General features: G+C 40.8%; 1 protein-coding gene across 3 annotated transcripts; it reads right to left on the minus strand.

Annotated features, from left to right (window-relative positions):
- Nucleotides 1–15578: 15578 nt before the first annotated feature.
- Nucleotides 15579–50016, minus strand: LOC121858579 (lachesin-like). 3 transcript variants are annotated; one of them, XM_042355068.1, is made up of 7 exons: nucleotides 49051–50016; nucleotides 44319–44539; nucleotides 34883–34984; nucleotides 26517–26625; nucleotides 22729–22889; nucleotides 22196–22319; nucleotides 15579–18015 (listed from the first exon to the last, which is right to left on the minus strand). In XM_042355068.1, the coding sequence occupies exons 1-7, from the start codon at nucleotides 49100–49102 to the stop codon at nucleotides 17849–17851; spliced, it is 936 nt and encodes a 311-aa protein (XP_042211002.1). In that variant the 5' UTR covers nucleotides 49103–50016; the 3' UTR covers nucleotides 15579–17848. The 3 variants fall into 3 exon arrangements, with proteins under 3 accessions (XP_042211002.1, XP_042211001.1, XP_042211003.1); XM_042355067.1 differs by having other exon boundaries at nucleotides 26517–26628; XM_042355069.1 differs by lacking the exon at nucleotides 15579–18015 and having other exon boundaries at nucleotides 22318–22425; nucleotides 26517–26628.
- Nucleotides 50017–59778: the final 9762 nt, after the last annotated feature.

Here is a 59778-nt window from a genome sequence, read left to right on the forward strand (position 1 = left end):
TAACACTTCACTTGGCATCAGTGACAAATATCCAATCTCATCGAGTCACATCAGGTCACTGCACCTTTAAATCAATATTCTCATATATATTAACACAACACTACGTTACGAGTCCCCAGCACTTCACAACACCGAATGACTTCCACTTATATCAGTAAAAAGGCAACACCGAAGGGGGTATCAAGTTTTATGGAAATTCGTCAAAATGAAGGAATAATGCACACGCAACCACCTTGACCACGAACCGACACGACCAGCGAAATGTTGTCGCTGCCGTTGTCTATTACATGTTGCCATATCGCCAAATTTATTTATTTTAATTTCTACCGTATAAATCGTTGTTGATGTTAATAATGACGATATCAATTATATTCTAATTTGGTCTTTATTACTCTAAATAAAACCTTTGGTGAGCTTTTATTTGAAGTAATTAAAGAAACAAACGAGCGAACTGTCAAACAAGCACTGAACGACTCTTACGGTACAACACCAATAATTATCTTTATCACTATATTACCGTTACTATGCGAGATTTAAATTACTTTGTAGTAAGTTGAAGTGAATCACTTCTCGATTATTATTTGGTGTCACAAAGTAAAAAAAAATTGGAAAACGTAATTTAATTTGAGTTAATAGATCGAGTGCATGTACCTAACCTAACCTAACCTCGACTCGTATTTGGTGTCACGAAGACACAAAAAATTGGTAAATTTAATTTAATCTGAGTTAATAGATCAAGTGCATGTACCTAACCTAATCTAATCTAATCTAACCTAACCTAACACAACACAACTCAGATTAAATTAAGTTTTCCAATTTTTTGTGACTATGACACCAAATAATAATAGAAGTGATTCACAGCCCGATTTATTCATGTAGGACCATTATTTGACTTAATTGCGGCTACATTTTGCTTCATTTGGGTACATTTGTGTAATTACTCGCTCCCTCGGTACATGCACGCGATCTATTAACTCAGATGAAAGTAAGTCCTTGGAGCTCACCTTGTGTTTTAGTTTTGAAACCTGATGGTGTTTCTTACAGATTATTGAAAAAATAATAACATAACCAAATCAGGTTCATTTCCTATTCCCAGAGTTGATGATTGTATTGACCAGGAAGGGGCTGATATGTTTGTGACTAAATTAGATTTTTTGAAAGTTATTGGCAGATAGATATGACTGAAAGGACAAAGGCTATCCGCACATTTATAACAATGGAAGGACTGTGTCAGTGTAAAGTGTTACCATTTGGCATGAAGACCAAATGTTTTCAAAGATTAATAAATGAAGGACTGCATGGCATTGAAGGTCATATTGTAGGGAAGGAGACAAAGGATCATATGTCACTTATCAGAGGAGTGTTTGATAGATTGGATTCAGTAAACCCTAATGCAAATTTGATGAAAAGTAATTTTGTATGAGCTCAAGTTAAATATATTGGTTACGTGATAGACCAAGGAAAAGTGAGACTGATTGACGATAAAGTTAAGAACATTGTAAAATTCCCTGCTCCCTCGAGTAAGAAGGAGTGAGGGCCGCCGCTTCCATTAGTCGAAGTTAGCAAACGCTAAGGGCGCCAAAGATGCTAAAGGCGCCAACAGATACAGTGTCACCACCACAGCTCCATTCTTCACAGCCAACAGATACAGTGTCACCACCACAGCTCCATTCTTCACAGCCAACAGATACAGTGTCACCACCACAGCTCCATTCTTCACAGCCAACAGATACAGTGTCACCACCACAGCTCCATTCTTCACAGCCAACAGATACAGTGTCACCACCACAGCTCGAATGTGCTGCATCCAGGGCTGCACTTGTTGACCCTACTGACTGGCCATCCTCAATGTCCAACCAGGAAAAAGCAGAACTTGTTCGCAGAGGACCTTACCAGGTTGATCCTAATTATGTGTTTCCAAAAAAGGATGGGAGAGGATGTCAACATGATTACTTTCGCCGAATCTTAGTAAATGGAGAGAAGATCCAAAAAAGTTGGCTAATTTATTCGGTGAAACAGGATAAACTTTTTCGCTTCTGTTGTAAAATGTTTTCTACGAAACATGTTAGAATGGCTGAAGAAGGCATCAATGATTGGGAAAATGCCAGTCTTTTGCTCAGCACACATGAAAGTAGCCATAGAACACAATAAAAACATGGAAGGAACTGGAGGTCAACATTGCAAGAGGAAGGACGATAGATTGACGGGAAATGGAAATGTTAATGGCTGAGTGGAACAGTGGCGCCAAGTCCTCACTAGACTAGTGGCGATTATTCAGTCTCTAGCTGAAAGAAATTTGGCTCTAAGAGGGTCAACTGAAAAACTTAACTGTCCATCCAATGGTAATTTTCTCCAAGAAGTAAAACTTTTGGCTAAATTTGATACAGTTATGAAGAATCATTTAAGTAGAGTTGAAAGTAATGCAGGCAATCAGTCACACTCACTACCTTGGCCAAATGATCCAAACTGAACTGATTAACATTATCAGTGCAAAGATTACTGAGAGAATCGTGGACGATATCAAAGCATCGAAATACCTCTCTATTATTTTAGACTGCACCCCTGATTTGAGTCACAAAGAGCAACTTTCTGTCATCATCAGGTAAGTGGCACTTGAAGACAAGCCAACACTAAAGGAGCATTTCTTGGGGTTCCTTGAGGTTGAAAAGTCTACAGGGCTAAATTTGTCCTGCCTTCTACTCAGAAGACTGAAACAACTGAACATTTCTTTTGAGGATTGTCGAGGTCAATCTTACGACAATGGAGCAAATATGAGAGGAAACATCAAAGGAGTTCAAGCCAGGCTTCTTCAACAGAATTCTCTGGCCTTATTTGTCCCGTGTGGTGCCCATAATTTGAATTTGATATTAGCTGACGCTGCCAAGAGCTCCCTAGATGCAACTTGTTACTTTGGATATTTAACGAAAGTATTCACATTGTTTTCAGTCTCCCCTCAGAGGTGGCAAGTTCTTTTAAAACATGCTGAGATTCAATGTCACGAAGTGTAAGAGGATGCACCTGGGGCGTACCAACGGTAAGGAGGCATATCATATGTCCCAACGGGATGAAGAAAATGCACTAGTTGAGACTGTGTGTGAGAAGGACCTAGGTGTGTATGTTGAAAATGAGCTGAAGTTCTCGGGCCATTGTGAGAAGAAGGTAAATCAGGCAAATAAATTATTGGGTCTTATAAGAAGGTCGTGACGATCTTCAGGAGTGAAGTGCTTCCCCATCTGGAGTACTGTCACCCCATCTGGTCCCCGAGATATGCTAGGGACTGTCAGTTGGTTGAAAATGTTCAAAGGAGGGCCACCAAACTGGTGCCTGCACTTCGGCACCTCAGCTACCCTGAGAGATTGGAGCGCCTGAACTTGCCTAGCTTATACTACAGACGGGCAAGGGGGACCTAGTTGAGGTGTATAAGCATCTCAGGGGGCACTACTCAGTTGAGTGTCCTTACTTGGAGCTGGCGGACGCTCGCCCCACAAGGGGTCACAGCTCAAGATTGAAAAAGCAAGTCCAGAGAAACCGTGAGGGCAAACTTTTTCGGAGTGAGGGTTGTAAACTCTTGGAACAATCTACCAGAGAGTGTTGTGACGGCACCGAGTGTGAGCTCTTTCAAGAGAAGACTTGACCAACACTGGAGCGGGTTCAGGTACATTCAGGAGCCGGTGCATGCCCAGTATTTGCCAACAGTGCGTGACAGGGACGTGACCGATCGCCCGGGCGGCTAGCGAGCCGATCTTTTGGTGAAGAATATAAATGAAAAGAGACGTGACCGATCGCCCAAGCGGCTAACAAGCCGATCTGTGGCGAAGAGGATAAAAGTAAAAAGTAAAAAATGTCAATATTACTCTGAAATCGTGGTCAGACGTGAGATGGGAAAGCCGAGTAAAAAGTGTGGAGGCAATTAGATATCAACCTGCGCAAATCAGAGAAGCGCTTTTGGAGCTCAGAGAATCTGCAACTGACCCTGCCATCAAAGTTGAGGCTCATTCGTTGGCAGAGGACGTAGGGTCATACAGTTTTGTCATTTGCTCAGTTGTGCGGTATGATATGCTCAGCAAAATTCAGCACGTGAGCAAACTAATGCAGTCGACTACGATGCAGCTTGGCGTGGCTGTAGATCTGCTTATCGGCAAGAAGACCAGAGATAATATTGTCAGCTACAGAAATACAGGTTTTGCTGATGCATTAACTATTGCTAAAGAAATCTGTGAAGCGATGAACATAGACACCGTGCTGAAACAGAAGAGACTAAGAACTAAAAAATGCCACTTTACCTAAGAGTGTACAGACGAACCTGTCAGCGATGCACTCAAGAGGAATGGAGACTACATTTTTCAATGTGGTAGTGGACACTGCGATTTCCTCTCTTAATGAGAGGTTCAAGACCTTGGGGGAGGTGAATGAAAAGTTCAAGGTATTGTCAGGGTTCACGGACATGTCTGACAAAGACATCGTCGACCACTGCCAAACCCTCAGCAACACGCTTACTCATGAGGGACACTCAGACATTGATGGAAGGGAACTGGCCATGGAGCTGCAGAGTGTCCCAGATTTGCCTTCCAAGAGAATGACAACAATGGATTTTTTCACCTTCCTGCATGAAAAGAAACTTACTGTATACTGCCAGATCTGGGGTCACTAAATCTAAGGGGATAACTTAACTCTAATCTTAATGTCTAAGGGTCGCTGCCACCAGACCCCCTCTGGACAGCATGTAGCTCGTTAGGTAGCGGGCAGAGCGGACTAGGCATTGGGTTAGGTTTTCCATTGACCAGATCGATGAGGGTAAAGAAGGGTGAAACCATAACATGTCTTCATTGATTTATTTCTTATAAAACACACTGGTAACAAAAACACATACAACCACACTGTGGACCATAATTCCAAGGCCTGTCCCAGGGTATAGCACTGGCGCCTCTAACAACTGTTGTTGTGGTCGGTTACACTCCGACCCGAGATGGGTTTGGGGTCCTCGGCCCACGAGGTAGAGTAGAGCCGATTAATCACGCCGACTCAGCGCCATCACTCCTATATTGACCACTGCTGGGTATCCACCGGCTCCGAGCGACCGGTGGGTTTCAATTAAGCCCACCCTTGATCTGGAGATAAACGGGAATCAGCGTCAGGGAACGCTGATTCCTCACCAGCTCGAGTTTATATACCCCTGAGTTGCCATTGATCGCCACTCACACAATGACCATAATTACAAACAAACTAACTGTTACTCATTCAAAGACGACCCTCAGTTGACAAAGGTCTGGCGAATTACTTGGGTTGATTTACACAGACTAATTCAAGATTGAGCTTCCCAGGAGAAAGTGGAATAAACAACGTATTGATAACTGTCTTCACAAAGGCGGGGCTTACTGAGGGATCGCGAGGATAAACACGCTCCAGAGATTCTACAAGCGCGGTGGATTTGAATATTATGTAGCGTAATATGAATTAAAACGGGTTTTTAGGAATGACAATGAGCTGCGCAGTACATAGCCTTCCCCTTCCAAAGATTCATATTATGCGGAATAATAGGCAAAAGCACTAACGCGGTAGTGCACATACATTTGACATATCTTAAAGTTCGTGATTACAGTACCTTAATACATAAAACAAAACTTAAGGAGACAAACGTTTCATACTCGAGTCTCCGCTACCTATACCTGCAACAACTTATCAATTCTTATTTCCGTACAATATAGTATGGGGAACATTCCCCTAACAGTTCATCAGCATAATACCTCAACATATTTTGGCACTAACACATAAACAGTGACTCTGACATTACAGATACAACAAAGTACTCTGCATGAAATTACATATACTCAGGAATTTAAATTCTTGTCTATGAATGGAAAATTAGTTACATCAGACACTTCCTCAGATTACTACTTCATTTCAATAATAATTCACCTTTTCAACACAAAACCATGGTTCTAGACATACACATTGGGGTTCATAACACAAGACGTATTTCCTATCTCACAGTTCAGAAGAACTGGTATTTGAAAGTCGGGGTGACTCCCTCACCCGGAGTGAGTCAACAACTCCCCGCAAAAAAAACTTCCTACACACATAAACTGAGATTTTTTTTCCTTCAACAACATAGGCAGCAACTGGATCTCCGGACTTCAGTTCATAAGAACTGGGATTTATAATGTTGGGGTGACTTCAGTACGACTGACGAAGTCAACAACCCACAAAAAAAATTCTGACACACATAACTGAGATTTTTCCTTTCGACAACATAGGCAGCAACTGGATTTCCGGACTTCAGTTCATAAGAACTGGGATTCATAATGTTAGGGTGACTTCAGTACGACTGACGAAGTCAACAACCCAAAAAAAAAACATTTTCAGACAATATAGATACCACTACTAATAGCTGATCTTCAAAAAGCATCCTCAAAAACCATCTGAGTAACTGTCTCCCCCCCCCTACCAAAAGATTATAATTAAACAAATCAACTTAAAAAAAAACATAGACATTTCCATTACTGAGTCACACACACAAAAAAGAATCAGTGGTAATATGGTAATACTTTACGAGACTGACCCTTCGGTACTCAACGAGTATTGAATGACTTTTCAATTGCCATGATTTTAACACTTATCACTTCACAATGTACTCTGTTGTACTCACACTTGGGAGTCCTTACATGTATTTTCTACAATAAATTTTCAAAGATTGCATTCTTTCACAGATGTCCATATCACCACAGAGTCCTCAACCCCTCAAAGCAATTGCTGAAATTATACATGTATTAGCTCTCATCTAAACATAAAACACACTTACTGACCATGCCAGTCAGTCTACACTGCTAGAACTAATTCCCTTTGCACTAAAAATCATACTAATAGAAACAATACAAAAAATACAAAACACTCAGGTACCTAACATAACACAGGTTATACAAATAACTTCACTTGCCCAATTCTGACCTCAACTTATAACTAAAACACTTCCAATTAAAATTAAAACAACTACACCCATATTATGTCAATTACAAATAACACTGTTACATAACCTTAATATAATTATGGCCTTCCGGTACACTCAGAAATCGACACTGTCCACAACACTCGTAACACGGCACATGATCACTGTCCCTCATTGTCTGTAAATAACAAAGTATTAACTCAGGTGATCACAACAATTGCTATGGTACCAGTGCAGAAAGGCACCCAAAAAAAATTTACCTTGGCATACAACCAACACTTTTCTGAGATTTCACAAAAGACTGCAAAAAAAATTAGGTAGCTAACCTCTGTTTTCAGACATTTTCAGACACTTTTCAATACATTTTACTGTACACTTTACTTTAAACAGATTTCTAATTTTCTGGATGCACTTGTTCTAACCTAACTTCGAGTAAGGTATTTGCCGTGAACTGTTTTCAATTTCTCCTTAAAACCACAAAAAAAAAATATCCACAGCATCACATTTATTCCTCCTGATCTGATACCATGTAAATTACATCACTTCCGTGCCACCTGTGTAAGGGGGCGGGTTTTTTTTCCAACACCTACACCACCCTTACCTTACTTCTGTTATTGTTCTTTTTCTGCAACTTAAATCACAGCTTCAATTCCCTCGGATTTGATCAATGATTAAAAACCATCCCACCGCTATAGCCACCAATTTATACTGCCAGATCTGGGGTCACTAAATCTAAGGGGATAATTTAACTCTATTCCCTAACTTGTTGGTAGCTCTGCGGATCTGTGCAACTCTCCCTGTAACGGTGTCGGCAGCAGAGCGGATAAAAACTTATTTGCGATCCACAATGGCGCAGGAACGTCTTAATGGGCTGGCCATCATCAGCGTGAACCATGCAGTGTCTAGGGAGTTATCGTATGACGATGTAATCGACGAATTCGCTTCCAGGAAGTCAAGAAGAGTCAAATTATAACTGTTATAAGCAGGCACGTAGCGGAATCCAGAATGCCATGTCATATGTTAATTGAATTGCTTATTGTTTAAATACAATGGTAGTTTGATTTTTAGTGTTTTTACAGTCACTTTTCATGCCATTATTTTATGTTGCTTATATTGTGCTTTTCTTTGGATATTCCACAGCTTAAGAGGATTTGCTAATTAATGTATGTATTAGCAAATTAAAATAGATCAGTGTAAGGTAAACAGTTTCTTCAATATGGTACCTTGATTACTTTGTGGGCAAACCCAATCGTGAAGTGAGAGGCGGGTGGGGGCGCCAGCTGCAGTCCTGCTAAGGGCGCCAAATAAGCTGGCGCGGGCCCTGGAAGGAGTTGTTAAGATTTCTAAGAATTAGTGAGTATTATAGAAGAGTTTGTAAAAACAAAAATTCCAGTGGCATTGTCATGGTCACGTTTGTGCAGTTTATCCGTTCAATACTTAATTATTAATATTATGCTACAGCGTCCACAAAACACGTGAAACGTTTTAGTCCCCCAGTAGAGACGTCCGTTCTCTATCCACTTCAGGATGTCTTAGTTCTTCATTTTCTCTTTTGTACTCGCTCAGGGACTCATGTACTTTTTAATTAACTCGGGATGTTCAGGGAATTTAAAATTGTGAGTGAATACATTCATTATACAGTCAATTGGGTACACCCACCGTGAGAGTGGGTGTCTTGATGTATTGAGTGTATTGTTGCGTGTCAAAGGAGTAAGGCTCGTAACAAACAAAAAGTGAAGGTATTTAAAAAGAATTACAATATATGGTTCTTAAATTTGTATCGAGAACAACTCCAACTACGGTATAATGTATGGAATGAATGCAACCCCTTTTAATAAATGAATACTTGATGATTGGAGTAAAGAAACTTAAATAAAAAAGTATAACTATATTTACAAATGCTTACCACTAATAACAAAGACCTAAAGCTAATCACATTAACATACTAGGTTACTTTTAGGTTGCCAATATAATTCACTATTAAATCAATACACTATTCAAGAACCCAAATACATAAAACACTAAATACAGCCAGCCAGCCTCAACAATGAATACCATTAAGTACATCACCAGATCGATCGAAGACAGAGGTCAACTGACAACGGAGACCAGCGTAAAGGTCAGGAGGTTACCCAAGCTTATATCCGAACTCTAAGTCGGCTCTTGAACTTGCTTTGGGGATTACTGGCCTCTTCGCCTTTAGGCTATTTCGGCCGGAGCTGAGGTTTCTTCTTCCATTCTTGGTCGTCTTTCTTGCCACAACTAATCTGATGGTGTTGTTTCTTCTTTTCTTGTTATTCTTATGGTCTTCTTGTTCTTGGCACTCTGGTGGTCTTATTTCTTCTTGGTGTTGTTTGATTTTGGATGAATTATGGTATGAGTGAGTGACATGATGGTGAGTTACCGACAGTCCAGATTAAATGGCCAGTCAGGTGACAAGTTTCTCTGATTTTTTTTGGTTTAGCCCTTATCTTTTTGTTTGTACATGTGTTGGTAGGTGTCAGTTTTACTTGGTATATGTGCGTGTTGTATGTAATGAAAAGGTTTGTGATATGTCTCAGGTGTTGTACGTTTTCTTCTTTGTTTTATTCATTTTCATTTTCATTAGGGCATGGTTACATACATATTATAAAAAGTATTAATGCGTGTATCTTTCACAGCATGCCGATAAGACGGGTCTCCTTGAGGAAGATTATTACAGCGTCACATATGGTGACATTGTAAGGGCTGGACTTTCTTAGTTTATACTATCCTTCAGATCTATTCTATTTCATATATTTATTCTCTTTTATACTTCTTCAATATATTTATATACTTATAATCTTATTTTCTTGTTCATATCTATCTTTTATATTAATATTTTCTGGTGTATATATTTCATAATTTCATATGCTGTGTCTTTATTTCTAGTCGAAGTATATATCTTATATTTCTCTGCTTCTATTTTCCAAGTCAATACTCTTTTCTTTACTTCATTTCTTTTCATATATAGTATTGTATTTTCTGAATTTCTGTGTCCTTACCTTTCTGAAGTATACCCTGTTTTAGTTATATTCTAAACCATGGATTAGTCTGGGGAACCATGTCAGTCTTATTACAACACTTATTATACTTTCAACGGTAGCCTGCCACCACCCAGCTTTTATTAGAATATAACCTATCTTAGTGAACTATTAGGTAGCCTGCTAGCGAGCTTCTAGGCACGTGAGTTACAAAGTTATTTTCTGAGAACCAATGTGTAAAAGGAATAGAGTGGTGATACTCGTAGTTTACTAATTAAATATTTATTAACATAAGGAGTGACTAAGATGTTAATTAAGTTCACTCAGACAAGACTGGACCACTTAAGTCTTACTTTACAAAAAACAAATTAAATCTTCAATTCTTATTACATCATTAAACAGCTGTTGTATTATTTTTTTTGACAAATAAGCTGGTTACTTTACACGTTCAGATAGGACTGGACCCTCAGGTCTTACTGTACAAGAAACAAATTAAATCTTCAATTCTAGGTTACATCATTAAACAAGCATTATATTATTTCATTGCCACTACAGATGGTTATATGACACACTTGACAATATCCCAAATTAACTTATAACAATATCTTCCTCCGGCATGAATAACATGGCACTCTCCCGTCAGTTGATGTACTCAACTCGTGTACATATTTACTGATACTATCATCTGTTATGGGATCATTACTCAACCTGGGATAACTAAATTTCTGCTATTTAATCCCAAATCATAGATACAATAATACTTTGGCCCATATAACTGTAAGGAGTGCCCCAGGGTGTAACAGCAAACGATGAACGCTGTTAAGGTCGGTTGTAATCCGACACACGGCGAGGGAATTCGGGCCCAGGTTGCGGACTCGCACAGTTTAATCGTGCCAAATTAACGACATCGTCCAATACAGTCAGCTGGTATGCAGCTATGGGTCCCCAGGTGACTGTCGGGTATTCAGCTAACACACACACACTGTGCCTGAGATGATGATGGAGAAGCATCAGAGAAGTCAATAATAACTCAATCACAAACAATCTTTTGTCTAGCAACGACAGACAACATTTATGTTATATTAATGCTTTCGCTGGGTAAATGACAATTTCACTGTTACAACATGAACACTGATATTCACAAAATTTACCGAGTTAAACTGACTCAATATGGTGGGTGGAAAATCGTACACATACCTGAGATAATGATGGAGAAGCGTCAGAGAAGTGACGCTCTCCTCGCACACGAGCTTATATAAGGTTAACGGCAACTCAGGCCTGTGCAGAACACATGCCAGAAAAGCTAATCACGCAATGACAGAAATTACATTCAATTCAGTCGATGTACATTTAACTATGAAAATCAATGCCATGTGTCAGGTGAATTTCTTAAGTCAATTCATATAATCTAATCAGAGATTGAGCTTGCCAGGAAAAGTGGAATTACACACGCTGTTAACCCTAGTTCTCCCAACATAAGCGAATTTCTAGACAAGGACCCTCTATGGGTATAGGATGAGATTTTGGAGAAAAGAAGTTTGACATGTTCTTTCAGGAGATTAATGGCTTTCTTGAACAGACAACTGACACTAACTAAACTACAAACATCAGATTCTCTGATGTTTGGGCATCAAAATGATCTAAGTTCAGTAGTACTCAGAAATTCACGGCTATCCCCAAGGACAATGCTATCGGATGCCATTAGTACTGGCAGACTCTGTAGTGGATACCTCCCCTACAAGCACCGAACCTTCTCGAATTCCCCAGCCTACGCCTCCAGCGCCGCCCACGGAGCGGGGGTCAACTATCTACCCACGCTTACCCCCGCCTTATAAGGCCTGACACCGCTGTGACCAGCTCTTTTTTTTCTACCCAGTGCCACCAGCAAGCAACACCTCCTCCTCCGCGCCAGCCTTGCGGCTGCCGCTCCCGCCAGCGACCTTGGCATCCCTCAAGCCGCGTGCCCTCACTCTGGGCACCTTCACCACCCAGTTCTCTCTACTCAACTCTTATTACCATGCTACCTACCCAGCAACAAGCTGCATTGTACATCCAATACAATATGTATACAGTGAGCACATTGTGAGTTTCCTTTCTCCATCCCATCCTGAGTGTGAACCAATATCGCATACCTCTACAAATGGTGACCCCCGGAGATTCGCACTCACACAGGATGGAGGAGAAACTGATCACTCTCCCAGTCTTCAAGCAACATGGAAGACTGGCTTATCCACACAGAAGCAGCTCTCATCGGCTCTACATCTACTGTCTCTACACCGCAGGTTAGACACCCTAGAGCAGCTCTGCTACTCTAAGCAGACACCAGCTCCTCTTCCTGCCCCAAGCACCACGTCCTACCGACCCCAACACACCCGTCCTGCCTCAGACACCGCCCCCGGCCCAGCAGTACCCCCTGCAGCTCCTCCTGACGCGGACCCACACACCCCTCTTTTCTCCCTCAGGTACCCCCTGCTACTGTCCTGCACCCAGCTGCTGTCGTGGACCCTGCTGCTGTCATGCACCCTGCTGCTGTCATGGACACACTTCCTGACGCAGCCCCTGCTCCTGACCCAGGCCCACACACCCCAGCAGGCGTATCTGACGACTCTGTACCTGTCGAGAGGGAAGCACAACATTCACCGCCTCCACAACCCTCCTTCTCCCTCTTTTCTCCCACAGATCCCGTGTATCTAGACAGAGTTGCCCGCCCCCCCCCTAGCGGCCGGCTCATCCACGCCCTCGCCGTTATGTCCCACATGTGGCATGCACCGCCCGTTCTGCCTCACATGTGGCACGCAACTCTGCCAACCTCCAGCCTCCCGCCGCGCCCGGAGGGGAAGGGGAGTATTGTAGTGGATTCCTCCCCTACAAGCACCGAACCTTCTCGAATTCCCCAGCCTACGCCTCCAGCGCCGCCCACGGAGTGGGGGTCAACTATCTACCCACGCCTACCCCCGCCTTATAAGGCCTGACACCGCTGTGACTTCACATACACAGAAACAAAACAATGTAATTCTAGTCTGGAAACATATAAAATTATACAATATTAATATCAAGAATACACACTCATTTACAGTACGTCTGGCTGGGGCATACAGCTCATTTAGCAATTGGTTGTTTAGGGTAGTTCTATCCTACGTTGCACGTAACAGTATGTTGAAGGCATCATGTATTTTTTATATAGAGTATTTCGTGTGAAGAGATTATGTGTTGAGTACTCTGTAAAGCTTATGTCTCGTGTGTTCTTACACTGCGGCTGTTCGTAACTAAAGTCATTTTGTTTTGATATTTCAACAACAGAGAATCCGATGGAAACATAGAAAATGTTGTCAGTCTTGTATTATAGAAGTTAGATAATTGTCTGAAATGTAGACACAATACTTATTTATCGGTCGAGTTTAACGGAAAGTCCCAGTAATCTGCTCCAGTCACCCCTACACACTGCCGTTCTAAGAATTTGTCGTTAAGTTTATTTTTGTCTTTGAGAGCTGTCACTACTTCGTTTGAGATGGGAAACTTTAGCTAGATTAAAATGAGTTCGTAGCCTCATTCTCAAACACCCCTGTGTAAAGTAACTTAGTCTGTCGATTTACTTTCTGTAAGTGACGTCTTGGCAACTCACGGTTGGGAGACGCTGGCTGTGAGGAGGGTCAGAGGGGCCCCTGACCTCACTCCAGCCACGAATTCCATCCTGTACAGAGGGGGACCGATGGTAGAAGCGGTCCCGTTCTTGCTTCGCAAGCGAGATGTCACCGGGTTCGATTCCCGCGCCGGTGGAAGTTGTTTGGACTTACTTCCTAGCCCCCATTAGTCCCTGTTCACCTAGCAGTAAAATAGGTACCTGTTGTAAGTCGAAAGTTGCGAATTCGTATTCAGGAAGTTGTTGGAGTTTCCAATAACTTGATGACATAAAACCACTGACTCTTCAGGCTTCTACGCCCTTGCCTCTTCAGGCTTCTACGCCCTTGACTCATGAGACATAAAGGCAAGCATGAACTTAGCATGCTTCCCTGTTGGGCGCTGTAAACGCTTCTGCACTTCGCCTTACACAAGGATGTAGGGGAGTGCCGCCCCCCCAAAAAAAACAAAAAATCCTGTACAGAGAGAGAGGTACCTGAAGGCCAAGCTGGTCGTGTCGACCTCGGGACGACGTGCACACTAGCATTTGGATATGGATGAACGTCAATAAGGTCGAATATCGTCGCCAACACAGTTATGGGGTGAGCCGAGATCTCACCCACAGGCCAGCAGCCAAGCTCAGCCAGCTGCTGGGAGATTGTTGGCCTGGACGCGTTCACGCCCGAGATGTAAACATGACCCGCTCATGCAGTGTTGTTGTATGAATCCACTTATAAGTACAGATTATTTTGGATGTGTTATTTGTCCGAGAATTCATGTGTATAACCTCCTCAGTGCTATGTATGTTTAGAGCTAGCAAGAGTATGAGTTAAGCCATGGCTGGATTAACCATTAAGCAAAATAAGCACGTGCTTAGGGCATCAAGGGAAGGGGGGGCACCACAGAAATTTTCCATAGCCGGATTTACCATGGACCATGGACCATATGGTGCAAAACTGCAAATGGTGCAGCTATATATGTGCCCTGTGCGGCTCATTCACTAAATCTGGTAGGCCGACGTGCTGTTGACTGCTGTCAAGAGGCTGTTAATTTCTTCTCTACAGTGCAGTTGCTCTATACTTTTTTTTCAGCCTCAACCAGCCGGTGGAAAATTCTTAAAGGTTGTATTGGAAATGAAAGTGTCTTAAAATCCCTCTCTGATACCAGATGGGAGGCGCATGCTATGGCAACAGCAGCAATTTTGAAATCTTTCCTTGAAATTTTAGAAGCGTTATAATGTATAGCCGAAGACCAGTCACAAAAGGGAGACACTAGAAGAGAAGCAAATAATATTGCAAATAAGATGCAAGAGCTAGAATTCGTTTTTATGTTGAATTTTTGGAACGAGATTTTGCAAAATTTTCATAGAGTAAGCCAAGTTCTACAAAATGAGGATGTGAACTTAAAAACATGTGCAGATCTGTATGGATCATTAGCTGACCAACTGTGCACTTCACGAGATAAATTTGAAAGATATGAAGCAGCTACAAAGGATATGCTACCAGATGTTGATTACAAGGCAGCTCAAACTCGCAAACGTATGAGAAAGAAGGTACTGTTACGAGTTGGGGATTTAGAATATAGTTAAAAGTCTACCCAGATCCCAACAGGCAACAACAATAAAAAAACAAAGACAATCGGACTATAAAAGGGTAGACAAAGGATGCGAGTTTTTGTTGTGTATAATATAGTACCATAAATTCCTTAACAAAATATTCAGCTTTCTATAATTTACCCTTAACCATACTTAACCTAAACATTAACAGTATATACATATTTATACAACATACAATAATTTGAAGCAAGGTGGACCCGATAAGGCAATATAAGATTATAAATACTTAAGTGCGGAGTTGAGATGGCTGACGAGTAAGGCTGAGTATTGTAGAAGACGGTAGGTAGTCACTGTGCCGTAGGTTTCCAGGATAGGTGATCCTGTGGTCACTTCCCAGAGTGAACTGAACTCTCCTCGAACTGGAGCTGACGAAGAAGACTTTGAGGAGGTGACGCAACAACCAGGATATGGAGAAGGGAAACTCCGGAGTGGTAACTAAGAGTAGTCATACTTGGGTTTCGTCCCTAGTATGGCGTTGCTCGTGGTGCTGGGTAGGTAGATCAGGACAATAGATGGCGCGGTTTGTAGTGCTGGGTCGGTAGCTCATGACAATTGGTGGCGTGGTTCGTAACAGTACCCAATGACGGAGATGCACCAGAAGTACATCTGAATGCCAGAGATAAATTTCGTATCACCACCTTTTACACAATTATTGACAAACTTGAAACTGAGATGAGAAGAAGAGGAGAGATATATAAAGAAATAGCAGAGAGGTTTTCTTTTCTAAGTGATGTGCCACATAATGCCACTTCATCATCTACTGAAATTGAAAGGTATTCTCAGTGCTGTCAAAAGCTGAGTGATGCTTACCCAGAGGATTTCAACACTAATTTCTCAACTGAGCCTTAGCAGTTTCACTTGTATGTGCGCCATAAGTTTAGTGCAACAAAAAATGTAAAACCAAGATTCAGTCATGCTGAACTTTATACAATGATTGTAGAAGACAATATTGAGTGTGCCTTTCCAAATGTTGATATTGGCTTTCGTATATTTTTAACATTAATGGTCACAAATTGCACAGCTGAGCGTTCATTTTCTAAGTTGAAGTATATTAAAAATCCCATCAGAACAACTATGCAACAAGGCAGGCTGGATGCCTTATCTCTACTAAGTATAGAAGCAGATGTGTTACATAAGACTAGTTTTGAGGATCTGATCAAAGACTTTGCAATTAAAAAAGTAGGAGAAAACTTTTCAACTATAAATAAAGTGGACGTATACAAAAATAAACTTTATTTTCCATCTTACTGTAAATTCTGTTTAATTTCGAAAAATAACATTTTATTTTATGGTTTATTATTGTTTATATTTTGAATTACATATATAGGGGGCAACAAAATCTTTTAAGTGCTTAGGGCCTCTAAGGGTCTTAATCCGGCCCTGAGTTAAGCCACTGGTTCTTGGTAGCTCTACAGGAATTAGTTGTGGGGCTGCGGCAGTCCTATTACTTTTTACAAGCTACATTTTCAGGTAACCCGTAATGTTGATGCTCCAGTGTACTATGGGTGTGATCACAGTGTTAGGTGGTTTTGTGAAAAGTACACCATTTTGTTTGTATACTGGAAGTTGTATTGTACCTTACTGTGAAGTACCTTGGGTGGAGCCATGAATGTGACCCGTGCAGTGTGTGTACTGCAAGCTGTCTTGTTGGTACTCCAGTGTACGAGGAATAAGAGTAGCGTGGAGTCTTGTTTAAAAGACACCCCAAGTGATGGTGACTCTGAGAGATGTATTATACCTTGTTGAGAAGTACATGAGTATTACTCATGGTAGTTGTGCGTACTGGAAGTAGTCAGAAGTCTAGCATTTTTGTATAAACCATTTTTATTGTATGTTAGGGGTATTATTTTCCTGCAGTGACCACCTTTATTTTCTTCCCATATCTTGGTAACATTATTACAGTTCCACGTGTCTTGCCCTCAAGCTATGCTACCACAGGTCTGATATTAAGTCAGAGAGTACAATAGTTGTTTAAGTAGTGGGACGAAGAGTAAAGCAATTCATTGATATAATTTCTTCATTATTTAAGCAAATATATGAATATTTGGAAACTTGTCATGATCTTAAATAACGATGAATAGCTTATTATTATAAAAATGACACTTTTGGATTGTTTAATATTTATCCTGACAGTGATACAGCCGAAAATAAATCCACCAACAACAATTCCCATTACGTACAGCCTTCCTTCCTTAAGTATTACCAGGTAAAATTGCCAGTACGAGAGCTAGGGTGGGGTCGATGTAACTCTAGCCAGCGAGTCCTCGCCGTGAAATCTTGTTTCGCTCAAAGCTGCTATGTCTATATTTTATTTCTTGAACTCATTTGCCTCCAGCGCAGTTTTTCTCTGTTGCTTGTCAGACTCGGTATGTGCATCAAAGAGTGTGTGCACACTCCACGTTCCGACCATGAGTGGCACCTGGTGAACTGGTGTTTATGATTTTCTGTTACCGTTATTACTGTACAGTTATCATGTGTACACACACACACACACACACACACACACACACACACGCACGCACATAAGTTCACGTACAGATACACCGCCATACTCTTAAAAATAAAAAAATCTTAGTGATTACAGAGAAAAATATTCAATGCTACCTAGTCTACCAGTTTAATTAGAGCTACGTCAAAATTCATCACCAGGAGGCACTGGATGAAGGTGTTCTAGTGTAGAGAGGCCGTGGATGGCCCCGTGGAAAAGTAAGCTGTGAGGAACACCACCATGACACAGAATAGCATGGGTGCTGGATCCTGGTGACACACGCCGGTCGAACCACTGCTGTTGTCTTCAGATTGGCTCCTCCCGTGATGCATGGCGGCTGGTCGCTTGTCTGTTGGCAAGAAATAGCAATACTTTTCAATACATACATATATATGTATACTGTATACGATTTTCTTTGTCCCAATTATACACGTGCTAGTGTGAATACTATGTGGCTATCTCTCTTCCTACTCTTATGTTCGTTCACAAAAACTTTTGGGCTTCCGCCCTGGGTTTTCTATTTGCTCTCAGCATGAAGGACAAAGTTGAGTTTTTCTCTTCATAACTTTATTTTATTGATGTCCTCAGTAGAGGGTTCAGCTTTTCCAGGTGAACTTTAGCGAGGCTGCTAGACTTAGTGTTCCTTCCGGAATGATGACCTTCCGGTCTTACTAGCAACCTAGAGTTATGTTGAGATGGACCTTGTTTCCTTACTATGGGTTATATGAGAACCATTCAGGGTGGAATTCTCAACCCAATAAATATTGCTAGAGTAATTGTGAATGATGTTGCCAATAGAGCGCTATTTTCGCGGCTCAGCACTGTCAACCCTGTCGGGTGATAGTACTTACTCTGGCATTATCGCTCAAGCTAATTAATTGGGGGATAATGTCTGTGCCCCTGATTGGCAACAGATAGAGAACTTGATGATCCCTCTAAATTAAAATGCTCTAAATGAAATAAGTTTATGTAAGAAAAGAAAAAATCATTGAGCTAAGGGATACTTGAGATAAAAGTCGGGAAAGGGATACGACATAGTAAGTTAATTGTTATAGTTGTCAAACGAGTGACTTATATAACAATAAGAGATCTTAATGAATTAACTTACTAATAGTATAACAATTATGAGTCATATTGATGAGGTTTGGGAGAAAATGTTTCCTCCCTTATATTTTTATTATGATATAATGTGACTCATTGTGTTTCTAGAGCCAATATCATTACATCTATCAATGCAGATCTGTGCAGCATCTCCGAATGGGGAGGTAGACAGTATTTACAAATTGCGCTCTCCAAATTAGATGATCTCCCACCAATCACATTTCAAGACGATATCATCGTGCCAAATTCTAAAATAGATATGGTAGGCCTCGCCATTTCCTCTAATATATCATGGAAGTCACACATCCTCAACATTGCTAAAGCTGCCTCCCGAAAGCTGGGAATGCTGTAGAGATGCCGTAGCTACTTCAATCCTAAGCAGTTGCTTCAAGTATATGAGGGATTCATTCGTCCTAACTTGGAGTACTGCTCTCATATCTGGGGTGGCTCCTCTTTTGTCCAACTATTCGATAGGGTGGAATCAAAGGCATTTCGTCTTATTAACTCTCCTCCTTTAGTCGACAATCTCTCTTCCCTTTCTCTTCGCCGCAATGTTGCTTCACTCTCTCTCTTTTACAGGTACTTTAACGGGCAATGTTCGGTGGATTTGGCATCCTGTGTACCGCCGGCAAGGCCGTGGGCTCGTAACACACGTCTTGCCCGCGGTGCCCACCGTTTCTCTGTGGATGTGGGTCACACTAGAATAACCCGTTATAGTACCTCCTTCTTTCCTCACACAGCCAAACTGTGGAATGCTCTGCCTTCTTCTGTGTTTCCATGCTCTTACAATCTGTCTCACTTTAAAAAGCTGGTTTACCGGCATCTTCGAGGTGTAGATTAATAAAGTATAACCTTTTTTTTCCATATTTACAATTTCTTTCCGTTCTTTTTTTTTTCGCCCCCCAGGCTCCGTTGTGGGTCGTTTGACCTGTGCCCGGGTGGGCAAATTCCCGTAAAAAAAAAAGAAAAAAGTAATGATTATGACTTGCTTGGTGATGGGATTACTAAGTATAATACACATCTTTGGGATAACATAACTGACTGCTATAACATGAATCTTTATCCCTCTGTAAGATCAATAGGTATTTGACAAAAATATTGGATAACAATACCGAATATTTAGGCCAAAGATACGATCACCACAAATTGTTGTACATAGTTCATTACTGAGGAGTGATACTGTATTAACTATAATTACCTGTACCTGTTATGAGGCATTCCTACGCAACTCCCAGTGATCAGGGTTTGAAATCTCGGTTTGAGAAATCCGAGACAACCATAGGTTTCTTCTTTGGATTTTTAGTTTTTTGTGTTCCTCCCCGATTTGGTATCTTGGGTATTCAGTAAAGGGAAAGGCTGGAGTGCTTACTGGATTTATTTTCACAACCCAGAATGCAACAAAAGTGTGGCATCGCTATAGCAACTGCTACAACAGCCACCAAGACACTAAAAGTAGAATGAAATGAGCCGACGTCCATAAGATTCCTCTCGTTTATAGTCTCAAGTGATCTCACAGGATCGCGCGCCTTACACACAATGCCCCTGAATAGTGACGTCAGAGTTTGATGAAGCCTATCAAAAAATCCTCAATTGACTCCATGTAGCGAGATAATATGTTTCTTAAAATCGTTGTTATATGTTGGTGATTTAGTGGAAAGCATGATCATGAATCATATATCTGAATGCCCTAAATCAAATACCAAAAAAAATATATATATATATATATATATATATATATATATATATATATATATATATATATATATATATATATATATATATATAATATATATATATATATTTATATATATTATTACAGAATATAAACGTGTTGAATTAATATATATATACTTTTTATATAAATTAATTCTTTAGTTTTCACATGTTCTTCCTTAAAGTTGTAGTGGATTTCTCCCCTACAAACGCTGTTTGTCGCTGCCGAGCCGACCCCACCAATTCCCCAGTGTATGCCTCGTGGTCTGGGTCAACCAGCGCCGCCATACATCACGGAGCGGGGGTCAACTACTAAGCCACGTCTACCCCCGCTATTTAAGATCTGACCTCGTGGTGACCTGCCTCTTTCTACCCACACCAACCAGCCAGCAACACCTCCTCCTCCGCCGCTGCCTGGCGGCCCTCGCTCCTCCTCCGCCTGCCTGGTGGTCCTCTCTCCCGCCGGCGAGCATGGCGACCCACAAGCTGTCCTTCTCTGAGCGTCCTCACCAACCAGCTCTCTCTACATCACGCTTGTAACCATGCTGCCTTCCCAGCACCAAGCTGCATTGTACATCCAATACAACATGTATATAGAGAGCACATTGTGAGTTTTCTTTCTCCATTCCATCCTGAGTGTGAACCAAACATTTGAAACCCCACAAAGTCATATACTGTACAGCGATATTTTATCCCACACGATAACTTGTTCCTTCAGGTTGTGAACTCATCAAATGAAACGACTCAAGTTCTAGGAAGTAGGGAACCATCACATCCGAAGCAGCTAGACCAGTACCCACAAAGGACAGCAAACACACCCACTGAGACAAATGCAGTATATCATAGAAAACGTTGTCTCAGACATGTTCAAGGGGGCCTTAAATGACCTGGAATTGGATCATCTGCAGATGGTGAATGCCACTCACACCAGGCATTTGCCTAATATAGGAACTTGTCTAGTATGAGTGCAATAAAGGGATTATTTAGCCTTTTAAGACAACGATCAACAAACAATGAAGGGAACCCAAGTTTTTGTGCAATGTACTGAATGTGTTGCAGTTCCTCAAAAAATTCAGAATCACAAATTTGCAAAAATCTCTAAAACATAGCAGCAAAAATTGACATTTTGGTTGATTCGTGGTGACTCGATAAAAAATTTACGAAACTGTCTACCTGTGTAGGCTTTCTGTACACCTTAAATTTGTAGTTATGACCATTTCTAATGATAAGCATATCAAGAAATGGAAGGGATCCATTTATTTCTCTTTCAATTCTGAAGGTAATACTAGGACAAGATCATTAAGTTTGTCCAAACAATCTAGTGAATCCCTGTTTCTTGGCCATAGACAAAGAACATTATCTACATATCTATACCATGGAGGAATAAAGTTCCCTATATTGGTAGTAATCTAGCCTCAAAAAACTCCATATAAATACAGGCTAGAGGAGCACAAAGACAATTACCCATGCTCATGCCAAATATTTGCTTGAAAAACTTCCATATGTTCTAAAACATTGTCAGTAATGCATTACTCTATCAATTTGAGAAAAATGTCATGTTTAATTGTTAAATCTAACAGATACAATCTATCTTTAAGGAATGAAATTAGGTCATTACGGTAAAGGTGGTGTGTGGATTAGTGGATCCCATGTTATTGTGTGTGTGAACAAGATGTAAAATAACTTATTAAAATTAAACAAGGTAGTTGACTGACCTGTGACAACATGGACCGTGACGTTGGCAGGTGTGGCCAAGTGAGGGTCACAGGTGTAGGTGCCGGCGTGTGAAGGCCTCACGTGAGACACCACCAGGCTGCTGGTGTAGTTGTGGTGCTCCACCTGCACGGACAGCCTTTCTCTTATTGTCCGCCCTCACACACAAACTGAACTATACAAGTAAGGCCTACTACTCCAGTCTGATACAGTCACTGTTCATTAATGATTACTGTAAGAAAAAATATCTTTAAATATGCCCTTTACCTGACACTAAGATTGTTCCACATATATATATATATATATATATATATATATATATATATATATATATATATATATATATATATATATATATATATATATATATATATATATATATATATATATATATATATATATATATAGCTAATATGAAACTGCTTTACATTTACATAATAACATTCCATCCTACAGATTGTTGTTCATCACGTGTATTAGATACTAATATAACCATCCCACTGTCCAATACGTTTACTGACGTAAATATTCTCACCTGTAGTGCCTCCAGTCTGCCGTAGTTAACCATGGTGTTGTTGTGGTACCAGAAGATATAAACGGGCGGTAAGGGAGCATTTTGCACATAGCAATCAAGTGCCAGATGAGAACCCTCCTCAATGTGTACCTCACTGGGGCCGGCAACAACAGCCTCCGCTTCTGTCATTGCAGGGAAAGAAATACTGAGATTACGCACACAAATACCAATATACTGACGCCATATGTAGCTAAACTGATACAAGCTAGGATCAGGGTTGAAACAAGAGGCCATCCAGGTCACACACGGTTTCCTTCCCTCTCACACACAAAGGAGAGGGCTAAACATTCAGATCAAGGAAGAATTAGACCCCCTTGGATGTCACATTGTCTTAAAATATATGATCGACTTGGAATTTAGCTGAGACACCTGAAGATTATGGTTAACTGTAATTTAAAGGGCGTGTACTCCTCCTGCGGCCTAATGACCCCACGATGACTCATAATGATCTCACTTCCAGTCAGACATAAACCCAGTATTTGCAGATCTTGCAAAATCCTGCTAGTGGGTGTGAAGTCCATGTCACTAGACTTCCCCCAGTTGAGTCATATCTCTGTCACTCTCACATTAGAAGGAAACCAGACGACCATGGCAGCCAGTAAGCAGTCAGAAAGCAGGAAAGCCCGTCCAGGATGGCGACAACAATGCACCCCCTGCTGGCTTATTCCTGTGAAACTTGACGCAGAGAAACCCTATGGAGAGAATGACGTAGTGTCGCTGCCAGCAAACCCTCTATTCATCTTGGATATGCTGGATGCAGGGATGTCCCCAGCTGGGATCCTGTCATCATTGTTCCAGCCAGGCCGCCAGCCCGACGACACCATCTGGTACCATAGTTATCTAGGGACGATGGAGCCGACTCGGTGCCTCTCTTTGACCCAGGGGCCTTGCCTTAATTGATTGGATAGGAAGGGGCTGACCTTAGTTGTGCTGGTCTGAATCAACGTGCTGGTTACAGTCAGCGTTTACAACGTCCAAACTACTTGTGAATGACAGTTGCTAGAAGCAAGGAGGAGGAGAGAAGTGAGAAGTGATGTCCCAGAGGAGTGATACATATTGTCCTGAAAACCCTTGACCCGTTGGTAGTTCTATTAAGGATCAGCCCCATAGGCACCTACCAGTGTAGATGTGTCATGCCGAACCTAATGGAGTGAGGGAAGCGTGCCACGGTGCAACACAACAGTTCACGGAGGTGTTAGTACGGATGGAATGGTGGTCACTGTGGATATGATCGATGCTGTGTGTCCTGATCGAAGTTGGAGGAGAAGATTCTTGTGGAGTTGTTGAGAAGAGGGAAGAGGATCCTATGTCCTGTGGGATGGACATTCCCGGTGTTGAAAATTGACGAGCTGGACCCCCCACTATTGGAAAAGCTCCCTTTCCCATTATGAGTTCTGAAACTAACCGCCCAATAAGATATTGCAATTGTGGAGTGAGGCTATGCCGTCCAAATTAGTACCAGGGAAGAAGTACAAACGAAATTATCATTATTAGTAACTCTAGGCAGTTAGTACGTAGTGGATAACGTAGTCAAGAAATTCCACGTCTCCAGAAACGATTTGATCACTGAAAGTTAGTGAACAGTATGCAAGTGTCTGTGGGTGACCTGCCATCTGCAAATGTTAACTCTGTATCTCTGTCTGTTGGCAGATATACCATCATCAGTTGTAAGACGACCAGCTGAAAAACAGGAAATAAGATATACAAAGTGTGTGTGTGTGTGTGTGTGTGTGTGTGTGTGTGTGTGTGTGTGTGATAAGATCTAACAGAGTATCCAACGAAAAAATGTGAAATTATCTGAGAGAATAAAAACCACAATTTCTTAAGTAATTAAGAAAATAAGTGAAGAAAATCCGTTTTGAGAAGATCTGTGAATTGACTTTGAGAAGTAATACATTGAAATGTTAGTAATTTTCAAAATTGATGTTGAAGATTCAGTAAAAGTCGAACAATTGATTTTTGATGAAAACCAAAGGGAGAGAAATAAAAAAATCTATATTCTATATAAATTCATTTGTGCAGGACTAGTAATTAAGTCTTTTGTTTTTCATATGAGGTATTTATTATGAATACTTTTAATTAACTTGATACTGAATTGATTTTATTTTGAGTGATACATAATTGATTTGAATTTTTATTAAAGTATTATGATAAACCATTATATCTTAGAGTGCTTTCATTACTGATTTTTTATATTGAATTTATCCATCATTTTACGTCTCATGATTTTGTGTGATTCATATTTGATATTTTTTTGTGTTTGCTTTTAGAAAATTTTAGGTTCTTACCTTACATACTAAGAGCTGTTTAATAACTATGTGGACATTTACTAAATCTATTTTTTTTTCATTTGTGATATCTAGTGAATTACAGTTTGATGTGTAAATATTGAGAAACATTATTTGTGTTGTCAATTTGATGTGCTAATTAAGTTTACATATTCCTAGCTAGGATTAGGAATGAAAATTTGTGAAACATTTTGTGATTATCTCGCAAATTTTCATATAAGCGACCAGGGGATTATGATTATGATTTATTATTATTATTATTATTATTATAGGTTAGTGTTACACACACATGTCAATAGTGTGCAATATTTTTATTTTCCAAATCAAATCAGTGTGATACTCATACGCCAGGATGTAGGTACACATTTAGTAGTAGAAGGTTCTCATATAGCACCAGACTATTGTGAAATTAGCAGTAATGCAATCATAACCTTGCCTACTCTCCATCATCTTGCATTTGTCACGAACATTACTTCTGAACTGGTACCCAGACCATTTTTCCTGAATATAAATTTCAGCAGTATTCATATTACCTCTCATAAGAATAAATTTCTATCATATATTAATAAAACACAGTTTCCTGACTTACAGGATTCTTTTCCTCTGTATTTATCTTCCTGTATAATCCTACATGGTTTCATTATACCTGCCATCATATTTATCAGTTCCTTGGTTGTTATGATAATTTGTTATAGAAGGATTTCTACGAAAACTTAACAGAAGCAATTGCAAAAGCATGTGCAAGAGCCCAAAGTTTAGCTAAAGCACACTTTATTGCAACATGGTTAGGTATACTTAAGATTTAAACCGGGAGGACTCGGTTGGAGGTGGCCAAGCGGAGTAACAGCACCTTTTGCATTATATAAATATTCACCAAATGAATAACACAATATTATTCACTAAGTCATTCATCATTGACTCAGTTGTTGATGTTATACACGGCTGAGCTTGTAACTCTCTCAAAATTCGAGAGAGGTCAACTAACTAATCAAAACACCCGATTGACACGCCCTCTTACTCAGAGGAGAGGGCCAGATTCTTACCACTAGTTAAGGGGTGAACACCTAACTTAAGTGTTCACATACACTGTTATAAGTGTACTCAAAACATTTCCCTGAAGAGAATTCACAATACATTCTCTCCAAAACTAAGTACTGTGTATATAATTGTTTCAACAATAAAGAACAGCCCAGAAGAAGTGTTTACATCATCCCTGCCACTTATTTAAAACAATTGTGTGAGATACACAAATCGCTATCACATAAATGGCTGCTCTAAGCCTTGTACTTTGTACAAATTGGAGAAATATTTCTTGTTCTTGACGAGTAAACATATAATAGGCAACAAATGTACACGTATATATGATAGGTAGTGAAGGAGAGTGGGTGGCCAGGTGATGCAAGTAAGTGGAAGGTAGCTGAAGGTGGAGCGATTAGGCACAAGCTGAGCCAGAGGACTTACGTGTGACGACGAGGCTGAAGAAGAAGGAGACAGGTGGGTTGGTGGTAAGCTGACACTCATATTGGCCAGCGTCCGTCAGCTGCACTTCCTTCACCCACAGCTCCCACGCCTGCTGACGGTGCAACACAGCACAGTCACTTTAGTCGATTACGGTGTAGAGACAAGAAATTTATTGAAAATTTGATGATCATTATTATTATACATGTAACCAATATACACAATACCCTGTTTCAAAATAATATAAAGAAACTTCACTATCAGCCTAATATATGCTGTACGCAAAGTACGTACATGAACATAGAACCTTAAGGTACGCAAATACTGTACACACTCAATAACAACACAAGAAATGAATAACGTGCAAGGAAATCAAAGAACTTTAATATAAATAATTATTTTAGAATTGCAGTAAATACAGTACAAGAATTCTATATTTTGAGAGTGTTCTCTGTGCATTTTAATAACGTATCTCCACTGATGCCAAAGGGTGTGATTATCAATAACCCCCTGGTAGTGGTATATGGCCCGATACACGCACTCAGCTTTTCACTAATTTATAACTGTGTAGGCCAAAAGTGCATAGTTAAACTTGACTGTGCAAGTGTATTCACACTGCACAGTTTGTTGGTCAGTTATATGTAAAGTACTTATTGTTTGCCGTGATAAAAACTTGCATCCCAGCGAATTGGAGGATGGAACATAGACTACGTTGGTGAAAGTTTTCAAGTGCCTTGAGGTGCCTCCTGTATATGACTCGTGTCTCGCTGCCAAAAAAGTAGGGGGGGGGGAGAAGATCACTGCTCCATATCCGTGCAATTTTGTAAATAATTTTAGCTCCCTACCGCTGGATACACGGGTACGGGGCCTGCCAAAGGCTTGACATGCACATCTGATCCGATGTTGAATCTCTTCATCCTTGTTCGTGGGAGCCGAGATTATGAAAGTGGGTAAAATTAGAGAGGGTAATACTGTTAAGCCGGATGGATGGGGGTGGTGTGGCTGAACCAGGGGCAGGTTCAAAAAGAATCTGAGTCTTACGTACATTCACCTCAAGATCGAAATGTGCATACGCATTTGTGTGGTGTTCAGGATATCCTGAACACCACACGTCTGCATACGTAAGTTCAGTAATGGAAGCTGTCGGCATCTTTGTTCCTGCCTGGAGTCGTCTTATGTTGAAAAAATCCTTCATCCGGTACTGGATGTCCACCCTGATGGCTAAAATGACACTGGCACAAATAAGGAAGGCTTGAACGGCAGTGTCCTGCCCAAAGGCACCAAGATTGAATTTTTCCCCAACCAAGCGGGGTTAAACAAGGTTTTGTACTAGCACCATCTCTCTTTTCCACATTCTTGGTTGCCAATTCTTACTCGTGCCAGTGCTAACACACACACACGACTTTGCATATTACTATCTGCAATGGTTATAGTTCAAATATTCATGCATTATATATCTTTTATTCCAGTTCCCTACGTCTGAGCAAGAATGGAAAGGTATTGCCAAACAATTTCAAGAGAAATAGAAATTTCCACACTGTTTTGGAGCTCTAGATGGGAAACATGTGCAGATCATTCCACCTGCTGGAAGCAGATCCTCGTATTATAATTACAAGGACTATCATAGCAAAGTTTTCATGGCAATGGCAAATGCAAATAAGAATTTTTTTTTTTGTGATTTTGGCAGAAATGGGCCGGCGTGTTTCTGATGCTGGAGTATTAGATTATATAGAAATATGTGATAAACTTGTCAATTAGAGATTAAATATTCCACCTGCTGAAAAAATTGGTAATACAGATATTGAACTTGCGTTTGTATTTATTAGTGACGAAGCTTTTGATCTAAGTAAGAATCTTGTCAAACCATTTAGCCAAAGGGACTTGACCAATGAGCACAGAGTATTTAATTATAGGCTATCTAGAGCTCGCAGATTTGTTGAAAGCGTGTTTAGTATACTGGCAGCACGATTCAGAATTGTTCATACAAAATAAACTTGCAACCATCTAACATAACCAGTGTTGTCATGGCATGCTCCATCTTGCATAATTTCTGATGAGAAACTTCTAATCCAGACACAACACGGGATTGTTTGGGTCAAGAAGACCATTGTGTTCTGTTGGGTACTCGGGGTGTAAGAACAGATGAAAGTAATTTACTCGATCTGAATCGAGGTCATAGCCGGAATGCTGGAGATGCTGCAAAACAGATTCGAGAAGCATTTTGTAATTACTTCATCAACGAAGGGAGAATGGTATGGAGTCAGAAAGCAGACATAGCCTAGGATATCTTGAGTTAGTATACTGCATAGGACATTAGTATGTTTTCTTTAAATTATCGAAATTACTAGATGTATTATGCATTGGTTGAAGTTCTGTGTCTGCATATTCTTTTGCTTGCTAGTTTGTATGTTGAATGGGAAGACACAAGTTACGTATTTGCTAGCTACCTATACATTTACATAAAATGTAATATACTGTTATACTAATCAGTGATTAAAAAATTAGTAGATAATCAACAAAATGTTTAGCTTACTTCAGGTTCCCGACCTTTTCAAGCTGGACGTTGATGCACCCGGTGTCACGTGGTCCAATAAAAAGTTCAGGAGGTTGAAATACCATAGCCGAGGAGTATTGATGTTGTCAGTACCTGCCCCGGACTTCTTTGATTCTAACTGTTTTTCATTTTTTGCCTGGTATACAGTACACTTCTCAGGTTGTTTATTTTCTTCACGACTGCATTTCGCTCTGCCACCAGATCCACTTCTCTCATCTTTCCAACAAGTTTTTTGTAAGCTGATGCTTTTAATTTCTCATACATATTCATGGCTTCGGTAAAGCCCAATAATTTCTGTTACAAACTCCCTCGCATGTCCGACATCATGCCGACACGGAAATTGCCTGAGAAAATTTTTGGATTTGCCTCCACACTTCAAATCAGAACAGTTAACTTTTCTGTCACTGACAGATATCGCTCCAGCCAAGATTTTAGCCTGTACAGTTAAAACCGTGCAGATAATTATTCAGCAACACGTTCTGGATTAACTGTACATATTTTATCTGCCCAGATAATCTAGAGTGAAAAACTGAGCGTGTGTAGTGGGCCTAAGGTCTCTAACAACAGGAATATAATGTAACAATCTTTAGAAAGGTTATGTTACCTCAAGCTCTGAGTACCAATGTACCGGAGACATGCAAAACGATTAAAGGACACATATTTCAGGGTATCAATTTTATTCTAAACATTTCAATAATTAGATCTTATGACCTCCTTCGTGGATTTTTATATATCAATTAAAGAAAACTTGGCTAATGATGCAAAAAATGTACTTGTGAAAGCTCAAATGAAACATTGTTAGAGCACATTATGCCGCTTGAAAATTTTGCATATATTTAAAATAAACAAATCTTGTCTAATAAGAAAAAGTTGCAATCCTAAACTTCATTCAAATATGCTCGGAGATGGAAACACCAGTCGAGGAATATCACCGCCAAAATGAGTACGGTGTGAGAGACAGTACAGAGTGAGGAACGAGAATGAGTGTAGAGTGAGGAGTGACCATGTGTAGAGAATAAGGAAAGAGAATGTGTTGAGAATGAAGAGTGTGTACGGGTTGAGGAGTGAGTGTGTGTAGAGAGTAAGGAATGAGAGTTTTGAAAGGGAGGATTAAAAGTGTATAGAGAATGAGGAGCGAGAAGAGTGTAGAGATTGAGGAGTATGAATGTGTGTATAGAGTTAGGAGTGAGAATGTGTAGAGAGTGATGAGTGAGAGTGTGTAGGGCGTGGGGAGTAAGAGTTTGTAGAGAGTGAGGAATGAGAGTGTGTAGGGCGTGGGGAGTGAGAGTTTGAAGAGAGTGAGGAATGAGTGTGTGTAGGGCGTGGGGAGTAAGAGTGTGTAGGGAGTGAGGAGTGAGAGTGTGTAGTGCGTGGGGAGTGAGAGTTTGTAGAGAGTGAGGAAGGAGTGTGTGTAGGGTGTGGGGAGTGAGAGTTTGTAGAGAATGAGTAGAGTGTGTAGGGCGTGGGGAGTAGAGTTTGTAGAGAGTGAGGAATGAGAGTGTGTAGGGCGTGGGGAGTGAGAGTTTGAAGAGAGTGAGGAATGAGTGTGTGTAGGGCGTGGGGAGTAAGAGTGTGTAGGGAGTGAGGAGTGAGAGTGTGTAGTGCGTGGGGAGTGAGAGTTTGTAGAGAGTGAGGAAGGAGTGTGTGTAGGGTGTGGGGAGTGAGAGTTTGTAGAGTGTGTAGGGCGTGGGGAGTAAGTTTGTAGAGAGTGAGGAATGAGAGTGTGTAGGGCGTGGGGAGTGAGAGTTTGTAGAGAGTGTGTGGGGCGTGGGGAGGTAAGTTTGTAGAAGTGAGGAATGAAAAAGAGGTATGTAGGGCGTGGGGAGTAGAGTTTGTAGAGTGAGGAATGAGAGTGTGTAGAGGCGTGGGGAGTGAGTGTTTGTAGAGAGTGAGGAATGAGAGTGCTGTAGGAGGGGTGAGAGTTTGTAGAGAGTGAGGAATGAGGTGTGTAGGGGCGTGGGGGGTGAGAGTTTGTAGAGAGTGAGGAGTGAGGCTCATGTAGAAGTGAGGAATGAGGTGTAGAAAGTGAGGAGTAGCAGGGAGTGTGTAGGGCGTGGGGGAGTGAGAGTTTGTAGGGTGTGTAGGGCGTGGGGAGTAAGAGTGTGTAGGGAGTGAGGAGTGAGAGTGTGTAGTGCGTGGGGAGTGAGAGTTTGTAGAGAGTGAGGAATGAGAGTGTAGGGCGTGGGGAGTAAGAGTTTGAAGAGAGTGAGGAATGAGTGTGTGTAGGGCGTGGGGAGTGAGAGTTTGTAGAGAGTGAGGAGTGAGAATGTGTAGAAAGTGAGGAATGAGAGTGTGTAGGGAGTGAGGAGTGAGAGTGTGTAGGGCGTGGGGAGTGAGAGTTTGTAGAGAGTGAGGAATGAGAATGTGTAGAAAGTGAGGAATGAGTGTGTGTAGGGAGTGAGGAGTGAGTGTGTATGGCGTGGGGAGTGGGAGCATTTTCCCTCCTCAACCCCAGTACCACCCACAGAAGATACCTACCTGACACACCCCTCCCCTCTCCCTCCCACTTACAAGCGAATGCTTCAAATTCTAACTTCTGAGTTCAGGTTTCACACCTCAAAGAAAGAAGGCATTGGCAACACAAAGTGGTAAATGCAGGAATGGAGCCATCTTTACAGTCCGGCCAAAAGTCATATTTCAGGTAGTTTTGGCTTACCCGGTTAAGTGCCAAAGTTAGAGACACACGCACGAACACACATGGCGTCTCTATGCACATTTCCTCTATGAACTGTATATTTTACCGACGATATATGGTGAAATGATAATGTATTTTATACTGTATTACTTTAATATAACATTATCAATGATATAGTAACTGTCAGTCAGAAGCTAAGACGCAGTGCCTCGCCATACTTTCGAGTTATAATGTAATATATGTATCCGTGTAAAACAATTATTTTATCGAGCATAAAGAAATGGTTGCGGTGAACACTTACCGTTTCATGTCATATTATATAAGTATGGTGATAGGAATATAAAAAGTTATGGATTAGGAGAAATAAATTACTTATATGTTACAAACACACTAAAGAAAAATAACCCATATTATGTCTGCTAGACACCTGAATTATGATAACAGTTCATTTTAGAACATGTCAGTGTAGACGTCCACTTTGAACTATACCACTTAACGGTGATAATATTTATCTTATGTGAGTGCCGGGAGGACAGATGGTATATAAAAGCACTATAGTAGAGAGGTTCATAATGGAGACTGGTGGTGATGGGTATATTATTGACGCCAGTCTCACTGCAAATGATAATTTATTGTAATATGGAAACGACGATTTTATGGACAGTTCAAGCCATTCACTCCAACATTTAACTTATCCGAGGTTATGACGTGGTGATACAGCAACCGTTCAGTCATTCCACCAGCTATAACCATAAGAGACCAACACCACGATCTCCCAGAGAGGGCAATTTGTCGGCATGCGTAACATGGGGTTAAGTATCAACGAGATGGCAAGGCAAATGGGAGTTTCAAGATCGGCAATGCGGTGTTGGTTACAGCACCATCCTCGCCATCGCCACCTACTGCCACCGGCAGTCCCCCGCCCACCTCGCACAGTCCGCCACTACAACAAAATTCAGCCCATAAGAGCCAGCACCGATAGATATAAGAATAGAACCATCCCATCTATTGTTAAAATAATAAACAGCTCCTAATTTATGTACTGTACAGCCCTGGAAATGTATTGAACGTATATTATTATGTCTAAATCACATGTAAGTTTGTATATTTTCAGCCACCGGCTGCAACTCTACTAATAAACCGTTTATTATTATTATTATTATTATTATTAAAAAGAGCGAGAGGTCGATCCCTCGACAACAACTGCCATGAATCAGTTCTCAAGGAAGCTAGAAATAAGAGAACAAAGTGGAGGAGAGAAACCATAAGAGGGAAGTTTAGAAAGGAAAGACTTGTGCCATACCCTGTAAAATGCTTTGGAGATGTAGAAGGTCACAACGAAAATTTCCTCGTAATCCCTAAGAGAGGATGACCAAAGATGGGTGCAGTAGGAGAGCAGATCACCAATAGATCTCGCCTGGCGAAAGCCATACTGGTGATCCGATGAAAGAAAAAGGCGTTCAAGGTGTCGGAGAAAATGAGAGTTTAATATAGTTTCGAAAATCCTAGAGAGGGATGAAGTTATGGCAATGGGGCGATAATTAGAGGGAATAGAATGGTCACCCTTCTTCGGGATGGGCTGAACAGAGACATGCTTCCAAGAAGAAGGGAATGTTTGGGTTTGAGGCAAAGGCGAAAGAGGCGAGCAGCAATTTAATGACTTAACATGTAACATCGAATCTTAATGATAATGTTTAACCAGAGAAACTCTTCTGTTCACCGGTATATGCGGAGGGGGGAAGAAAATGAAGTAAGAAGGGGAAGAATGATATATGGGATAAGGGAACTACTATAACTGTAAATGTGGCAAACGAGATTTGTATTTCACTTAGACTCCTATCCAGGAAATCTCTGAGTACGGAAAAGTGCTAACACTAAAAAAAAAAAAAAAATTATAAACAGGGTTCGCAAAGGATTTTTTGGGTGTCCGTAATGGGAAATCCGTTTAATTGTATATCATTACCAATAAACCTTTGCAGATAAAAAGGATATATTATCTTTCTCATAACTCTTATTGTACAAAAAGGTATATAAACCTCAATACACTAGAAACCCTTAGCTTGCAGAAGGCTATATATCATGTTGAAGAAAAGCCCTATTGAAATAACTCGGCAGTGATCTTCCTCACATAGTGTTTGTATGCCATTTACCTCTTTCACCCTCCAGTGACACACACCTAGGCCAAGACAGTCCTCACAGGTCTTTCACTTATATGGTGGATGGTGTAAAAGGCAGTACCATAAACACTATATTGTAGGTGGTATCACCATTCACGACTCACACCATAACGATCCAACTTCGCAATAGTTAGTTTCGGGGGGATCGGTGGTAGAAGCGGTACCGTTCTTGCCTCACAAGCGAGATGTCAAGGGTTCGATTCCCGGGCCGGTGGAAGTTGTTTGGACATACTTCCTAGCCCCCATTAGTCCCTGTTCACCTAGCAGTAAAGTAGGTACCTGTTGTAAGTCGAAAGTTGCGAATTGGTATTCAGGGAAAGTTGTTGGAGCTTCCAATAACTTGATGACATAAGCCACTAACTCTTCAGGCTTCTATGCCCTTGACTCTTCAGGCTTCTACGCCCTTAACTCATGAGACATAAAGGCAAGCATGAACTTAGCATGCTTCCCTGTTGGGCGCTGTAAACGCTTCTGCGCTTCACCTTACACAAGGATGTAGGGGAGTGCCCAATAAAAAAAAAAAAAAATTAGTCAGTTTCCACAAAGACGGGTCATGACTTTCTTTTCTAGCACGCCCGCACCCTTAGCCAACACGGTCACTATCTGACGAAGCTCATTGTCACTTAAAATATTTTTTTAAGTAAAAAAAAAAAAAAGCTCCAACAACAAGGAACTGCATACCCTCATCCGGGGAGGGCTCGCACCGCTGAGCGTGGTGCTAATGTCTGTGAAAAAGAAGTCATTGGCTCACTTGGTATATTAGAAACCGAGGGCGTTTTGAGTATTCTCTTATCCCATATATCATCCTTCCCCTTAGTTCATTTTCTCCCTTCCTCTTCATGTACAGTAGAGTTTCTTTGGTTAAACATTATCATTAAGATTGGATGTTACATGTTAAGGCATTAAATTGCCAACTCCGCACTTTTGTCACCTCCTTATCACACATAGTAATTATTATATTCTGCTAACTGTAAGGAGTGAGGGGCGAGAGAGTAAACTTTACCTCCATATGGTCAGCGTGGACGACAGAGAAACGGGTCTCGGAAGCGTACACCTGTTGTCCCACCGTTAGCAGCTGGTCGTCATCTCTCTTCAGCCACGCCACCTGCACATCGTTGGTAAGAAAAGTACCCAAATAATTAAGCTGATAAAATAAACATCAATATTATTTGTATGTGTAATATCAGACCCTGAAATTTATTATTTTGAAACACAAGTCCTCAACCTATTTTTATTTTTACCACAAAAATCTCTATCCAGGTACCGCATCTGGGAATCGCCAACAATTAAGGTTTTCGTACCTTCCTTGTCAGCCCTGTTCCTGACTATGGTAACGTCAAATTCGTCTATCAAGCGACTAAAAGAGTTTTTACACTTATATTTTGTCGTTTCCTTGGTATTTTTCTCACTACCAGTTTGGTCGTTCCTCTCCTCACAACCTCCAATACTGTGAACGCTACTGTGACTGCGTGAGGGCGGGCAGACGCCGGGGCAGCAGGGAGAGGCTGGAGAGACTGGCAATGTGGGTGTTGCCAACTTCAGCGAAATATAATTTTTTTTATTTACGTTTTTCCATTATTATACTACAATATGATTAGTGTTAAATATTGATGTTAGTAAATGCCGGTACAGTGCATCAGTGATTAGTGTGACCACTGGGCCGTGAGTGGAGAGCATGGAGTGGTTAAGAGCTGTTTGGTGGCCACAGGTACAATGATTCCTAAAGGAGTATTCGCGGTTTTGGCTTTTCGCTGGGGTTTCAGGAACGTAATTCCTGCGAAAAACACGGGATTACTGTATATATATTTTTCAATACTTAGATGATACCGTATTTAAGTCATATTTTTAGAAGAAATTACTTGCTTCAAGGCAAACTCAGCTGCATTCCTCTGGGATAATTCTCAGTGCCTGGGACGTAAGGATTAGATAGATTGCCCCGAGGGGGCTAGTTTATTGGGCACCCCCTTACATCCTGTGCAAGGTGAAGTGCAGAAGCGTTTACAGTGCCCATCGGGGAAGCATGCATAGTTCATGCTTGCCTTTATGACTTATGCATTAAGGACGTAAAAGCCTGAAGGGTCATGGATTTTGTCAGCAAGTTACATAAAGTAACAGAATGATGAGTGTGTGGGGGGATTCCCGGTACAATTTATCTGTTTATGGCAAAGTGTGGCAGGTCCCTAATAATGTTAAGTGCCTGGCCGGTCTCTCGGAGGAAGGATATCTGGTCAGGGAGGGAAGAGGTGTTGGAAACTGGTAGGGACCTGTAGGGGGAGGTCATAGGACAAGTGAGGATGTGGTGAGAGAGGGTGTGAGAGTTGGTTGGCCACAAAGTTTACAAACAGTGCGGCCAGGCTCAGGGTTGCCAATGAACTAGGCATGGCGAAGTACAGTGGGGGTGGAGGTGATATGGTGTGGTGGGACAGGTACAGTAGGGGTGGAGGGAGGCACATAGACATTGACAATATTGAGGGACATACCTTTTAGTGTGATTGTGATGGCGTTTGCGTCGGCATGGCGGTAGGGTACAGGTAGCCGGGGGTGGTGCCCTCAGGTCTAATAGGTAGCCCTGGTGGAGACAGCACAGACACAGGAGTGGGTGCGGCTTGCGGTGGGTGGACAGGTTGGGACACCACGGTTTCGTGAAGATGAGGCAGGACTTCGCTCCGCTACACCAGTAGTGAAGACCGCAGGAGGTGGAGTAGGCAGTGAGCAGGGGGGGCTCACAGGGGGACAACCAGCTTGTGTCAAACCAGAAGAGAGGAGTGACTGGGTGGCAACAGAGGGCAAGAGTAAGTCGGAGATGGTGGTACAGAGTGTAGCGAGGAGTTTTTCAATACGGTTGGTAAATTTTTGGAAGAGGGATATGTGGGGGACAACGGTGGGAACACAAGGCCTGACAGCGTCAGAGTAGAGATGGGGAGGACGCCCAGTAATAGTCGAGTTATGTGGATGATATGGACACAAAGTAGTACCTTAAGCTGTGTATTATTATATTACTCTTATATTACTCTTATTAATTATGTATAGTAAAGTATTACAGAACATGTATTAATTCTATGTAATATCTCCATTTATTATGCACCATGTTATGTATATAAATTATCATATTTATACTTTATGTATTCAGCTTGTGAATGCTGGCATCTGTACATGCAGCGCGCAGTAATACATAGAGAGAGTGAAGACTGCCAGTCCTTGTGGTGCGGAAGTGAGCTTCTTGGTCCCTTTGTATATATATCTCCCGTACGAGAATAAGAACCTACTTCTAAGATAACAAGTGTTTATATATACCTTCAGTAGTATAGAACATTTTGGAGGTATCAAGACGAACACAGATTATGAGACGGCCGGGACTGCTGTGTTGCAGTCAGGTGAGGCTTTAATAAGTATATTTATGTAGTGTAATTTGATCATATTATACAAATTGTCTCCTGATGTATCAACAGTTGTAACATGCTAGTTAACAGGCTATGTACTGTATATTGATTGTACTATTCATACTATGTGTCCTGAGATAACAGCATTTGTTATATGTGAATTGTTCTTTAACAGGTTTTGATCGAATTATATGGTACGAGTCAACGTTGAAAGTTTATTTCTCTAGCAACAAACCAATAACGCTCCTATGAGCGTTAACAGTCAAAACGGATACAGGAGGGCTGTCGAAGGGAATTCTCAACTCCGATGAGGACCAATGCCGGGAGTTCAGCATGGGAGAGCGTAGGTCGTCAATCAATCAGCCACCCACCCACAGTGAGGAAGAGGAAGGTCTGTAATCACAAGAAAGTCCTCAAGGCAATTCCACAGAAAGAGAGCCCCGTGGGAGTAAAGGAAGTCATTTGAAAGACGACGGGCTCCGCACTGAACGAGGGCTGGGAATCTTTTGGGACCTGGAAAAGGACAAACTAGAGGTCCGGGTCCAGATCCCTAAGACACTAGAGACGAAACGAAGCCTTTGAGTATAGTCAGCCCCATATATGACCCACTGGGACTCATCGCTCCGAGCGTCACAAGAGCCAAAATTATATATATTCCAAGATGAGTGTAGACAAGGCATTGGGTTGAATAACGAATCTCCTTCGTGTGTGGCAAGCCAAGCTAGCCCCTCTGAAGCAGCAGACCATACCTCGACTCGAGCTCTGCGTGTCAGTACTGGCTGCCAAGGCAGACAAACAACTGCGACGAGAACTTGAATTACAAATAGACAGATCAGTGTTCCGACCAGACAGTACAGCAGTCCTTCAATACATATGAAACACCGAAAGACGCTTCCATTCCTTCATGGCCAATCGAGTGACAACGATACAAGAGGACTCCAAGGTAGAACAATGGCGCCACGTGACGTCGGCACTGAACCCGGCCGACGACGCTAGTCGTGAATTACATAGAGCAGAGCTCAACGAGGAGGGCAGGTGGATTCGAGGACCTGCTTTCCTCTTGTTGGAAGAAGACAGTTGGCCAAAGAGTCCATTGAGGATTCCAGACCTCAGAGACAGAGGCCCAGATGTGAAGAAGGAAACCACGGTGCTGACGACGAACATTGACCAGGGGGAGGGCACTCTCGATAAGCTGTGGGCCAGGTACTCATCGAGGCATCGACTTCTGAAGAGCGTAGCGTGGATTAGAAGGTTTATAGAATGGCGGCTTGGGAAGCGAAAGAATAAACATCACCGAGAAAATCGGCTCCAGGTCAGCGAATTGGAAGAGGCGAAATTAGCCGTCTTAAGATTGATGCAAAGGAAAGGATTCCCTCGAGAACTAGGAATGTTACAACAGGGACAACCCGTGAGAGATAGCGACATAAGGCGGCTGAAACCTCATCTAGACACAGACGGTCTGATCAGAGTAGGTGGCCGACTGAAACACGCCGCTCTCCACCCAGACCAGGAGAATCCCATGCTATTGCTAAGGGACAACAGGATCACGGGGCTCATCGTGAGAGAGGTACACTCAACTAGAGCTGGACACTCAGGACGAGAACACACTCTTGCCATAATACGTGAGACGTACAGAATACCTAAGTGCCACAAATTACTCGACCGCACAATACGGATGTGTGTGACTTGCCGAAGAAGCAACTGGAGGCCTACCGACCAACGCCAAGCCGACCTGCCAGAAGATCGAGTGCGCCCAGGAGGCCAGCCTTTCACCTACACTGGAATTGATTGCTTAGGCCCTTTTTTGGTTAAACAAGGACGAGCCCGGGCGAAGAGTTGGGGATACTTATTCACCTGCATGACCACCAGAGCCATACACCTAGAAGTCCTCACTTCACTAGACACAGACTCGTTCCTCAATGCCCTGACAAGATTCACCTGCCGCACGGGACCTCCCAAGCATGCTCGGTCTGACAGGGGAACCAACATGATTGGAGCTAGCCGAGAGTTACGAGAGGATGTGAACGGCTGGAAAAACAGTGGCAGGCATTCCAAGAAACCCGAGAAAATCACTCATGACCCGTCAGGCAGGCGGGTGCTCCGCTGTTTTTTTTCATTACTCTCTCTAGGTTTCAGGAGTCATGAGTGTGTTTCTCCACCAACACCCGTAACATGCTTCACACGTAGGTTCAGAATGCACCCGTACTTTAAGGTACTAACAGCCTTTCACAAACTTTGAAGAGGAACTCCTACATCCCACGTGTGCAATCAACCATGAGGTACGTTGATCTCACACCTGGACTTGGCTATTCTCATCACAATTCACCACCATCACCCGTAACATGCTTCAAACATAGGTTCATAATACACCCATACTTTAAGGTGTTACAGCCTTTCACCAACTTTGAAGAGGAACTCCTACATCCCACGTGTGCAATCAACCATGAGGAGCGTTGATTACACACCTGGACTTGGTTATTTTAATCACATACACCCAATACTGGGGAGATAAATGTCTCTATGTACCCACTAGACTCCCGGTCTCAGTGTGTGACCTTTCATTCACTCAGTCTGCACTCAGTTTACTCCCAGTACTTCGTGGACAGTAAGAGAGTGACCATCAGCCAGCGGAGGTGAACCCTGCCCAGCTGAGATAGGGGTTCTACTTTCCAGTTAGTAAGATTTTTCACTGACTGACTGAAGAGATGTGGTGTTGTATGAACCAAAGTGGGGAGATTTGATGAACCAGACGACCACCGACCAAAGTGCGGATGCTGGTCCCAGTGGTTAGTCGTCAGGGACACCTGTTCGCCTCGTGAGTTGCCAGCTATATCTTCTAAACCACCACTAACCACCCACCGGCCACGTGGGTTTTCGTAACCTTGCAACACGGTTGAAACGCGCACCAGAAGGGACGAGGCTACGTGGTCGTTTTCATTGGCAGAACGCATAGTAGACGTCCGTCTCGGTCAAATGCCCGGCGCTGACTGAGACTGGTCAGCGTCACAGCCATCAGGGCGCTCGCCTGCCCCCATGACGTCACCTTTCGCGTATTACTAATAGTTTCTTTGGGACCCACGTAAGATATTTCGACTAGGAACTATCCACAATAACTTTAAATTTTATAATTGCCCCTTAACTTTATGAATCGTGTCTACATTAATTCGATAAAGTACATTTAAATTTATATAGGCCTAGTTCAAAATGCTTCCACCCTCCTGACTGAGGGCGTTGCTTGGAGGCCTTTGCTTTAACTCGCCACGAGGCGTGGGTGTTTCAGCCTGGCCTACTTATGTTTTCCTGTTTGGCAGATCGGTCATTTTTGTTCTGACTTTTCTAAATATCACATTAAAATTTCTTATTATATATATATATATATATATATATATATATATATATATATATATATATATATATATATATATATTATATATAATAAAAAGGAGATATATGTGATAAAGAGATATTGAACCATAAAAATATAAAAATAGATGATAGTATCTTATGTGATACCACTGTCAACACTGTCAACACCCAGTTCAACAAAAAACTGAAGTCCCTATTGAGAGGCAAAGCTACTCTCATTAAACATCTTACTTCAACGTCCCCTCCACTGCCATACATGTACGGTGTAATCAAGACCCACAAGCCCAATAACCCAGCAAGACCCATCATTAGCTCAGTTGGGTCAATCTCTTATAAACTATCTAAATGGTTAGTTTCTTTACTAAATCCCCTAGTTGGCAACATTTCTAACTCCAATATCAAGAATAATATGGATCTGGTTGATAAACTCAATAACTTACACATTAATCATGATTTTAAACTGGTCAGCTTTGATGTAACGTCACTCTTTACAAAGGTCCCAGTTGATGATTTACTAGAGTTCCTCATAGATTCCCTGGATAACATTTCACTGCCCGTCTCGAAAGACGACTTCATCGAACTCATCAAACTATGTATTAAGGATTGCAAATTCGAATTCAATGGGGAATATTATGCTCAAAAATTTGGTATGGCAATGGGTAATCCACTCTCACCTGTATTAAGCAACCTATATATGGAATTCTTTGAAAAGAAACTATTAAGTAATATTTTACCACCCTCAGCAGTCTGGTTTAGATATGTTGATGATGTATTATGTCTCTGGCCATGTAATGAGGACCTAAAAGCTTTCCTACCACAACTTAACAACTTAGCCCCCTCGATCAAATTCACTGTGGAATTAGAGCAAGACTGTAAATTGCCATTCCTAGACTGTCTGATACACAGAATAGGTAACACTTTTAAGTTCAGTATTTATAGAAAACCAACTAATGTGTGTTCATACCTTCATTATTATTCTGCCCACCATAATAAAGTCAAACAGTCAGTATTTTCAACAATGTTTTTACGTGCCTTGAGAATTTGCAGTCCGGAATTCATCGATGAGGAATACAAATATATATATAATATTGGCTCAAACCTTAAATACCCTAGATCTTTCATAGACAAATGCTTAAACATTACTAAGAAAACTTTTTATAGAACTGACCCCAAGCCCACCCATGACCATAAGAATATCTTAATATTACCATTTCACAAAAATTTCTCACACATTCCTGCACAGCTAAAAACCTGGAACGTCAATGTGGCATTTAAAAACTCATGCACTGTTAAACAAATGTTAATCAAGAACTCCCCAACAACACAATTGGTTGCATTTATAAAGTTCCTTGCAAGGAATGTAATATGTTTTACTTAGGCCAGACAGGTAAAGATCTTGCAACTAGAATTAAACAACACAAATACAGTGTTAGGACAGGCCAGGAATCCAATGCTCTGTTTGTTCATTTGAGGGATAACAAGCATTGCATTGACTGGGATAATGCCTCCTCAATATTACCATGTAAGTCAATTGACAGTAGGAACATCATAGAATCTAGTCTTATTAAACATACCGAAGCATTCAACATGAATTTGAGTAACGGCATGTACAAGCTGGACAATTTTGTAATTAAGAAGATTTGTGATCAGGTGAGAAGGCCGGGTCACTTGACCATCTGACCTGACCACCAACCGTTGTGTGCTATTTAAAGATTAGTAGGGTCATTACCTAATACCTGACCATTGTGGACCTGGTCTCACCCTCCTCTGTATATATACACCTTGATTTGTATTACTCTCTCTAGTCTGTACTCACCCCTGAAGATGTGAATTACACGAAAGCGCTTGGGAACTTCGTGTTTTCTTCTTTCCTTGTGGTTATCAGCATATACCTAGATCACGCGCACCTACAGTGATTTACTTGCATATATATATATATATATATATATATATATATATATATATATATATATATATATATATATATATATAGCAAGCCTATAGCGGTAATAGTCCCAGTAGGTCGAGGGTTCGATTCCTTGCTGGTGAGGTCGTTGATTATATGTTCAAAGTCCGCGTGTTATATGGACTAAAAATGAAGTATATATATATATATATATATATATATATATATATATATATATATATATATATATATATATATATATATATATATATATATATAACACTAGGCTTGCCAAATTACCAATTGTTCAATATTTAACAAAGCCTTTGAGAAGTTGACAGAAGCTGGAATGCCTGTGGTGCAAACGTAATATTTTTAGATATAAGAACATAAGAAAATAAGGAGTCTGCAATAGGCCGGTTGGCCTGTGCATAGCAGCTCCTGTCGAGAGTTACTACCACTCTCTATCATCCATGAATCAATCTAGCCTCCTTTTGAAACTTTCCAGCGTTCCAGCACTTACTACAAAGTTGCTAAGCTTGTTCCACTCGTCCACCACCCTATTTGCGAACCAGTTCCTTCCTATCTCCCTCCTAAACCTAAACTTATCAAACTTAAATCCGTTGCTCCGAGTCCTATCCTGCTCGGATATTTTAAGAACTTTATCTATATCCCCTTTATTGATTCCTTTCACCCACTTAAATACTTCTATCATATCTCCCCACACTGTTCGTCTTTCTAAGGAATGCAAGTTTAGTTTCTTTAACCTATCCTGATATGGAAGGTTTCTAAGTCCCCGGAATCATTTTCGTTATTCTTCGTTGCACCGACTCCAGTGAATTTATATCCATTCTATAATAAGGGCACCAGAACTGAACCGCATAATCGAGGTGCGGCCTGACTAGTGCAAGATATAGTTGCAATAAGACCTCTGCACTCTTATTACTTACACTTCTAGATATAAAACCCAATACTCTGTTTGCCTTATTTCGAACATTAACGCACTGTTTTCTAGGCCGTAGGTCCGGGTTTACAAGTACCCCTGGGTCTCTTTCACAAGTCGACTTCTCTAGGTTGATGTTGTTAAGGCTGTATACATTGACAGTATTTGTTCTTCCAAAATTAAGTACGCTGCACTTGCTGGTGTTGAATTTCATTTGCCATTTTTCAGACCACCCGTGCAGTTTATTTAGATCCTCCTGTAATGCATTTGCTCCTGCCCTGAATTAATCTGCCGCCCTATTTTGGTGTCATCCGCAAACTTGCTTATGTCGTTGCTGATCCCAGTATCTAGATCGTTTATGTAGATTATGAACATTAAGCCTAACCGAACGTAACCTAACCTGTCATAACGTACGCTAACCTATCCCATACTAGTCTATCTTAATCTACCCTAACTTTACCTACCCTAACAAAACCTATCCCAACGTAGCCTAATGTTACTTAACCTAACTAATTATTGTTTGTTTTCTCGTTTATAAAGGTTGTTTTTCTCTTAGAATTATGTGTATAATCATTTTTATTTATAATGTGAAGAACTGTCAATTATTTTCAACATTATCTAGCATTCCAACATTTGCCAAAAGGCAGGCATCTATTGTCAACATTGTGTAAAGTTTGTCTTAATATCGGCATTAGGTAAATCAAAATTTTAATGTAGTCATTAAGCAGTTTCTCGATTGCTAACATCAGACAATTTTCCATTTTCTTGTGACATATAATTATATTTTATGTATGTTTTTAAATAATCAGAGACAAGAGAAAAGTCGTTATAAAAAAGAACTGACCATTTCGTCGGAGAGGTGATAAGTGTAGCAGCTAAAGGAAGCCTCCCCGCCAACTTGTGCCTCCACTTCCGTGTTGTTCTGCCCCAGGAATTCTGGAGCGAGAGTGTTAAGTGAGAGAACCTTCACCCACATATCTTCTGCCGCTTCATACATGTCCCTTCGTGGAGGAGGTGAAGGGTCACTGTGTTGCACCTCTTGCTGCCCCGCCGCCAACGACACACCTGGGTCAACCAAACAATATACGTGTTAATGTTTGGCCACGTAAGCATGCAGTTTATATTGTGTTGCCATTAAGATAATGCACTTATATGTATGCTAGTATTAGGTAAATTAATGTATTCATATCTGATACGTCACTGAACCTTCAGTTCCCTCTTGTATATTTGATTTGTTTTTTGTATTTGACAGTTTTGACCGAAATAAACTGTATCGAGTTGACGTGGCAGGTTATTCTTCTTACTGGGCGATTAAATTGGTGTTTGTAATGAATGTTTGTGGCTATGATGGATGTTGGTGACTGTGTTAGATGTTGGTGGTTGTGTTAAATGTTGGTAGTTGTGATGGTTGCTGGAGGTTGTGATGGATATTGGTGGTTGTGTTAGATGTTGGTAGTTGTGGTGGATGCCAGTGGTTGTGTTAGATATTGGTGGCTGTAATGAATGTTGGTGGTTTTGATGGATGTTGCTGCTTGTGAGTGGTGTTGGTAGTTGTGGTGGATGTTGGTGTGTAACAGCACCTTTGCTTTATATAAATTTTTACCCGAATGAATAACACCAACTTATTCACCTAATTATTCAACAAGTGAGTCAACATGTTGTTGGAGACAGACAGCTGGGCTTGCAACAATCACAAGCGTCGAGCGCAAGTCGGCTGATTAATCAAAACAGCTGGCTCTCTCCCGTGCCTCTCTTGGACAGAGAGAGAGAGAGGCCGGTATATTCTTACCACTTGAACAGGGAAGTTAGACACATAACTTATTATTATTATTACGTTGTTATTATCGTTATACTTTTTTTTTATTATTTTCGTTTTAATTTTGTATTTTTGATATAAATTTTATTTACTATAAATTATTATTATTATTATTTTTATTATTATTACATTTTCGCCCCCAGGCCCCGATGTAGGTCAGTGACCTGTGCTCGGATGGGCTAATCCCAGTAAGAAAAAAAAATCCTTATACCAGTTTGCCTGCATTCTTGAAATTGCGACTTTTGTATTAAGAACATAAGAATGGAGGAAACTGCAACCGGATTATTGGCACATACTGAGCAGTCTCGTTTACTGTACATCCAACCCTTATAGCACATATATCCATCCAACCTTATTTGAAGCTATCCAGAGAATTCCAGTTCATGATTATGTTTGGTAACTTCGTCCACTCATCCACTACTATATTTCCAAACCAATGTTTATCTATCTCGCGTCTAAATCTAAATTTCTCTAATTTAAAACCACTGCTACGAGTTCGCTCCTCGTTGGATAGTTTAAGTCCCAATGTAATATATCACCTTTGTTTAGCCTTGCCTTCCATTTGTACACCATATCGCCCCTCACTCTACGTCTCTCGAGGGTGTGCAAATTAAGATGCCTTAACCTGTCTCTGTACTCCAGGTTCCTAATGCCCAGGATTAGTCTTGTCCTCCTATGAATTCTTTCTAGGGATTCCATATCCATTCTGTAGTATGGTGACCAGAACTGAACTGCGTAAACCAAGTGAGGTCTCACATGAGCAAGATATTAGTTTTAGGATGACCTCGCTAGTCTTGTAACTAACACTTCTTCGTATGAACCCAAGCACTTTTTGATCCTTGTTTCGAGCAAATGCACATTGTTGATTTAGTTTAAGATTCCTACTCATCATTATTCCTAAATCTTTCTCACTCGGATTTCTCTACACATCGCTGTTCATCTGATATATGGCTTTTCTGTTTACATCTCTTTCACTAAGTACTTTACATTTGTCCACATTAAATTCAATTTGCCATTTTTCGTACCATTCAAAGAATTTTTTAAGATTTTCTTGTAGTTTTGCGGAGTCTTCGTCAGATTTAATTACTCGCCTTATTTTAGTTTCATTAGAAAATTTACTTATGTTGCTGTCTACGCCTATTTCTATGTCGTTTATGTATATAATAAAAAATAATGGTCCAAGTACTGAGTCTTGGGGTACTCCACTAGTGACGTTATCCCAATCGGATTTAGTACCGTTATGCTTACTCACTGTTTCCTGTCCTGTAACCACGCACTAATCCATTTTAGAATATCTCCCCCAACGCCTTGAGCCTACTACTTTTCGTATTAGTCTTTCATAGGGGACTCTCAAACGCTTTGCTAAAGTCGAAGTTTACCACATCATAATCGTGACCGTCGTCCACTAATTAGAAAACAGCTGAAAAGAATGTTATTAGATTAGTCGGACATGAACACCCGCTTGTGGAGCCATGTTGGGAATCATGGATCAACTTTTGCTCCTCCAGGTGATTTCGAATAGAGTTTGAAATTATTGCTTCCAACAATTTGCCTACAACTGATGCTGATTGAACGGTAGTTAAGGGATATTGTTCTATCTCCCGTCTTGATAATTTTTATCACATTCGGTATCCTCCAGGATTCTGGTACTACACCCGTTTTTAATGACATGTTAGACAAATTTGCTACGGGCATACTAAGCTCTTCCTTACATTCCTTTAATACTCTGGCAAATATTTCATCGGGACCTGGTGACTTATTAGGCTTTAGTTTGTCTATTTGCGTATTAACATCGTTACTAATCACTACTATCTCGCTTAATCTATGTTCTTCACTATCTCTGTATATAGTCGGTGCCTCGGGTATCATGCTTACATTTTCGGTGGTGAAAACTGTTGAAAAATATCTGTTCAAATAATTGCTAATATCTCCGTCGTTATCAGTTAGCTCGTCGGTATCTGACTGTATTGGTCCAATCTTTTTCTCATGTGTTAGTTTGATCAGGGATCCTGCTTACAGTCAAGCTAAGACTGATGATTAGGCCCAGTCTAATACAATTCTATTTTATGGACGTAAGATCCCACTTACGGTACCCCATTCTGCACTTGCCAGTACAGATGGACTTGTGGCGCCAGTTCATCGAAAGGTTCCGAGAATACTTGCACGAAACCTAAACAGCAACTGTTAAGCAAACACTGCAGCACTACTGTAACGGTCATACTATTGTTACCAGTTCCAGTAAGGTGGTAACATCCCAAGCACCACCCAACTCCTACAGCAAATTCAAGACCATGAAAAGACTTAACTCCGTCCCATTCAGCAGTTGCTCAGACCAAGTCTACCACTGTACCGACATGTGATATGTCGTGTATATTACATACTTCTGCTTCATAATAAGACGCAGAGTCGTGTAATTATAATTCCCAGGACCTTGGAATTCTACAACGGTGCAAGAATTCGAGGTATGACAGACAGCCACGACAGCCATGTGACCGCTATTATTAGCAGTCGGGGGAAGACCACCCTCTTGTTCAGCAAGACGCGGGATAAGTACAGCTGTAACAACGCAAAGCAACACTTCTAGTGCAGCTTCGTTAATCGCGGCGTTGAACAAAACAGAAGTGTTACCTGTGAGAGTGGGTACCATCGCACTTCCTTTATATATAGATGAAGGTGCGTGCTCAAGTGTCCTACCAAGAACTACAGCGACATTCACCTCACCGAGGATTTCAAGTTCGACCTACTGATACTGATCTCTCGGGATTATCCGGTGCCTTGCTGGATATTAAGGGAATGGTATCACTACCTCTACGATTTTCTAGACGTGGTAGACCATTTCTGGCAATGATCACATAGTTAAGGTCTTTAACTTACCAGCTGACGGATTAAATGGTCTTCCAATGATTAAACACAACATGCTAGATCTCCAGCCAAGTCAACACACCATCACTGTTAGTGGCGTTACCTATCATGCCACGCACAATTTTGTTCCATTGCTCCCCGCCAGGGTGAATGCTATATTCAACGCTCTTACTACAAGAAAGATGGATTTCAATTATCAGCGTGTCCTAGACTCACTGATTTTAGCAGCAAAAAATTGATAGCAATACCTCCATTTTAACAGGTACTCTCTATTTTTAGAATGAGGAAAATGCCAGGGCCACTGTTCGCTGACCTGGCGAATTCATTGGGGCTGACGTAGTCTGTCTTAAGGAAACTTTCAGGGTTAAAGGTCTTTCATGTGAATCTACATTGAGTTCGATTCGTCCTGGTGGTTTAACAGATGTCCTCGTTCTCCACAGACCAGGCGCTCCCGGAATATTGTGACAGGATGTTGCTTGTGTGATCATCTGGTTTACATACTAGTGTTTTTTGTTTACAACCTACACAGTTCCCAATTGGTAGTGGTACTACACAAACATGAACCAAACTGGAGAGGATGGATCAATAGTACCCCGTTAGGTTAATTGATCAACCTCAAGGCAAGACTAAGCTCCTCGAGTTGCTTTTCACTAGGTCAAACGAGTTTCACATCACATCATATACCTTTAAAAACTGGACACAAACTCTATTTACATGCCTGCTTACAGACCATCTCATAGCCAGTGTTCTGTAATACTAGACATGGTTCAAGATCTGCTAGAACAATAATATATATATATATATATATATATATATATATATATATATATATATATATATATATATATATATATTATATATATATATATATATATTATATATATATATAAGCACTTACCAGTAAGAAGAAGCCGTGATATCATGTAACAGAGGATAGGCTTGGAGAACATGCTGACTGCCTTGTATACAGTAGTCTTTCCTGCTAGATTTTATAATGCTGCTATAGTTGGTCGCCTGAAGGTGACACTGGTGACCGACTGAGAAATTCAGCAGTATCGATTTATTTATTTCTTCTAATACTATTAGTGGTGAAATTGATAACTGAAGTTATCTCAATGTGTTAACAAGAACTTTCTTTTCTACTTTGCTTCATAATTGACAGAGAAAAATAATAGATTGATTACTTATATACATATTTGTGATGTTTTCTTGTTTGTTTACTGTTCACAAACAGGGGTTGTGTTGTTGTTCATAACTAAAACGCTGTCTCAAAACACTCGCCAAATTCTGACTTTCCAGTTCCTTTTATTTATTCATAAAATATAAATATATATATATTTTTTGTAATTACGTAGACAAAAGTTTAATGGTGAGCGTATGCGTATAAGAAAGGAACATTTCTTTACTTCATAGAGTACAGTATGTCTTTTCCATAGATTTAATTGTTAAACTGTTCACAGTATCAGTATGAAACCCTAATATGTGATTTTATGCCCCGTTAGTAGATGCAGTGCTTAATATCATGACTTATCTGGAAACACTTACACCGTCATTATTTACTCATAATTGGAAAACACTTTACCGGGTGTGAAATAAAAGATGAAATATTCACTCTGGCAGATGAACTGTAATATATATGTATATATTTTTCATTTCCATGATTTCAAGCAAGCCTTTGTTCGAATATCAACACTCTTAAATACACCAATTAAACTGAATCTCTGTTATCTTCTGGATGTAAAGTATATTATCCAAGTTAAGAAACACAACTTATAGCCTCGTTCTCTACAGAATTAGGATCCATTGTAAGCTAAACAGGCCAAGAGAAGAGGAGCAGCAAGAGACGCACCACACCATCCGTGAGCTGCCAAGCTACTGACAACCAACAGCGCAGCTACCTCTCGCCGCCTCTGTCTGCCACACAAGCACGCAGGCGCTATTAAATTCATCTCTGCGACACCTTACCTAGTGACAAGGTTATTCACTGTGACGTGTTACTTAGTGTGACATTACTTACTGTGACACGTTACTTAGTGTGATACGTTACCTGGTGTGACACGTTAATTAGTGTAATATGCCATTTAATGTGAAACGTTACCTAGTGTGGCTTGTTGTTTAGTGTGACATTTTGCCTAGTATTGGACGTTACCTAGTGTGACACGTTAAATGAGTGTGCCATGTTGTCTAGTGTAGCATTTTGCCCAGTGAGGCCCGTTACCTAGTGTGGCTGGCTACCTAATGTGGCACGTTACCTAGTGTGTCACGTAACCTAGGATGGCTTATGACTTATTGTGACTCATTACTTGGTGTAGGACGTTACCCAGTGCGGCATATTATCTAGCGTGATATTTTGCCTAGTGTGACACGTTGCATAGTGTGATATTTTACGTAGTGTGGCACGTTACCAAATGTAGCACGTTACATAGTGTGGCAAGTTGCCTACTGTGGCACGTTAACTATAGAGTGTGGCATGTTATCTAGTGTAATATTTTGCCGAGTGTGGCATGTTACATAGTGTGCCAGGGTACCTAATGTGGCATGTACTCTAGAGTGATATCTAACAGTGTGGCACTTTACCTAGTGTGGCTTATGACTTAGTGTAACACGCTATCTAGTGTGGTACGTTACCTAGTGTGACATATTCTAGTTTGACATATTACCTGGTGTGGCACATTATTTAGTGTTACCTAATGTCAAATTACCTAGTATGGCACGTTACCTAGTGTGTTACGTCGCCTAGTGTGGCATGTTGTCTAGTGTGATAATACTGTATGCCCAGTGTGTCATGTTGCCTTGTGTGTCATGTTACCTAGTGTGGCAGGTTACATAGTGTGGCACATTACCTAGCGTGGCACATTACCTAGCGTGGCATGCTTACTAAGTATGGCATGTTACCTAGTTTAGCACGTAACCTAGTGTGGCACATTACCTCTTGGGGCGCAATACCTAGTGTGGCACATTACCTAGCGTGGCACATTACCTAGGGTAGAACGTTTACTAAGTATGGCATGTTACCTACTTTAGCAAGTTGCCTAGCGTGGCAAGTAACCTAGTGTGGCACATTACCTCTTGGGGCGCAATACCTAGTGTGGCACATTACCTAGCGTGGCACATTACCTAGGGTAGCACGTTTACTAAGTATGGCATGTTACCTACTTTAGCAAGTTACCTAGCGTGGCAAGTAACCTAGTGTGGCACATTACCTCTTGGGGCGCAATACCTAGTGTGGCACGTTACTTAGTGCGGCTCGTTATCTACTGTAGTGTAGCTTGTTGTCTAGTGTAACATTTTGCCAAGTGTGACACATTATCTAGTGTGGCAAGCTATCTAGAATGGCACGTTTACTTAGTGTGGCAGGCTATCTAGAATGGCACGTTTACCTAGTGTGGCACGCAAACTAGTGTGATAATTTGCCTAGTGTGGCATGTTACTTGGTGCGGCACGTTAAGTAGGCAGCTACCAAACAGGGAGGTACTACCGCCTGGGAAGATATTGGAAGCATAATGTGTTGTCTAATGATAGACCCTGCTGCCGTATGTGACCAAGTCCCAGGTTGATGATCTGACTTTCTGCCTCATTTACACACAATTGCAGGGTCTCAATTGTTTCTCTTACTATTGACAACACAAAATACATATATTTTTTATTATTATTATTATTATTGGGCACTCCCCTACATCCTTGTGTAAGGCGAAGCGCAGAAGCGTTTACAGCGCCCAACAGGGAAGCATGCTAAGTTCATGCTTGCCTTTATGTCTCATGAGTTAAGGGCGTAGAAGCCTGAAGAGTCAAGGGCGTAGAAGCCTGAAGAGTCAGTAGTTTATGTCAAGTTAGTGGAAGCTCCAACAACTTGTCCCTGAATACGAATTCGCAACTTTCGACTTACACCAGGTACCTACTTTACTGCTAGGTGAACAGGGACTAATGGGGGCTAGGAAGTAAGTCCAAACAACTTCCACCGGCCCGGGAATCGAACCCGTGACATCTCGCTTGCGAAGGCAAGAGCGGTACCACTCTACCACCAGCACCCCCCATACATATATGGTTTCTCGCTCGATTTCTTTTTTCATTTTTGTATTTCTGTATGGTTCTTTATTATTATTATTATTATTATTATTATTATTATATTTTCGCCCCCCAGGCCCCGATGTGGGTCAGTAACTGTGCCCTGGTGGGCTAATACCCGTATTTAAAAAAAAAATTATATATATATATATATATATATATATATATATATATATATATATATATATATATATATATATATATATATATATAGAGAGAGAGAGAGAGAGAGAGAGAGAGAGTCTTTATCTATACTGTGGCATATTACAGAGTGTGGTACATTACCAAGTGTGGCATATATCTGAGTGAGGCACGTTGTCTAGTGTGAAATTTTGCCTGGAGTGGATCGTTGCTTAGTGTGGTATGTTACCTAGTGTGGTATGTTGTCTAGTGTGGTATGTTACCCTGTGTGGATTGTAACATGTTACCTACAGCGGCATATTACCTAGTGTGTCACTAGTGTGATATTTTGTCTAGTGTGGCTTGTCACCAAGTGTGGCACTTTATCTAGTGTGGCACGTTACCTAGTGTGGCATGTTACGTGGTGTGGCGTGTCACCTAGTGTGGCACTTTACCTAGTGTGTTACTTTATCTAGAGTGACACTCTACCTATTGTGGCAGGTTTCGTAGTGTAGCACGTTTCCTATTGTGGAATGTAGTTTTTTTTCTTCACAAATTGCCTAGTGTGGCAGGTTGTCTAGTATAATCTGGCACACTGCCTAGTTTGGCACGTTACCTGTGTAGTACTTTTTTCATTTTTTTTTTACGGGGATTAGTCCACCCGGGCACAGGTCACTGACCCACATCGGGGTCCTGGGGGGGAGGAATGTAATAAAAATAATAGTTAATGCATAGTAAATAAAATTTATAATAAAAGAGTAAAATAAAATATTAATGGTAATAATATTAATAATAACAACACTGTGATGATAATAATAATAAATACAAGAATGAAAAAAATCAATAGTGAAAAACGCTATATGTATGTTGTGTTGTCATGTAAGAGAAACAATTGAGACCCTATAATTGTGAGTAAATGAGGCAGAAAGACAGATCAGCTACCTGGGACTTGGTCACAACTTTCGTGATGCCATACGGCAGCAGGGTCTACCATTAGACAACACATTATGCTTCCAATATCTTCCCAGGCGGTAGTACCTCCCTGTTTGGTAGCTACCTACTAACTAGTGTGCCATGTTAATTAGGGTGCCACGTTACTTAGTGGCATATGACCTATTGTGGCACATTACCTAGTGTGAACAGTTGCCAATTGTGGCACGTTACCTAATATGAACCGTTACCTAGTTTGTCATGTTACGTAGTGGGGCTTGTTACCGAGTTTGCAGAGTTGAAAAATAAGTAAGTAAATGCTGAGGATTTACCATTGATTGCGATATCTCCTTGTATCTCTAGGGACTCGTTCAGTAAAGTTTCTGTGTACACTGCATCTAAGGGATGAAGGCAGCAACTATGTATTAGCTCACTGTTCCAACAAAGGCGAGGCTCTAAGATGCAGCTTCACTCACTCTGTAAAGCATTGACTTGGAGACTTGTCACTGTTACAGTAAGTACCTTCATCGCTCGAAGAATCTCTACTATGTCGGCTTAAACTAATGGGTAATATTATAAGTGTAAAAAACAGACACTAAATACAAGAGACAGTAAACACTAGACGGAACAAGCATTAGAGAGTAACCAAATGAGATTAGACGTAAGAGACAGTAAACACAAGAGACAGTAAACACTAGACGGAACAAGCATTAGAGAGTAACCAAATGAGATTAGACGTAAGAGACAGTAAACACAAGAGACAGTAAACACTAGACGGAACAAGCATTAGAGAGTAACCAAATGAGATTAGACGTAGACAGTAAGAGACAGTAAACACAAGAGACAGTAAACACAAGAGACAGTAAACACTAGACGGAACAAGCATTAGAGAGTAACCAAATGAGATTAGACGTAAGAGACAGTAAACACAAGAGACAGTAAACACTAGACGGAACAAGCATTAGAGAGTAACCAAATGAGATTAGACGTAAGAGACAGTAAACACAAGAGACAGTAAACACTAGACGGAACAAGCATTAGAGAGTAACCAAATGAGATTAGACGTAAGAGACAGTAAACACAAGAGACAGTAAACACTAGACGGAACAACATTAGAGAGTAACCAAATGAGATTAGACGTAAGAGACAGTAAACACAAGAGACAGTAAACACTAGACGGAAGTAGAGAGTAACTAAATGAGATTAGACGTAAGGAAAACAAGAGACAGTAAACACAAGAGACAAAACACAGGAAACAGTAAACACAAGAGACAGTAAACACTAGACGGAACAAGCATTAGAGAGTAACCAAATGAGATTAGACGTAAGAGACAGTAAACACAAGAGACAGTAAACACTAGACGGAACAAGCATTAGAGAGTAACCAAATGAGATTAGACGTAAGAGACAGTAAACACAAGAGACAGTAAACACTAGACGGAACAAGCATTAGAGAGTAACCAAATGAGATTAGACGTAAGAGACAGTAAACACAAGAGACAGTAAACACAAGAGACAGTAAACACAGGAAACAGTAAACACAAGAGACAGTAAACACTAGACGGAACAAGCATTAGAGAGTAACCAAATGAGATTAGACGTAAGAGACAGTAAACACAAGAGACAGTAAACACTAGACGGAACAAGCATTAGAGAGTAACCAAATGAGATTAGACGTAAGAGACAGTAAACACAAGAGACAGTAAACACTAGACGGAACAAGCATTAGAGAGTAACCAAATGAGATTAGACGTAAGAGACAGTAAACACAAGAGACAGTAAACACTAGACGGAACAAGCATTAGAGAGTAACCAAATGAGATTAGACGTAAGAGACAGTAAACACAAGAGACAGTAAACACTAGACGGAACAAGCATTAGAGAGTAACTAAATGAGATTAGACGTAAGAGACAGTAAACACAAGAGACAGTAAACACAGGAAACAGTAAAACAGAGACAGTAAACACGACGGAACAAGCATTGAGAGTAACCAAATGAGATTAGACGTAAGAGACAGTAAACACAAGAGCAGTAAACACTAGACGGAACAAGCATTAGAGAGTAACCAAATGAGATTAGACGTAAGAGCATAAACACTAGACGGAACAAGCATTAGAGAGTAACCAAATGAGATTAAACGTAAGAGACAGTAAACACTAGACGGGAAAAGCATTAGAGAGTAACCAAATGAGATTAGACGTAAGAGACAGTAAAACACAAGAGACAGTAAACACTAGACGGAACAAGCATTAGAGAGTAACCAAATGAGATTAGACGTAAGAGACAGTAAACACAAGAGACAGTAAACACAAGAGACAGTAAACACAGGAAACAGTAAACACAAGAGACAGTAAACACTAGACGGAACAAGCATTAGAGAGTAACCAAATGAGATTAGACGTAAGAGACAGTAAACACAAGAGACAGAACACTAGACGGAACAAGCATTAGAGAGTAACCAAATGAGATTAGACGTAAGAGACAGTAAACACAAGAGACAGTAAACACTAGACGGAACAAGCATTAGAGAGTAACCAAATGAGATTAGACGTAAGAGACAGTAAACACAAGAGACAGTAAACACTAGACGGAACAAGCATTAGAGTAACCAAATGAGATTAGACGTAAGAGACAGTAAAACAAGAGACAGTAAACACAAGAGACAGTAAACACAGGAAACAGTAAACACAAGAGACAGTAAACACTAGACGGAACAAGCATTAGAGAGTAACCAAATGAGATTAGACGTAAGAGACAGTAAACACAAGAGACAGTAAACACTAGACGGAACAAGCATTAGAGAGTAACCAAATGAGATTAGACGTAAGAGACAGTAAACACAAGAGACAGTAAACACTAGACGGAACAAGCATTAGAGAGTAAACCAAATGAGATTAGACGTAAGAGACAGTAAACACAAGAGACAGTAAACACAAGAGACAGTAAACACAGGAAACAGTAAACACAAGAGACAGTAAACACTAGACGGAACAAGCATTAGAGAGTAACTCAAATGAGATTAGACGTAAGAGACAGTAAACACAAGAGACAGTAAACACTAGACGGAACAAGCATTAGAGAGTAACCAAATGAGATTAGACGTAAGAGACAGTAAACACAAGAGACAGTAAACACTAGACGGAACAAGCATTAGAGAGTAACCAAATGAGATTAGACGTAAGAGACAGTAAACACAAGAGACAGTAAACACAAGAGACAGTAAACACAGGAAAAAAACACAAGAGACAGTAAACACTAGACGGAACAAGCATTAGAGAGTAACCAAATGAGATTAGACGTAAGAGACAGTAAAACACAAGAGACAGTAAACACAAGAGACAGTAAACACAAGAGACAGTAAACACAGGAAACAGTAAACACAAGAGACAGTAAACACTAGACGGAACAAGCATTAGAGAGTAACCAAATGAGATTAGACGTAAGAGACAGTAAACACAAGAGACAGTAAACACTAGACGGAACAAGCATTAGAGAGTAACCAAATGAGATTAGACGTAAGAGACAGTAAACACAAGAGACTAAACAAAAGAAACATTAAACAAAGGAGACAATAAACATAAGAGAACACAAGAGACAGTCAACACAGGAAACAGTAAACACAAGAGACAGTTAACACAGGAAACAGTAAACACAAGAGACAGTAAACACAACAGACAGTAAACACAAGAGACTAAACAAAAGAAACATTAAACAAAGGAGACAATAAACATAAGAGAACACAAGAGACAGTCAACACAGGAAACAGTAAACACAAGAGACAGTAAACACAGGAAACAGTAAACACAAGAGACAGTAAACACAAGAGACAGTAAACACAAGAGAACACAAGAGACAGTCAACACAGGAAACAGTAAACACAAGAGACAGTAAACACAAGAGACAGTAAACACAACAGACAGTAAACACAAGAGACTAAACAAAAGAAACATTAAACAAAGGAGACAATAAACATAAGAGAACACAAGAGACAGTCAACACAGGAAACAGTAAACACAAGAGACAGTAAACACAGGAAACAGTAAACACAAGAGACAGTAAACACAGAGACAGTAAACACAAGAGAACAAGAGACAGTCAACACAGGAAACAGTAAACACAAGAGACAGTAAACACAAGAGACAGAAACACAACAGACAGTAAACACAAGAGACTAAACAAAAGAAACATTAAACAAAGGAGACAATAAACATAAGAGAACACAAGAGACAGTCAACACAGGAAACAGTAAACACAAGAGACAGTAAACACAAGAGACAGTAAACACTAGACGGAACAAGCATTAGAGAGGAAACCAAATGAGATTAGACGTAAGAGACAGAAACACAAGAGACTAAACAAAAGAACATAAACAAAGGAGACAAAACATAAGAGAACACAAGAGACAGTCAACACAGGAAACAGTAAACACAAGAGACAGTAAACACAAAAGACATTAAACACAAGAGACAGTAAACACAAGAGACAGTAAACACAAGAGACAGTAAACACAGGAAACAGTAAACACAAGAGACAGTAAACATAACAGACAGTAAAACAAGCAGTAAACACAAGAGACAGTAAACACAAGAGACAGTAAACACAAGAGACAGTAAACATAACAGACATACAAAGGAGAAATAAACATAAGAGAACACAAGAGACAGTCAACACAGGAAACAGTAAACACAAGAGACAGTAAACATAAGACAGTAAACATAACAGACAGTAAACATAACAGACATTAAGCAAAGGAGAAAATAAACATAAGAGAACACAAGAGACAGTCAACACAGGAAACAGTAAACACAAGAGACAGTAAACATAAGACAGTAAACATAACAGACAGTAAACATAACAGACATTAAGCAAAGGAGAAAATAAACATGCGAGACAGTAAACATAAGAGACCGTTAACACAAGATACAGTGAATAACAAAAGTCAACAAACAGAACAGAGAGTAAACACAAGAGTTAGTTAACACAAAAGACAGTAAAGACAATATACAGTAAACACCTGAGACAGCAAGCACAGAGACAGGTGATGTCTGCTCTGACCAAAGTTACAGGCAGTTCTACTCTCATCCCATCTGCTCCTGTTCTACCTGTGGGCTCTGTCGTGGTGCCCAACTTGTTACCTGCACTACCTATTGGTCATCTAGTTATTACGTGTATTAGTACATCTGAGTACATTATTTTTCACCCTTGTATATGTGTTTTGTGTTGATTTTGTTTAAGAATATTATTTAAAATCACTTGCATATTTTTCACGTCCTATTATTATAATGTGTTAGGTACTGTCATGTCAACCATGGGTATCCACCCGTCCACACTCCCACTGTCCCACTAGGCCACCCAGCTGACCACCAACTCGACCGTCTCCATACAGCCAGCTAGCCCAATATGTCTAAGGCTGCTTGTATAAAAATTCCAATTTCACGAAACAACAGCTGACTGATGTGATATGAGTCCAACCCTCTCATACAGGACATCATACAACAAATGAATAAGGAGACCATCGGGAAGCTTAGAAGAGGCTGACCGGCGTCTCACTGACGAGCTAAGGAGATTAGGAAGTTTGAATTCTCGCAAGGGAAATAAGTGACTTATAAGCAAAGTTGATCGTTGAAGCTAAAGAGAACCGAGCACTCAAGACCCAAGTTCAACAGCTGAGTGAGGAGAATTCCAAGCTTAGCGGAACTAACGACAACAGCAGAACGGGTGGATTATGGATGACATAAGGCGGCGAAACAACCTGCGGATTGCCGGTATCCTGAAGACATCCACGAGAACTGGGAGTCATCCCAACGCAAAATTTCACGCCTGCTGAATGAATATTTTAAACTTTCTGAAGTCAAGTTTGATCGTGTTCAACGCGTCGGCAAACCCAACTCCTCCCGCCTCCGCGACATCATAACAATTCTCATCCCTTTGACCGTGACAAAGTGTTTTATCAACACAGTAAACTGAAAGGCACCACTATCTTCGTCAACGAAGATCTCGTCCAGGTACGATTAAGGCCTGTCTACATCAAATGGACCAGTTTAAAGAAGCCAGAAACAAGGAAAACACGTGACGTTCAGTCATAAAACCTTGTTGTGAGGGATTGGGCAAGGACACCCGCCCACTCACCCACCCGCTGTACCAACCCCCCCTCCCACAGCCCTCGAGAACCCCTCCTACTGAGGGGGAGCCAGCCACTGTCGCTATCACCTGAGGAGTTCCTCCCTGCCGGCCAACTCGAGTACTACACGTCTACCTCTGTGGTGGAAACCAGCAACCCTCAAAACCGAGTGACAGGAGCACTCCCACTCTATCTGGGAATCACCTTTAACATTACCGGTCATCTGAATTATGTTGGTTGTAGCACTTGTGAGTACGTTATCCCCACTAATATAATTCTTAGAGCCTTTTCACACCTCAGTGACCCTGTGTTTTTACTGTTCTTAATCAGTATCAATGTCCCCACAATGATGATGCTAGTGTCATTCCCTTAGATGTGCAAAATCGTAT

The sequence above is a fragment of the Homarus americanus genome, unplaced genomic scaffold (assembly GCF_018991925.1).
Source record: "Homarus americanus isolate GMGI-L3 unplaced genomic scaffold, GMGI_Hamer_2.0 scaffold74, whole genome shotgun sequence".
In the NCBI taxonomy this organism is placed as follows: Eukaryota; Metazoa; Arthropoda; class Malacostraca; order Decapoda; family Nephropidae; genus Homarus; species Homarus americanus.

Coding starts and splice junctions, on each gene's coding strand:
- LOC121858579 (XM_042355067.1), bottom strand. CDS start 49,102: ATGTTCTCCAAGCCTATCCTCTGTTACATGATATCACGGCTTCTTCTT. Junction 34,985..44,318: donor ATCACCTCTCCGACGAAATG/GTCAGTTCTTTT, acceptor AACGATGTGCAG/GTGGCGTGGCTGAAGAGAGA. Junction 22,320..22,728: donor GCAGACTGGAGGCACTACAG/GTGAGAATATTT, acceptor CTGTCCGTGCAG/GTGGAGCACCACAACTACAC.